The 72,089-nt window shown below is 32.2% G+C and overlaps 2 protein-coding genes across 3 annotated transcripts; both read right to left on the reverse strand.

Moving 5' to 3' along the window:
* Window positions 1-1,751: 1,751 nt before the first annotated feature.
* Window positions 1,752-11,287, reverse strand: LOC111632546 (E3 ubiquitin-protein ligase AMFR-like). 2 transcript variants are annotated; one of them, XM_023377004.1, is made up of 13 exons: window positions 11,166-11,286; window positions 8,418-8,582; window positions 8,194-8,346; window positions 8,075-8,115; window positions 7,857-7,989; window positions 6,999-7,132; window positions 3,925-4,035; window positions 3,630-3,784; window positions 3,457-3,557; window positions 3,255-3,380; window positions 3,085-3,185; window positions 2,311-2,430; window positions 1,752-2,215 (listed from the first exon to the last, which is right to left on the reverse strand). In XM_023377004.1, the coding sequence occupies exons 1-13, from the start codon at window positions 11,244-11,246 to the stop codon at window positions 2,077-2,079; spliced, it is 1,560 nt and encodes a 519-aa protein (XP_023232772.1). In that variant the 5' UTR covers window positions 11,247-11,286; the 3' UTR covers window positions 1,752-2,076. The 2 variants fall into 2 exon arrangements, with proteins under 2 accessions (XP_023232772.1, XP_023232771.1); XM_023377003.1 differs by having other exon boundaries at window positions 3,457-3,784; window positions 11,166-11,287.
* Window positions 11,288-25,854: 14,567 nt separating this feature from the next.
* LOC111632547 (E3 ubiquitin-protein ligase AMFR-like) lies at window positions 25,855-55,303 on the reverse strand. Its single transcript, XM_023377005.1, has 2 exons — window positions 54,851-55,303; window positions 25,855-26,016 (listed from the first exon to the last, which is right to left on the reverse strand). Exons 1-2 carry the CDS (start codon window positions 55,115-55,117, stop codon window positions 25,897-25,899), a joined length of 387 nt encoding a protein of 128 aa, XP_023232773.1. The 5' UTR covers window positions 55,118-55,303; the 3' UTR covers window positions 25,855-25,896.
* Between the last annotated feature and the right edge of the window lie 16,786 nt (window positions 55,304-72,089).

A 72,089-nucleotide genomic window follows, 5' to 3' on the forward strand; every position in this document is an offset into this window, starting at 1 on the left:
AAAAAATGTCCACCTAGGTGGCTAGCTCTTGTTCGTCTGCAGAAGGATCCCCCTGTATGTTTGCCAAATGAGGTGGAGGTTCTGCACTTAACCATTCGTGTTGAACTTCGGTTAAATTCTGCAATAGTTTAGTAGCCGAATCGTCCGCCCCTGTTCTCTCGAGGAAACTGTTTTATAATTTTTTAACCAATTCGTCATTTTTTGGAGCCAATTCTCCAACATTCTCTAGAAGAGACGTATCTAAATCTACAAAAGAAAGAGTAGATTTTAATTTCTTGAATGCTAATATCACTATCGTTATTTGGCTCTGTAGCTGAGCTAATTTTTTTTATAGTAGATAATGCACCTAGTTGTGTGGTAAAGACTAACAAAGACGACATAGTTTCAAAAAAAGCAATTATTATAATTGTTAATTTAGATAGATGGCACCTAACATCTATTTCTAGTACCAAATTACTTAGTTTCTAATAATTAATTATAGCATAATATTAGCCTGCAAGGCTGTAAGGAAGGAGCTTATATTTTCTTCCTGGACTCATCGGGCCGTTCAGTGTATCACTTCACAATTAGTCTTACTATTTCAAATGCAAAAGAGACTACACACGATACCTCGTGGGTGAGCACTGTGCTAACTTCTCCAACACGACCAAAACAGAGGCAGCACCAAGTGTGTTGGCGATAATGGAATCAGAAATAATAGTTATCTCATCGAAGGGGATACTCGGGAAGGAAGATAGACGAGAGTTTGGCCCAGAGAACAGACCCAAGAAAATGGTTAGTTCATTAATGCCAGAGTGCTTTTGAGCTCATCTCCTGGGGCTACCTGGTATAATGGCCCAATGGTCATTCTAGTTTTTGTACCTTATAATTAATAAAACTGTTCTGGCAGAACTATTAACCTTTTAATTTGAAATGGAGTTTTATTTCCTGACTCGTAGAAATGCAGGTCTCAGTCTAGCATTTTCAACGGTGGCTCTTCTTCGGATTGTTCCCCGACACAATTGGCAAACCCAGAGGACGTACTATTTCCATGCTTTATGGCATTGTATTAATTGGAGCCGATCTCCAAGGTTATGCTCTTTGGATTGGTTGTTCCTAGACAATTATTCTTCTGATAACCTCTAGGGAAGGAGTAAACCACTTAAGAAATACAGTGCTTAAACAATGGCAGTTACCAATAATCCTGGATATCTTTTATACCATACAAAAAATGAATGTAATTTATGAGGAATTGTCAAAGTAGATTGCTAACCGGTTATGTTGATTATTTTATTTCCGTGGCTTTTTACCTTAAAACTTTTTGGGGTAAAATGCAACCCTAAAATTTTTGAAAATGAATTACTTAGACTTAGGGACCTAGTGATATAAAATAATGATCCATAAGTATATTGATATTATGGATTATTCATTGGTAAGAGGTCTAAAGGATGAGTTTAAGTGTCATCTGGTATTTTTCTCTCTCAAGTTAGCCACATAATTTCAGAATTACAAACCACTTACTTTAAGTCCAGATTTATTCCCCCTTACGTATTACACTACTACAATTGCAACTACCGTTCTTTCTCACATTTTTACTGAGATTATTCAAAAGAGGCTTATTCCTAACAAATGGTGATCGTGCACTGTCGTCATGTCCCTAAAAAAGACTTATTGTTCCAGTTTGCCATCATCTTTTCATTTTAGTGGCTATAGGATAATTGAGATTGAGATCTTTTACCGGATTGTTAATGCATACAAAAATTCACACATTGTTAAAATAATAAAACTTTTATTTTCGTAAAGCGGCGTGGAAGTCGACAATTTGACAACAACGACACGAGACGACGACCAATTTTGCTTAAAAACGACACACAACGCCCACGGTCCGATTTGTCACTTTAGCATCTATATCACAGTTTTTTTGGGGAGTTTTAAATACGGTCGGGTGTCTGGATTTCTCGGCGGAATGCTGCCGTGCGAACAAGTTCTCGGAAAGTCCCACTACGATGGCACCGTTTCGGGAGGCGACGGCCGACGGGTCTCTTCTGGCCGGCGGAGGCGGAAGACGAGGCGGATTGGCGAGAGTTCCGACGGCCATCACATCTCCCTGATTCTCAGAATCAGCGAGCAGAGTATATTTCTCGATCTCCGTCTTCGATTGACTCTCTCTTCCAGGTCGATCAGTGCCATTTTTTCGCTCGTGGAATTTGCCACTGCCAATTTATTCAAATATTTCCTGGAAAAAAAAAAAGGAACAATACTCGTACAGTGTCTCTTAAGCAAATACAAAGCCAATTTGAAGAGCCTAATTACAAAATTTAACTGGCTAACCTTCGAGCAGACTCTATCATTTCGTCCTTCTTCTGACTAAGAATCACTTCCCTCTCTTCGGGTAACTTAGAAAATCTCCAACCCAGGCCGCTGGAAGACGGAAGAGCCAGATTCTCCTCCCTTTAAAATTAAAATTTTGTTAATTCTTTCTGTATTTAAAATATAGATTTTGTTACGGTATCAAGTGAGAAACAGTAGTGTCCGGCAAGTTAGATATACCAAAGCAAGTAATAAATTTTTTTTACACACACTTTTTTCCACCAATGGGCATTTTGACCCATTGCTGCATCTATTTGGGTAAGGCTAGATCTTCATTATTGAAATGCACTTATTTGTAAAGTGGAAACAATGGTAAATTTAAATAGAAGTGCATTTTTCTTTGCTCGGTCAGTACTGTAGCATAAAATTTTTTAGTATATAATAATAATGTCCCATATGAAGGAGAAGGGAGCAAACGAATGAAAGCAATCACAAGAATACTTACATAGCTCCACTCTCTCCTCCTCACTTCAAAATTAATTTTGTAATTCCTTCTAACAAACATTAGAAAGGGAACAGAAAAACACGATCTTAGCTCCTTTCCCACTAAATTCCCAATGCATTTATGGTTATGTGGGAAGAAGATAAATCCAATACTTTGCAATAGTAATTTACATACAAATTCTGGGATTAAAAGATATCACACTTGAATGAGGGGAATTTGAGCATACGGAATTTTTCACTTGTTTTACACCGTAAAGTTTGTTACTATTTTAGATCAGAGAAATGTATTACATTTTGTTCTGGACGACTTTTGAAGGAAGGGAGGCTTCGTCGGAAATGGAGAGTCTCTCCGGCGGTTTTCCTTCAGACGTTCTGTTTTCTGCTGGATTGTTCTACAGATTAATCGTTAACATTAGTCAAAATGTAATAATTTAAAATATATTCTTTTCGTTGTAACTTACCTTGGGTTCGGTTATCTTTCCGTCCAATATGTTTTCTATAGTTAATTCCATGGAATGCGTTTTCCTTAAATCTTCAGAAATCTGACATAGCAGCATGTCTGGAAACAACTTTTGTATTTCTTTAGCCTAAATTCGGAATAAAACATTTAAGTATCGTTGGCAGAATCCTTCTCTTATAGATATAAAAAATGGCCATAATTACCATATTTTCTACATTGCTGCTTTCGGAATTTTCTCGGTTACGAATTACGTTTGTGTTGGTCACTTCGACCGTAAAGCCAGGCCACCACCTGTGCCTAGTTCCTACAAAAAAGAAATTATTATGTTTGTAAAGAGAAGGAAGAAAGACCGAACGGCGATGAAAATTAAACTTACCAAAATGGAAAATTCGAGTGGAGGATCGATTCAAATCATCGTCCAACGCCAACACGGAATCGGAGAGTTCCATCGAATGAGAATCTGCTTCGGTCAGAGATTTTCTACACGTGGGACACGATATGTCTTGTTCCAACCATGATCTGAGACAGGAACTGTAATATTCAATTAAGAATAATGTAAACTTGCTCTTGGCATTTTCTGATATTAGTTACTGCATACAAGTGATCATAAATATATATGTTAGCAAGATTTTAAATTAAAAATTTAGAGCCATTCTATATGTTAGTATTACTTGTGAAATAAGTGTCCGCAAGGAAGCTTTCGGGCCAGGTCCATGCGATCCCAACAGATGGCGCAGTCGTCACTATTTTCTTCTAATTCGTTTGCACTGGCAAGAGGATAACTGCAAATAGAATTTACTTATTAATTTACACAATATATGTTGACAAGCTTATTTAACAAATTTCATATATACACCATCCTCATTAATATACAGTACAGATATAGTTTGAGGCACTACCGTCTTTAAACCAAGGTTTATCTGTCTGGCCAATAATGTATAAATTTGCATACAGGGTGACCATAAATCTGGATCCTTGAGAGAGTCTCACATTACTGTTCTTCGTCGTAATCAGTGACATGGTTTCCCCGTACCGAGGAATGAATTAGAGTTACTTTGACGGTGGTAGCCCACAGTCACCAAGAAACATCCGTGAATTCAATAGGCTCCATCCACACTATGGATGAATTGTGCACAGTAATGTTGATAAGCTTGTTGCCAAATTGAGGGAAAGCATACACAACAGCCTTGCAGCAGATTGTCAAGGACATACATACTAGGAGAACAGTGCAAAACAAGCCAATGCTTCGACACCGACTCCACAGAAGTCTCTTTGGCACAGATTAGGAAGTGGAAGACCAACATCCACCATGTCTTACAACAGTTTCTTTATATTTGACTAGAATACCAATACATCCATGCCCAACTGGTCCATGGCTATTGGCAAAAACCAATTTATACTTTAATTAATTAATATATTCACTTTCAAAAATTTTTGCATTAAACATTTATGATGTACAGTTCATAAAATATGACAGAAATTTTAAAATCTAAAACACATTCAACATATTTGCATATCTGAATAGAAAATGGCTTTCAAAACAACCTTGGATAATTTTCTAGCTGCGTAATAGTGTTTTAATTGCATATCAAATTGTGCACTAAGCAAATGTTTTTGGGACCATATTGGGCTTACATCGATGAGAATTCTCTGCTTGCTATTGATTTTATGTTTTAAATACAATGTTGTAAAGTTGGAACAAACAGCCGTTTAGGGCTATGGCCTACGCCAACAAAAATCGACAGCAACTTGCTGTCGATTTTTATTGGCACAGGCCCTAAACAAAGCCAAAATGTTTGAATTGTATACCAAATTTTACACTACAAACATACAGCCAGGAAGGTGTGCAAGGCTATTTGTAAGTCATTTTCTTAATAATTCCAGCTTTGGCAGAACTAGGTGATAGCCAAATAGGATACAATAAGAAGAATTGAATTGCATGCAACATAAATGGCAAACTATTGATAAAAGTAGATGTACAACTAATTTCTTAATTAAAATTTGGAACGTTTAATCATTTACAGGCCATTGTTAATGTCAAGGTAACATTTTGCAACAATAAAAAAAATAATTGGCCAAGTTTACCTTAACCCTGTAAAAGTAATATAGTGGTTTGTCTAGTTTATTTCATACATGTCACACCTAAACTGCTTTGTCAAGGAATTATAAAATCCTAACTTTTTCTCTCCTAACTGAAAATTAATTAATTTAATCTGTAAAATAGTCTTATATTCCTTACTTAGAAAATAAAATATTGTAGAAATGTTTCAATGTTGTCCACAGACTCAATTACTTAGGCAATGCCCAAGTGACTGCTTATTTGTATATTTAATTCTTGGTCTTGGTGTTAAAATTAATATTTTAATCGAAAGTTGACTAATAAACTGTGAAAATGTTCACTTTGTTTCCTTTCTGATATTTTAATAAATTACCTAATTTAGTCTACAAAAACTTTATCAACTTTCCATTCGCAATACAAGGTCGAGAATTAGTCAGTCGACTTTATTTTAAACACGCAAATGAGTCAAAGTTGGATACTTCTTAATTACGTATAGTATTTTTCCATTAATAATTTGCAAAATGTTTCCATCCGTTATCACGAGGATCAATAATTACCGAAAAGGTTCATTTTCTGGATATAGGAAGGAAAAAATGTAGTTATTTTTGAAGAACTTGGCTCATCCTCAACATGTAATTTTACAATTAATAATAATTATAAGTTGACAATTCTATTTTTAATTTACAGGAAAACCTTGTATAAATGATGATAACAAATGTTTAAAATAGTTAAAACAGATGTTTGTGTTATGTTTTTACTGATATAGGGTGATTCAAATAGTCTTAGACCAAGGATCTCAAACTCAAATACATGTATACAGGCGATGTTCAATATTATTTGGTAAACCAAAAGATAGTGTAATTAAAAGAAAAGTTTTAACAAAGGCCCTTTTGTTGTCAGGCTTTTATGACTTACATAAACAGTTAACATCTTGTGGGGATTAAAATATCTAAACACATTGATTTTTAGAAAACAAATCTAGGCTGCAGGCTGGATATGAAGTCTTAACAGGCCATATGCAGCCTGCCAGTTTGCATTCCATCTTAGACAAAGTTTAAAGGTAGGTCAAGAATGCAAAAACACCATTTTTACCTAGGAACATACAGAATACTCTATTGACACTTGCACCTAATAAACATGTACACCTTACCTGTAATTCTTCTTGTACTTATAGTTACAAATGTCGCTCGGTTGCTATAAGTACAAGAAGAATTACAGGTAAGGTGTACAGTAAAACATGTTTATTAGAATACTTAGTTGACATTTGCAGCTACATGTTCCTAGGAGTGAATTGTGTCAAATTATTTAAATTCGGAAATAAAATATGGTTGGTTTCGATAAATAATAACTAATTATGTGGAGTGAATTGGCAAACCTCTAATTGTATTGCATTCAATTCCAAAAGGATACCAAACCACTATAAAGAAAACAACAAAATCCTTAGAAAAATGAGCAACAAATGACATTTCCTCAATTTTCCAATATGGGGGAGGAATTTGGGGATTTTAATTCTTTACAGAATTAATATGATTAATCGTTGAACAATTTGAAAAGACATGAAATGTTTAAAATGGTTAGATAAAATAATAACTATTGAAAACTAGAAATTACGAGTACGGTGTTAAATAATTACTTGTAATAAAATCAAAAGTCTACTTATTCCGTGCGATAAAAAGACAAACTTACGTGGTTTCCATGTGCCTGACAATCTTCAGATAATTTTTGTACTTCCTTAGGCGGTGGCGTATCTCGTAGAACAGATAACGTAACTGCATCAATATTACCAAACTAGCCATTGACAGAAAGATGTTTCCCCACAGCTGAAGAAGTAAATATGTACCAATTATTATGTATCTTTTACTGCTCAAAACTTTAAAAATGCTCTTTCATTTTTGCAATTATTTGCAATACTGTGCATTATATCGCTGTAGTCATAGTTATTGTACTGTTACAAAATGTTTTCGGCTCACTTTCTGTAATAATAAATTTGACAGTATAATCTCCACACAAACTTCTGTATAGAGTGGATTGTAATAAATTACTATGCTGTATATCTCCATTCTTGTTTCCCGCGTCTCTGGATTAAACGACCCGCTAACTCGGACATCCTTTGCCCCCCTATTACTCCGAGTTACCGGAGTTTACTGTATTTCAAATTATACGTGTAAATTGTTTTTCATAAAATTTAAATCTGTTTCAATTCATATCGCTTATATTTTTTATTTACATAAACTCGATTAAAGATAATCTTATATATAATCTCAGAGTTAAGATCATTCAATTATATGATGATTTTGTATATCCAAGAGTAAAAAAAGAAATTTGTCTTACACTAAATTAAATTTAGATGTTTCTAATTTGGTCAAAATAAACTTAATTTTTGTAACTTATATTTATTCAAAAACAATGTAGCACTTTCAAAATGATAAGTTAAATTTATTTATGAATTTGTTAAAGATTTGTGTATTGAAATAATCTCAAATAGTTAATTTTGTAGCAAATTTCTTATAATAATTTTAAGGAATTCAATAAAAGTAAATTTACCAGCATATGAAAATGATGAATAAAATCTAACACGAGCACAGTCATTTCGAAAATCAACTCCGAATAATAAATATAAGTTGCTCTTTTGTCCCAGGAGCCATCTTGACTGATGTCCCATAGATGAATGCCGTATCTAAATGAAAATATCATCGTTACAGTCGTCGTCATCTAAACAAAATTACATAATTGAAAACAGAATAATTAAATAAAATAATTACCTGACAACTACTGATAATGTCCTTAACGTGACCAAAAGACACTAAAAAAAGAAAAAAACGAATTATTTTATTAAGAATAAAATATAAATTGAGTAACGTAATTGATTTAATTCCTTTACCTCAGCTATCATGAATGAAAAGGTGTTTAGACCGACGTGATAGCCAACGTAGATACTTATGCCGACCATGATAAAAGCTAGGGTAAGGATGGTGCAGAGAAGTATCAAAAGTCGAACGTGCGTTCCTTTCGGAGTGGTCGGCGAGAACGATAACTGGAAATTTAGAAGTATGAGTTTAGAATAAATTAGGATAATTATAAAACAGTTAAGAAGCATTTTCTTACATATTCAAATCTGTCTTTACATAACTGAGCGAGCAGATGCAGGAAACCCAGAAACGAAAACCAACTGCACCACAGCACGACTTCTTCGATATACTGGACATTCATGACTCCAAAAATAAAAATAAACTTGTAAAAGACAAAATTCCAGAATTTATCTTTGATGTGCTGAAATTTAAAGTAAAATAATTAGTTATTGATAGATATTTTATTCAAAATATTCTATGTAATATCAATGTATAGGGTGATTCAAAAAGGACTTTGCAACTTTAAAAGCATGTAGAATTTTAATTGCAAGACTTACAACAACAAACCAATGGAAATTTCGCAACTGCTATTGTACAGATCCTTCAAGCAGAAACTTACGCAACAAAATCCCTTGATTGCTATGTTTTTGATTCTGTTCTGGAACAAGTAAGGATAAGCTAGCATTTGTAGTCCAAAGGAATCAACATAATAGGAGTATTGTGAAACTGGCATTTTACAATTTGACAAGTCTTAGAAAAATGTTTGCAAACTTGTATGATTTTAAATGCAGTGCCATAAAACGTTACTGATGCGGATAAGTTGACTCTCTGGGAATTCTGCGAAGAAATATTGCAATGGATTGAGAAAAACAAATCATTTCTGGACCACATTATCTTCAGTGATGAGTTGACATTTCATTTCAACAGTAAAGTGAACACCCACAACTGTGGATTGGAACATATCGTGATAATTCGAAAGTATATATCTTCGTCAAAAGCATGAAACACAAAGTGTACAGCATGTTTATCCATGAGGAAACCATTCTGGATATGCTGGAAAATTCTGTCGCTCCACAGTTAAACAACAATGACGCAAAAATATGCATGCAATTTCAGCAAGATGGTGCACCACCTCATTACCATATAGACGTCCGGGGTTTTCTGAAATGTTTTCCAGGTGGATTGACTGAATCGAGCAGGTATGGGCAAACTCGGTCACCTTATTCCCCAGATTTGACACAACTCAATATTTTTTCTGGAGTCTCATTAAAAATCTAACATTTATTCCACCCTCACAGGCAAATCTTGCCAAGCTCAAAACTCTAACCACCACTGCTATAACAAAGTGATGACAGATACACTGCTTTGAATTTGGCAAGGAACCGAATTCAGATGGGCCATCTGCCATGTGACACTGGTATTAAACCAAAATTACCATTTGAGGTACAACTTGATATATTTCACTATAAATTAGCAACGACTGAATCAGTAAGTCTTCCGATTAAAATTCTACACACTTTTGAAGTTGTAAAGTTCCTTTTGAAACACCCAGTATAGCGAATTCTTTAAAACGAGTGTCTTTTTTATTTAAGAAAACTAAACGCAAATTAATAACTGACCAAAAACAATGGACAAGGACATTGTACACTAATTAAACTCGAACAATTAAACAAATGGATAATCTAAGACATTTATTACATGTTAAATTTATTTTCTGGTAGTTTTATTGTCAAGATTTAATACTTTTTTGTTTGTTTATCGAGTAATTGTGATGTTTAGATAATCATTTTCAATGCCATTTTGTGTTCGTAACAAGAAATAAATAACCTTTTCAAAAATTGAATTTTATCTTAAGTCCTGTCCTTTCACATTTTTTATGCTTGGGACGTCAAAATGTCAAAAAATGCTAGGGTTTTTTCTGTATGTATGGATGTTAGTATATGAGGAGACATATTCTGTTCGCCTACTTTGAAGCTTAATAACGTCCGTGCCTTTAGTCGAAAATTTCTGAAATTTTACGGGGAGGTGTTTGTGCATTTGGGGCATCGATGCTACCGTTTTAGTGGTTAAAGGTCGAGGGGTGAGGGGATAGAGGAGTCACGTGTCGTATCTTGAGTGGAATAAGACTTAATGTTTACTTGTTATTATCATTTACAAATTTTATAAAACCTGTCTGTACCCTCAAAATTACTTTTTTCTGTCATTTTATAATAATCAATAATATAAAAAGTTTTTAAAATAAAATCTCTTAACAGATGGCACCACACACAATTTTAATTTTTTTGCCAGGAGAGTCTCACAACTTGTTGCTAGAATGTTTTTTTATTTTTTTATTGTATAAATTTCAATTTATCTTAATTTTTTATTATGCTTTTATATCCAGTTAAGTATATCCTTTTCTCTCAATCAATTTTTTAAAATTTATTCTAATAATAATAATAATATTTTCAAGTTCACTTCTTTAAAAATAATCGCCCGAAGTCTTCGGCTCGTGTCGATCGCTTTCTAGATAATTATTCCCATTACACGAGCGCAAACTTAAAAAAATATGCCGTCGCGTTTTCTTAGAAACTCTAAAATTGGCTAACTGCACTGTATGCTTTGCCAGAATCTAATGAAAAGGTATCGTATCTAGCCTTTCTCCACGATCAACAAGCAGCAATTTCGAGAGAAAGTTGCCCATCGTGTTCAATGCTACCGAAAGGACACAAGGTCGTTGTCGAGAGTCAATTTTTTTTTTAATTCGGCAACTTGACAAACAAACTGCTTTAAAGAAACATTCAAGAAAAATCAGAAAATTGTCAAGAGTATACAGTCATTAAAAAATAATAATTAAAACTGCAAGACTATGCCAAGAATTTTTTTCTATTATCTCATTTTTCTGAATGACAGGCAAGGTTACTTTATACTAGATATCTAATTACAGGGCCTTACAAATTAAAATTTTAAATTTAATAACACGTAACTGAAGAAATTCTCAATGACGACTGAACGCGTGACTCACCTGTTGTTCGGAAACTCTCAGCTCGCCAAATACTAATTTCTGAATGAATTTTCCTATTAATATCAGGCAACAGTAAGCCATGTTGATCAAGGCCTAGAAAAATAAGAGAAAATCGTCAAATAAACAGTCGAAAATTTATAAAACTTACAAATTTAACACGTTAAAATTTTTCGCTCGGCAAAATTTCCGATTTGCTCGAACCAAAATACCTTCTCTGGATTACAAATTATATTTCGTGGAGTGTAATGTTTTATTTACTTTTTACTCTCCATTCTGCAGGCAATAAGGGAGCATTTACTGTGTCCTATGTTTGGCCGGGTCTGCGTTTGGATGGCCAAACGACGAGAGAAGGGATACGACGGGTTCCTTTCTCATTAGTTTTGAAAGACCCCCAAAACAGGCAATGGTAATCATAGAATTATTATTTAAAAACCTTCAAAACATAAAGGCATTTACTTAACATTTAATTAATGAATAAAGATAAAGTTTTTATTTTAAAAAATTTGGAGGAGGAAGTTTTAAAGAAAATGTAAAAACAACTTATGCTTGCAAATGAGCAAAAATCAATAAACCATTAAAAGATTATTATAGAAAAAAAATCTTGTTAATTTTCCTAGAAATTTAATACAATAGCTTCAGAATAAAAGGAAAGTTTTGCTAACTTTCAAGCATGATAATCTTTCAATTTGACTATCGTATAATTTTATAATTTGCGTAAAATATACTATCAGAATATACACAGATATTTTCCTTTATATTAAAAATACCACATGTCGGAGTAAAAAATATATTGCTCCTTCATTGGGCTGCAATCTTCAAATTGCAGACCTACGAATCCCACCAGTGTCCGTCCGTCATTCTTTAATCTCGAGAACAGAGTTAGATAGATGAAAATCCAGACCAAATACGGAAAGTTTAGTGACCAGAGGACCACTTAACTATGTATGAACTTCTGGTCTGAACCGGAAGTCGTGTGGTTTTTTAAAATTAAGATTTAATTAAAAATTGCAGCCCAACATTATTGTGGCATTGTCACAATGATTCAATTATTATTATTATTATTAATTTTATATAAATTGAGGCATGTAATTTTTAATTATGTACTAACCAAAACTATTTTTACATATACAAGATTACCTTCCTCATTCAACATTTTTTATTCACATTTGATTGATAATTACACAGTACAGACTAAAGGATAAACTTCGTATTGCTCAAAAAATGCAATCTGGTAACAAATGTAGGACAGGAAAAATGACGAAAACTAATCTGACTTTTGTTTTTGTTACTCGATAATTTCACACGGCCTTGGGAATTCACTTCCAAGGATATGATATTGAATACGATAAATTCTCGGCAAGTTGAACTTCCTTAACTGGAAATTCTCGCCGACTAACTATATTTTTCACATAGAAACACAGAATTCGACAAGTCTGTAGGAATTAGTAAAATGTGACTTCGAAACTACTTAACTTGAAATTTAAGATCCGGAGACTATTCTATGTCTAATTTTGTATCCTATCGTTTGTTTTTGAAGGGATGGGCAATATTATCGCAAAGTTGAAGATTGACATTGTATAGAATTACACCTCCCAACTGCACGATAAAATTCAAAATTTTAACATTTTGCATAAGACAGCAAAAGATGCTTTCGAGACAGTTGACTGGATCGAAAACAATGTCGAGCAAGAAGCGACGAATCGTTGACATCAAATCTGTATAACTTTTTCCATTAATAACGAAAATATTTTATTTTGTACAAACATTTTTCTGTGGGGGTTCGAAATATTTTATTCACTGTTATAATTTGTTTTCGACTTTAAATTTAAACTAAACTAAACTATTCCTGTTCACAACATCCATCACAACACTTCCGTGCGTGACATATGCTAGTAGTAAGAATTGCCGTTGAAGAAAGAAAAATATCTTCCCAAATTTGGACACTTACGGGATGTAACATTGAATAAGACTTACTGATAAAAATGAGAGAAAAGATGCAGTATGAAGGAACCTAGAAGAGCAGGGTGGATCCAAGAAATTGGGGCTTTGATCAACTGTTGATCATCGGTCACCCATAATCTATCCTCCATCCAATTGTCAAGTCACGTGAACTTAGTAATAGAATTCAAACTATGCGGAACTTTGTTCTTTTGACTATCCATCACTGACAGCCACCAATCCTACTCTAAACAATATCCATTGTTCTGTCCATCTGATCATTATCAGAAGACTCAGACAACCTATCACTAGGCCTATGATCTTTGTATGATATTTGATTTTAAATCAGGTATTATGCAAATACTCTCTCTCTCAATCAAAAAACTTGTATTTGCCATGTTATGTTTCCAGATTTACACCAGTTAAAGACAACAATTGGCTAATAATTCAGTATTCTTTATCAATGTATTAAGAAGGTTCCAGCAGAGTACATTCTTTATACATAATTAGCATAGTACGTACCAAGATATTTAGTAACGATGTTTTGTGTCCGGGAAGAACAAGGATTATACGGACTTCAAATTCTTGAATATCCCGTATATAGCTGTCCAGGAAAAAGCAAGACACTTCCAGCTGTAAGCCAGAAATGATTAATATTTGATTTGTCCTTGAAACATGTTAATCAACGTAGCTAAACTCAGCCGAACAGGAAATTATAGTCTTAAAAGATTATAATTGAAAGGGCACGTCAGATAGTATGAGAGGGATACCTGGCATAAAAACACTACAGAATGCCAGAATTTCATCATTTGAGCACATAGTTCCCTTGTCTTCAATGGAGGCACCTGAATATCTTTCAAAGAAAAAAAGAAATGGTTATTGACTTTCTCTGAATGAAAGGCCAACTTTTTGATAGTTTACTGCATTTCCTTGTACAGTCTTCAAATGCATAAAGAACAGAAAGGCAAACTTTCATTTTTTATGTTACATAGATTAAGCACAAAACAAATAGTCTAATTTTGACCTCTACGGTTGTCACTTTAGCAACTTTAAACTGTACCATTAGATTCCTCATAGCCACTACCCATCCCTTTGAAACTAGTCCCTTGCATTGACCAAACTTTGGTATTGGTGACGGCTTTTACAATCACTAAAAATGCTTAGGAAATCAGTCTTTGAAACTGAAGAAAGATGTCGATAAGGGTTCTCCACTTTCCTCGAGAGAAAGTTCCCAAATACACAAAAACAGGAGTTGAAATTGACGAGAACAATGACTCGAAATCAGACTTCCAGTTTAGTCTTTGAACAAATTAATCCCAAACAAACCAAGACAATCATTCCGAAGATCTCTTATTTTGGAGACATCGTATAACTAGATTCTCTAGATACGACAGCTCGAAAACATAGAAAGTAATAAAAGATAAAGTAACAAGATGAAATGACAACAACATTGATTTGTAACTAAGTGCTGTAACAATTTAATCTCGCACTGCCCACTTAACTAAGTTTTATTAGTATTTATTGCTTTGTGTGTGCATGCATTTGGCATTCGACTGAGCTAGCCTAAAGATGGTATCAGTCAATGTTTAAAATTCTGGCAAGTTTTTCTAGCCATAAAAGAAACAAATGCCGATAGACAACTGTTTTCTGTTACTTATTAGCAAATTTTTGGTGTAGACTGCATAAATACTTTAATGTATTGAATTTCTCGTCCGTAGTTGCTTCCCAATTAACCAAGTATAAAAAAAGGAAAACAATAAATGACACAGAAAATAAGTATTTGACCTCTGAATATATGTATTTTTATTTAATAAAATGCACGTATCCTTAATAAATTATTCATATCAAATTCTGAATAATTAGAAACAACAATTGTGGTTCGCGTATTCACGTAAGAACCCGTCAAAAGAATTAAGCCAAACGGCAAGGTGAATTACCGATGAACAAAACGTCAAATCGTGTAAATCTGGATTTATTGTGTGATCCTAGAAAATAACTTATTAATTTTTAATTTCAATGACAGCTGGTAGATATTTGAAAATAGAAGAAACTTAGCACAATGTTGCAAATGGACTGGTTAATTTGGGAAACCACCATTTTAATAGCAAACGTTTTTGGCCGTTATCTTTCACCACCTTCGGCTCACAAATGCATAACGAGTGAAACAAACAGGTTTAAAATAAGAACTGTAGAAATAACACTCAAAAAAACTGAAATAATCTGGCAAAATCTTAACAAAAAACTGACATTTTCAACTAGAGTTATCAAATGTCCTAAAATGAAAACAACAATTCTGACGTAAAAACAATTAAAACGTATGTCTGATTAAACAAAGCAGTGAATGTCACTGAAGGCATTTACAAGTGAGAAAAAACATTCACGGGACTTTAAAATAAGATCTCCAAGCCTACGAGAGGATGTCGGTGCCCTTAAAGTAGCTGAAAATGTTAGGTTTCCATTAAAATTTTTCTGGATTATTTTGGTTTTTTGTGTGTGTTATTTACTGTAACATCCAATTACTACTTCTGCGTACAAAACTGTACAATTTTTTAGTTGATAAACTTGCATTCTTGTACCTTTCAAAATGCAAAACTGTAAAATTCTGTACAAATAACTAATTTCTTGTATTTATTTTTATGTGACATACAACTACTTTCAATAATTTCAACATATACGAGTAGCAAAGTTGCAATACTTCAGAAAGATATCAAAACTGGTTCAGAAAAGTATCTACTAAAAAAAAAAAATCAAATAATACAAAGTAAAAACTATAAAAAGACCATTCTGTATTTCTCCTAGTCTGCTCAAAAGTTTTCTTCTATTCCGAAATCCATATTTATCAACCATCTAGAAGACACCCCAATCTGTAGAAGGCTGGTATTGTTAAGCAAGTGGGATAGAGGAATATTTTTATATACCCTACTAATACAAGGAGCGATGTAATTGTCCATGCAAAGAAGAGAAACTAATAAATACATGCTTAGAACAGTATGCAGACATATTAACTTAAAAAAATAATAATTGAAATTAATAAATATTTTAAACCATATTTATATAACAAGTTCACAGACCAGTTTCTGAACTTGCAATTCTTGTATTTAGTTCAGTGTTTTCTGAACAAGTGCTAAATTGAGTTACCGACAATATTATACTGATATCATTGGTCTGGTATACGGCACTTTTTTGATTACATAGTTCCCTTTTGTTGTTCTACGACGTTTTGTTTCAGTCAGATTGGTCAGATTCCCCTTGTTAATATGTTATCATAACATGGGGAAAAAGGTAAAATATATATATCCCACCCCTTCCCTTAGTTAACACATTATATTCCCATCAAATGCTACTCACTTGTCACGACAGAGGTGACATTTAAGTCTCAGATACAGAACCGTACCAAAAAGTCTACAGCCTCAAAAAAGGTTTCCTTGCCGTCTTTTCTGAGTAACGAAGACCTTAATATTCTTTCAGTTTCTCGAATGAGGTAAGGCAAATTCTAAATAAAACATAACAAACAAATAGACTTTAGTTATTAAATTAATATTGTATTTACACAGAAGTAAGAGAATGTTCCTATATGTGAAAATTATTTGTTTTTGCATTTTTGAACACATGTTCTGCTTCACTTCCAAGAGCATACCCTCGCATGCAGGAGCAGATTAATGTGTGCCAGCATGTTTCAGCTTATAAAAGCACTGCAGTGCTGTGGCAATATAAATTAAAAGTGTAGATATACTGATTCAGTATTCAGTAAAATCTCCATGGTAACTATTTTTAAAAAAAGGCCAAAATAAAAAAGTGCTTTCGATACTATAAAACTGAGTTTTTTTTTACAGTACTTTCCAGAATACAATGCCAATTTTGCAGCATCTAGGTTGGTTTAGTTGACTATGGCAATGAAACCCATGAGCAATCTGCCAAGAGATTGCCCCCAAGGAGAACTTTAATAGGAAACTGGCCCTTATTCAGGTGTTATAAATGTGAAGAAAACCCAAAAAATTCCATGAGACCACCCTGTTGGCAAGTCACAAACCCTCGACCATCTACCAGCATTAGGTGGTTTTATCCACTCGGCTACAGAAGTTATAAGAGCATGCTTCTTGCACTCAGTTATTAAAGTATGTGCATAAATACCATACACATTCATTATATACATAATGGTCTATAAATATGGTAAATGTATACTGTATTTTCCGGCATATAAGATGACTTTTTAACCCAGGAAAATCTCAAAAGTCGGGGGCAGTCTTATATGTCGGGTGTCGTCATATACGGCGAGTATATCCCAAACTCTATAGTTTAACTGTAAAAGTCGGCGGTCGTCTTATACGCTGGAAAGTATGGTAAATATACTCTCAAAAACAACCCAGAAAAACTTACTTGTTCTAGATATATCTTTAAACAAATTAAAATTTGGCTTATTAAATCATTCTCTTTCCTTGTAAATTCATTATAATTTTATTGTTAAATTACTTAAATGTATTATCAAAATTATAATATTTAATATAAATAGTTATTTTATTAAATCTTTTGAGCATCTAAATGTATTTAGTAAATGCTAAATAACTCCAGAAATGAGCAAAATATTTCTAAAATTATAAATTCTTGGCTCTTGCTAACAACGAATTTTAGAGATTGCGTCATCCAAATATCTAGTCTAATGTCTCTAGCATAAAAATGTGGATATTACATAATTGCGTGGTTATTTATTAGTTTCTGCTTAGCACAACGCATAAATAAAGTTATTTTGGTTTACAAATTATTCAATTAGCCATTATTTATATCATCAGGAAGTTGGTTAATTTTTAACATAATTCAAATATAATGAATAAAAGATCTTTTGACAAAAGCTGTACGTACATGCAAATGCTTTCAGTAACTATCATCAGTATTCTGTAAGATTTACAAGTTAAAAATTATGTAAGCAAATATTTATAGTAAAAACTCTGTGGATATAAAGCCATATCCGTGGGGATTATGAAGCGGTAAGCCCCTTCGGCTTAATCAGCAGGGTGAATATACGATTTTGCTTTTGTGGACAAGGTTACCATGCATAGGGCAAGGTTAAGTGATGTTTTATGTACAGTATTGCATTTTCTCCTATGGCAAATGCCAGAAATGACCTCCAAAAACGGGAGGATCGAGGTCTGGCGATTTAGAGGACCAGATTCTGCGGGAAATTATGCAATTGGCAAGGAAGTTCTTCCAAAAACTGTAGCCTGAAAATCACATCTGAGTGAGCAGTAATGCCATCTACTGAAAAGTGAAAACGACTTACAGGACTCGTATACAATGCTATAAATATAATGTCATTACAAATTTCTCACTGCATGGTAACTTTTCGGACACCCTGTACTAGTCATTTTTTTTCAGCTTGCCCTCTAGTCTCATTACTTGAAACAAAGGAATCAATAGAATAACAGATTTTACTAAGTAAATATACTAAATTCTGAGAGTTATTCAGAATTCTAAATCATGAGAAATTACAAAATAAAATTTTCGAAGCAAGAAATACAAAGTGAATACAAAGATTCTAATAATTTTAGGCAAAAATACAAACCAAAAAATCGAGCCCAAAGTTCATTCTATGCCGAACCCTGGGAGAAAGAACAGATAATTTTATTAACCATCTCTCTCTTGTAACAGACTATTCAGTTTTACGTTTAAATTATATAATACTACCTCGCTATACAGTAGTTCAAGGAGTTGCTCTTAAATAGTTTTTAATTAATCAAGCTTATTATCTGGAGTGTAGAGAATGAGATAGATTAATCATTATATTAATTAAAGCATTCATAATGTGATCTTTGCAGTTTACATTTGGCAAGATTTTCAATTTTTTGTACACATTTTAACCCTTGACGAACAGTAACAATAAGCCTGCCATCAATGAAACTCTAGACGTGCTAAGTAGCACATCAAATAACAAATTGACCTTGAACTGACGGCAGTAATTTACCTGCAGAGTACTATGCACAAATGTTCTTTATTTTCCGGATATCCCTTGTAGTTATTTCACTGAATATCTTTAGCAATTCTTTATTAAAAACAACACATTTGTTCACTCTCTCAACACAAAAGAAATTTCATTTACATGCAGTTGGTTCTGTCAGAGTTATTATAAGGTGGTATCCCACCGCTCCAGGAGGACTAGGTGTCAATAAACCCTGGTAATTTTTCAGGGGTGATCCATCCAAATACATCAGGCCCACCACCCCATTGCTGGCCCAGCCAAACACACAGCGGTCTTGCTAAACAGGCCCTCTTAGAACCAACGGCAGAGTTTATTTATATTTATATATTGACGTTTCTGAAGACGGATGAAACAATTTTAAGATTTTCAAGATTAAATTTTAATTTATATTATATTTTTGTTGTCGAAATAGTCCGCAAGGAGTTTTATCGAGCCGAACTTAAAAAAAAATTCGTAAAAAGACAAATCCAACCTCCCTTTAAAAACAGGTTTCATCAGAACAACCGAAATAATATATCATCACAATTCTACTCCAACATATTTCATAATTCCTTTAAAAATGATAAATAGACTTTTAAACAATAGCAAGTTTTTCAAATGATAACATTACTGCCATTCTTTTTTTTTTTGAAAATTTCTCAGAAATTTATATTGTGGTCAACGATGTGTAGCCGAGCGCCTGTAAGCAAAAACAAATAATCTTACAGTTAAATTACTTCCTAATATGGAAGAAATTTGGAGACATCGAGAATGCTCTTATTTTCTCGTTCTTGTTTATCGAGTAATTCGGTAATAATTGTTAATTACCAAATTTAGTTTACGTTTATCGTAACTCTACAAGTTTTATGTCGTTTATTGACTATAAAAGTTTACTTCTTTATACTTTTAAGAACAAGTAGCATTTGATATGAAAATGCGCAGCAATCTGAAAGGATCAAATCAATTTCTAGCACAATGAAAGTAGGAAGTATCACTTAAAAGAAAACAAAGTAAAAAAAAAAAAAAAAAGATAATTGTCATGTGAGATTCAACACACAGTCATATTTAGGAAATCAATTGTTCAATTGTTTTATTACATAAAATAATTGAAAGTTCCCATTGTTCTAGTAAGCAACAAAATGCGGAAATTTCACAAAAATTGAATAATTGGAAAATCCGTTGACAATTTCCGTTTTTACGCTATCTTAAATGGAAAAGTGCAAAAGATTCTCGATGAATTATTGTTATAGAATTCGCGGTTAATTTTGTTTGCACTTGAATATTAATATCCAAATGTTATAATATTGCGGGTGTAATTTAAAAAAGTTGAGATACGAAATAAAGTACAACGGATCCCTTTATAATGTGTTCCCTATAGTATGTTATACAGGTCAATATTCATAAAATGAATTTTTAGCTGTTTGGCTATTTCGTGTTATGCCACACTTATGGTTCATACTTAACACGTTTGTATAACACAGAATATATCCCCTGCATTGTACAGGAGTTCACTGTATATATATTTATATAAGCACTTAATTGACTTCAATAAGAAATAAAGTAGGTAATTAATTACCTATTTTATTTCTTATTCTATAAACCATATGAGCAATATAACTAATTTATCTATCCAACCTATAGGTACTTTACATCAATTATATCCATGTCAACTTGTTTTTTTTTAGGTTGAATTTCATATAATGGCAGTTTCAAGGTCTAATAATGTAATATTTCTTTACTAGAGAGATTCAATGACAAAATTATTGGCTAAGCAGTTTTATATTTGAAAGGCAAAAAAAAAAAAACCATGTGAATAAAGGGCCACCGTCTATAGAAATTCTTGAACGACCCTATTAATTTATTTAATTATTAACATGTTATGTTGCACTAGTTTTGTGAAGGAGGACAGACACACTTTAGGTGCTAAAAACACTCCTAACATATAGTAAATAATTTAAAGTGTCAATGAAATGTTAAGTACAGTGCACTCTTACTACCTCTAACCCATTTAATCCAAACCAATTTTGTTTTTCTACTAAATGTTTCAGCCAAAAAACAAAAAAACTATCCTAGATTATTTCTTAAAAATGTGATTCTGTAAAATAAATGTACATACTACACATTTTACATGAACATATGAAATGCAATACTAAATACGGCGCAAAAATATTTTTAAATGTATTTTTCTGTGATCTTTTTGACTTCGTTTTCGTTATAAATGTTAATTAAAACAGTAAATTCATCAGAATCATATCTTACTAGGCAGAACTAGTTCGAACAAAGCCTCTTCGTTAATTCTAGTTTTAACTACAGAATGTCCGAAAAGTTACTGTGCAATGTAGAAGGTTTAAGTTTTAATAAAAGTAAAGTTTTACATGTAGTATTGCCGTTTGTCCTATGGCAAGTGCCGGAAATTCCCTCCAAAATCTGTGGAGTGAAGTCCAGAGATAGCGGGGCAGAAGTCTTTCAAAAACTGTAATTGAAAAACCGGAACATCTTTGAGCGAGTGGCGACGACATCTACTGCAAAGTGGAAATGTGGAGTGTAAGATTTATGTAAATTAAATAAATCGGAAGGATGAGATTAATCTTTCTATAGCATGGCAGGCCCTCATAAACAACGATCTATAAATATCAACATCAGCGCACGAATGCGCATGACCGTCTTAATGATCGTTCGTTATGCTATTGACTAGTTGAATTTTTAGGTTATTGTGCATTAAGTAGTGTAGAATTAATAAAGAAATTAATAATTGCAGCAATTATTAATTTCTTTGATATTGTGAGGACGTGTTCTTGAGATTGGTGAATGAAAAAGTTGATCACTAAAGGTAAACCTCTGTGAAATATTTGACCATCAACAATAAAAACACTTTAAGTTGCAGTCTTTCTTTTATTTAAACCTCTAAAGTTTCGTTCATTAAAAATATTAATGTTCAATTTTCCTGAGGAAGGTCAATAAAGTAAACCAAAAACGTTAGAAGTTTAAATAAATAAAAAATTGCATCTTAAAAAAGTTTTCGTTGTTGATTGATTTAAGTGCAGGTAAAGAAGAAATATTTGACATTACTGAAAGTGTTCGTGTATGGTAAGCATAGGATGCGAAGATCAAGATAGAATGAAATGTCGAGGAACGACTGAAATGATAAATTTTTTCATTATTGCGTGAAACATTCTAACAAAAGAAAAGAAGAAAGGTTTAGTTTTCAAACCCATTCTATGCTCACAAATGAATTGCCACTATCTGTTAGACCCTATTGATATGCAAGCTCAGGTTGACTGGTTTCAAGTTCATTACAGTTTACTAGAATCATTTAACCAAGTTTATCATACTGCAAGTACTCCAAAGCAAGAAAACTGAAGAGGGGATGTTTCAGTTAACTGATATTGTTTTAACAATTGGCATTCCCTTTTATTTTGCATTCTGATAAAAGAAGCGAGTTCGTCAACTCTAACAGAAAACTTTCATACCAGATTTAAATATCATATGTAGAGAACCACGATGTAATCAAACCCTGAGTTTGACTGCATTGTGGAAGGACCATACCACACTACAAAACAGACAAATGGTCTCTCCACTTTGTGGAATTTATGAAAAACAGAACCCTTTAATTGGGGATTAAACAATCGCCGTACAAAGTCAAGTTTAGCACCGAGTCAAGAGTTGGACTTACATCAGCAGTACTGTCCGAAGTTATTAATTAAAAAACATCCGGGATGAGGATAAACATCAAAAAAATCAAGAAGCAGAGCAATAAAGAACTGAAAATGATAAAAAGAAAAGGGAAGCCATAGCTGGTTCATTATCAAATATCTCTCTCATTCATTTGGAATGAAAATAATTTTGGATGCAACACATCATCCAACTGATATAGAGATAATTTTATTCTAGCCATTCTGGATTTGGATGTCACAAAGACACTTTCAAAACCTAATGAGAGTTGTGCTGGAAAGGTTTTGAAAAATCACACACATAACCACCATTAATCTAAAAAAATTGGGTGGATCAGTAAATAACCAGCCAAAAGCAACAGCATGGCTGATTGCCCCAACTAGTTATTTATTGATCCACCGTTATAATTAGTTCAGATTAATAAGAATGTACTGTATTATCCTAATATCGGATACTGAAAATGTTAAAAAGAAACTGTTTAATTCACCATCAGCGCATGCTGTTAAAATATATACAATTACATAACACAGCATGAAAAAAAAAAGTCTAAAAAAATTAGATCTCTCATGTTTTTGGGTTATTTAAAAAATAATTAAAGCCATTTTGGAAAAGCTTATGTTATTTGCAATTCTATCGCTTCCGATGGAAGATACTGGCACAAACAACATACAGCTAAGTACCGTAGCAGTCGTAACTATTTTTAAATCTGGAAAATTTATCACAAGTTCTCAAAGTTAATTGATTTTAATAAATTCTACGCGCGCTGCATTCGTAACACATTCTGTCTTGATAGCTAGAAGACTAATCAAATGTATAAATTTAACACAGAAATATTCGTTCGAGAATCAATTCAAGTTTCCTCAATCATAAATTAATTAAAAATTTACAATTTATTTATCAGTAATCACTGTTTAGAACGCCCTAAAGCAATGCATAAATTGTGACGTTACGTCAACTCTAAAACGCCAACTTGTTATTTTCGTACCAAATTTATGCTAATTTGATATCGTTCAAAAAAAAAACAAAAGAAAAAAAACATTTGCTTTTATAATTGTTTTAAACTAAATAATAATTAAGAGTCTTGCATAACATCTGATTAAAAAATGAGAACAGGACACAAACACAAGTGACTTTTGTAAAATTTAGAATAAATTAAAATCTGCAGTTGTACTTGGAAATCGAGGTCTCTCCATAAAACAACAAACTGGTATTTTATGAGGCCTTTACGAAGGTTCGTAACTTATAAATTTTTGGCTCGCGTATTTCTTAACTCTCTTGCAATGCAGAAGTCAGACAATCTTTACGTCGTTGATTAGAACTTAATTTATATAAGAAAACAATTTAAAAAAATAAATGTATGTGATAGAAAAATTCATTTAAAATTCATTTTTTTTTTAGTACCAATTACGAAAAATAAATTAAGTAAAATAATAAATATAAATAAGAAAGAAAATTTGATATCTTACAGGAAAGAGGAGTTATTTACAAATTAAAATGTACATGTCAAGAATCAAAAATATATATAGGAGAAGCAGGAAGAAAACTGGAAAAAAGAATTAAAGAACGTTTAGCAGGAATTATGTTGAAATATGTAAATTCACCATGGTCGACACAAATTTACATATTCAACACACGAGTAAATTGTATCTCGATACTCTTCTGTACTAGAGAGTTCATGTTATTATTATTATTTATTCCTACCACTGAAAAGGAACTGTTAATCGATACAGTTCAAAATGCATACGGTGTAAGTACATCTAGATTGCACCCATTCCAATTGCGGGGCCTCAATAGAGTCCCATATTGTTATTTTTCATCACTACCTCCCCGTGCCGGGAGTGGGTAATTTGCGCGCCTGCTGCCTTCCTTGGATGTGGTAGCCATTTCTCAGGCTCCCTCTCCGGAATCGAATCCTGATTCCCCGTTACCCGTAACGACCACGGTAGGTGCATAACCTACTGTCGAAAGTTGATAATACACTTGAAAGATACGTCGCTGGTGCTAGACCGTGCGATCAGCTGATGAGATCCAACTACGAGCTTTTTAACCACAACTTTAATATATGCTATTAGAGCTGGAATTACATCTCTTTTTTTTTTAAATAAAAGGACTGTTGAAAAGATAAGAGTAATTTTTATTATATTCCGAACATGCTTCGGTGAATCCAAAGAAGTTATTTATTGCAAAAAATTAGATTTTCGGAATATTTGTTTAAGCGAAGATTAAAAAAAAAAAAAAATTCGCATTTTTAAGAACTCAATAAGTGACAAAAATTCAATAAGCAAAAGAAATATAAAAATACGTCAAACAATCTGCAGTATTACTGGGCTANTTGTTATTATCATTTACAATTTTTATAAAACCTGTCTGTACCCTCAAAATTACTTTTTCTGTCATTTTATAATAATCAATAATATAAAAAGTTTTTAAAATAAAATCTCTTAACAGATGGCACCACACACAATTTTAATTTTTTTGCCAGGAGAGTCTCACAACTTGTTGCTAGAATGTTTTTTTATTTTTTTTATTGTATAAATTTCAATTTATCTTAATTTTTTATTATGCTTTTATATCCAGTTAAGTATATCCTTTTCTCTCAATCAATTTTTTAAAATTTATTCTAATAATAATAATAATATTTTCAAGTTCACTTCTTTAAAAATAATCGCCCGAAGTCTTCGGCTCGTGTCGATCGCTTTCTAGATAATTATTCCCATTACACGAGCGCAAACTTAAAAAAATATGCCGTCGCGTTTTCTTAGAAACTCTAAAATTGGCTAACTGCACTGTATGCTTTGCCAGAATCTAATGAAAAGGTATCGTATCTAGCCTTTCTCCACGATCAACAAGCAGCAATTTCGAGAGAAAGTTGCCCATCGTGTTCAATGCTACCGAAAGGACACAAGGTCGTCGTCGAGAGTCAATTTTTTTTTTAATTCGGCAACTTGACAAACAAACTGCTTTAAAGAAACATTCAAGAAAAATCAGAAAATTGTCAAGAGTATACAGTCATTAAAAAATAATAATTAAAACTGCAAGACTATGCCAAGAATTTTTTTCTATTATCTCAGTTTTCTGAATGACAGGCAAGGTTACTTTATACTAGATATCTAATTACAGGGCCTTACAAATTAAAATTTTAAATTTAATAACACGTAACTGAAGAAATTCTCAATGACGACTGAACGCGTGACTCACCTGTTGTTCGGAAACTCTCAGCTCGCCAAATACTAATTTCTGAATGAATTTTCCTATTAATATCAGGCAACAGTAAGCCATGTTGATCAAGGCCTAGAAAAATAAGAGAAAATCGTCAAATAAACAGTCGAAAATTTATAAAACTTACAAATTTAACACGTTAAAATTTTTCGCTCGGCAAAATTTCCGATTTGCTCGAACCAAAATACCTTCTCTGGATTACAAATTATATTTCGTGGAGTGTAATGTTTTATTTACTTTTTACTCTCCATTCTGCAGGCAATAAGGGAGCATTTACTGTGTCCTATGTTTGGCCGGGTCTGCGTTTGGATGGCCAAACGACGAGAGAAGGGATACGACGGGTTCCTTTCTCGTTAGTTTTGAAAGACCCCCCCCAAACAGGCAATGGTAATCATAGAATTATTATTTAAAAACCTTCAAAACATAAAGGCATTTACTTAACATTTAATTAATGAATAAAGATAAAGTTTTTATTTTAAAAAATTTGGAGGAGGAAGTTTTAAAGAAAATGTAAAAACAACTTATGCTTGCAAATGAGCAAAAATCAATAAACCATTAAAAGATTATTATAGAAAAAAAATCTTGTTAATTTTCCTAGAAATTTAATACAATAGCTTCAGAATAAAAGGAAAGTTTTGCTAACTTTCAAGCATGATAATCTTTCAATTTGACTATCGTATAATTTTATAATTTGCGTAAAATATACTATCAGAATATACACAGATATTTTCCTTTATATTAAAAATACCACATGTCGGAGTAAAAAATATATTGCTCCTTCATTGGGCTGCAATCTTCAAATTGCAGACCTACGAATCCCACCAGTGTCCGTCCGTCATTCTTTAATCTCGAGAACAGAGTTAGATAGATGAAAATCCAGACCAAATACGGAAAGTTTAGTGACCAGAGGACCACTTAACTATGTATGAACTTCTGGTCTGAACCGGAAGTCGTGTGGTTTTTTAAAATTAAGATTTAATTAAAAATTGCAGCCCAACATTATTGTGGCATTGTCACAATGATTCAATTATTATTATTATTATTAATTTTATACAAATTGAGGCATGTAATTTTTAATTATGTACTAACCAAAACTATTTTTACACATACAAGATTACCTTCCTCATTCAACATTTTTTATTCACATTTGATTGATAATTACACAGTACAGACTAAAGGATAAACTTCGTATTGCTCAAAAAATGCAATCTGGTAACAAATGTAGGACAGGAAAAATGACGAAAACTAATCTGACTTTTGTTTTTGTTACTCGATAATTTCACACGGCCTTGGGAATTCACTTCCAAGGATATGATATTGAATACGATAAATTCTCGGCAAGTTGAACTTCCTTAACTGGAAATTCTCGCCGACTAACTATATTTTTCACATAGAAACACAGAATTCGACAAGTCTGTAGGAATTAGTAAAATGTGACTTCGAAACTACTTAACTTGAAATTTAAGATCCGGAGACTATTCTATGTCTAATTTTGTATCCTATCGTTTGTTTTTGAAGGGATGGGCAATATTATCGCAAAGTTGAAGATTGACATTGTATAGAATTACACCTCCCAACTGCACGATAAAATTCAAAATTTTAACATTTTGCATAAGACAGCAAAAGATGCTTTCGAGACAGTTGACTGGATCGAAAACAATGTCGAGCAAGAAGCGACGAATCGTTGACATCAAATCTGTATAACTTTTTCCATTAATAACGAAAATATTTTATTTTGTACAAACATTTTTCTGTGGGGGTTCGAAATATTTTATTCACTGTTATAATTTGTTTTCGACTTTAAATTTAAACTAAACTAAACTATTCCTGTTCACAACATCCATCACAACACTTCCGTGCGTGACATATGCTAGTAGTAAGAATTGCCGTTGAAGAAAGAAAAATATCTTCCCAAATTTGGACACTTACGGGATGTAACATTGAATAAGACTTACTGATAAAAATGAGAGAAAAGATGCAGTATGAAGGAACCTAGAAGAGCAGGGTGGATCCAAGAAATTGGGGCTTTGATCAACTGTTGATCATCGGTCACCCATAATCTATCCTCCATCCAATTGTCAAGTCACGTGAACTTAGTAATAGAATTCAAACTATGCGGAACTTTGTTCTTTTGACTATCCATCACTGACAGCCACCAATCCTACTCTAAACAATATCCATTGTTCTGTCCATCTGATCATTATCAGAAGACTCAGACAACCTATCACTAGGCCTATGATCTTTGTATGATATTTGATTTTAAATCAGGTATTATGCAAATACTCTCTCTCTCAATCAAAAAACTTGTATTTGCCATGTTATGTTTCCAGATTTACACCAGTTAAAGACAACAATTGGCTAATAATTCAGTATTCTTTATCAATGTATTAAGAAGGTTCCAGCAGAGTACATTCTTTATACATAATTAGCATAGTACGTACCAAGATATTTAGTAACGATGTTTTGTGTCCGGGAAGAACAAGGATTATACGGACTTCAAATTCTTGAATATCCCGTATATAGCTGTCCAGGAAAAAGCAAGACACTTCCAGCTGTAAGCCAGAAATGATTAATATTTGATTTGTCCTTGAAACATGTTAATCAACGTAGCTAAACTCAGCCGAACAGGAAATTATAGTCTTAAAAGATTATAATTGAAAGGGCACGTCAGATAGTATGAGAGGGATACCTGGCATAAAAACACTACAGAATGCCAGAATTTCATCATTTGAGCACATAGTTCCCTTGTCTTCAATGGAGGCACCTGAATATCTTTCAAAGAAAAAAAGAAATGGTTATTGACTTTCTCTGAATGAAAGGCCAACTTTTTGATAGTTTACTGCATTTCCTTGTACAGTCTTCAAATGCATAAAGAACAGAAAGGCAAACTTTCATTTTTTATGTTACATAGATTAAGCACAAAACAAATAGTCTAATTTTGACCTCTACGGTTGTCACTTTAGCAACTTTAAACTGTACCATTAGATTCCTCATAGCCACTACCCATCCCTTTGAAACTAGTCCCTTGCATTGACCAAACTTTGGTATTGGTGACGGCTTTTACAATCACTAAAAATGCTTAGGAAATCAGTCTTTGAAACTGAAGAAAGATGTCGATAAGGGTTCTCCACTTTCCTCGAGAGAAAGTTCCCAAATACACAAAAACAGGAGTTGAAATTGACGAGAACAATGACTCGAAATCAGACTTCCAGTTTAGTCTTTGAACAAATTAATCCCAAACAAACCAAGACAATCATTCCGAAGATCTCTTATTTTGGAGACATCGTATAACTAGATTCTCTAGATACGACAGCTCGAAAACATAGAAAGTAATAAAAGATAAAGTAACAAGATGAAATGACAACAACATTGATTTGTAACTAAGTGCTGTAACAATTTAATCTCGCACTGCCCACTTAACTAAGTTTTATTAGTATTTATTGCTTTGTGTGTGCATGCATTTGGCATTCGACTGAGCTAGCCTAAAGATGGTATCAGTCAATGTTTAAAATTCTGGCAAGTTTTTCTAGCCATAAAAGAAACAAATGCCGATAGACAACTGTTTTCTGTTACTTATTAGCAAATTTTTGGTGTAGACTGCATAAATACTTTAATGTATTGAATTTCTCGTCCGTAGTTGCTTCCCAATTAACCAAGTATAAAAAAAGGAAAACAATAAATGACACAGAAAATAAGTATTTGACCTCTGAATATATGTATTTTTATTTAATAAAATGCACGTATCCTTAATAAATTATTCATATCAAATTCTGAATAATTAGAAACAACAATTGTGGTTCGCGTATTCACGTAAGAACCCGTCAAAAGAATTAAGCCAAACGGCAAGGTGAATTACCGATGAACAAAACGTCAAATCGTGTAAATCTGGATTTATTGTGTGATCCTAGAAAATAACTTATTAATTTTTAATTTCAATGACAGCTGGTAGATATTTGAAAATAGAAGAAACTTAGCACAATGTTGCAAATGGACTGGTTAATTTGGGAAACCACCATTTTAATAGCAAACGTTTTTGGCCGTTATCTTTCACCACCTTCGGCTCACAAATGCATAACGAGTGAAACAAACAGGTTTAAAATAAGAACTGTAGAAATAACACTCAAAAAAACTGAAATAATCTGGCAAAATCTTAACAAAAAACTGACATTTTCAACTAGAGTTATCAAATGTCCTAAAATGAAAACAACAATTCTGACGTAAAAACAATTAAAACGTATGTCTGATTAAACAAAGCAGTGAATGTCACTGAAGGCATTTACAAGTGAGAAAAAACATTCACGGGACTTTAAAATAAGATCTCCAAGCCTACGAGAGGATGTCGGTGCCCTTAAAGTAGCTGAAAATGTTAGGTTTCCATTAAAATTTTTCTGGATTATTTTGGTTTTTTGTGTGTGTTATTTACTGTAACATCCAATTACTACTTCTGCGTACAAAACTGTACAATTTTTTAGTTGATAAACTTGCATTCTTGTACCTTTCAAAATGCAAAACTGTAAAATTCTGTACAAATAACTAATTTCTTGTATTTATTTTTATGTGACATACAACTACTTTCAATAATTTCAACATATACGAGTAGCAAAGTTGCAATACTTCAGAAAGATATCAAAACTGGTTCAGAAAAGTATCTACTAAAAAAAAAAAATCAAATAATACAAAGTAAAAACTATAAAAAGACCATTCTGTATTTCTCCTAGTCTGCTCAAAAGTTTTCTTCTATTCCGAAATCCATATTTATCAACCATCTAGAAGACACCCCAATCTGTAGAAGGCTGGTATTGTTAAGCAAGTGGGATAGAGGAATATTTTTATATACCCTACTAATACAAGGAGCGATGTAATTGTACATGCAAAGAAGAGAAACTAATAAATACATGCTTAGAACAGTATGCAGACATATTAACTTAAAAAAATAATAATTGAAATTAATAAATATTTTAAACCATATTTATATAACAAGTTCACAGACCAGTTTCTGAACTTGCAATTCTTGTATTTAGTTCAGTGTTTTCTGAACAAGTGCTAAATTGAGTTACCGACAATATTATACTGATATCATTGGTCTGGTATACGGCACTTTTTTGATTACATAGTTCCCTTTTGTTGTTCTACGACGTTTTGTTTCAGTCAGATTGGTCAGATTCCCCTTGTTAATATGTTATCATAACATGGGGAAAAAGGTAAAATATATATATCCCACCCCTTCCCTTAGTTAACACATTATATTCCCATCAAATGCTACTCACTTGTCACGACAGAGGTGACATTTAAGTCTCAGATACAGAACCGTACCAAAAAGTCTACAGCCTCAAAAAAGGTTTCCTTGCCGTCTTTTCTGAGTAACGAAGACCTTAATATTCTTTCAGTTTCTCGAATGAGGTAAGGCAAATTCTAAATAAAACATAACAAACAAATAGACTTTAGTTATTAAATTAATATTGTATTTACACAGAAGTAAGAGAATGTTCCTATATGTGAAAATTATTTGTTTTTGCATTTTTGAACACATGTTCTGCTTCACTTCCAAGAGCATACCCTCGCATGCAGGAGCAGATTAATGTGTGCCAGCATGTTTGAGCTTATAAAAGCACTGCAGTGCTGTGGCAATATAAATTAAAAGTGTAGATATACTGATTCAGTATTCAGTAAAATCTCCATGGTAACTATTTTTAAAAAAAGGCCAAAATAAAAAAGTGCTTTCGATACTATAAAACTGAGTTTTTTTTTACAGTACTTTCCAGAATACAATGCCAATTTTGCAGCATCTAGGTTGGTTTAGTTGACTATGGCAATGAAACCCATGAGCAATCTGCCAAGAGATTGCCCCCAAGGAGAACTTTAATAGGAAACTGGCCCTTATTCAGGTGTTATAAATGTGAAGAAAACCCAAAAAATTCCATGAGACCACCCTGTTGGCAAGTCACAAACCCTCGACCATCTACCAGCATTAGGTGGTTTTATCCACTCGGCTACAGAAGTTATAAGAGCATGCTTCTTGCACTCAGTTATTAAAGTATGTGCATAAATACCATACACATTCATTATATACATAATGGTCTATAAATATGGTAAATGTATACTGTATTTTCCGGCATATAAGATGACTTTTTAACCCAGGAAAATCTTCTCAAAAGTCGGGGGCAGTCTTATATGTCGGGTGTCGTCATATACGGCGAGTATATCCCAAACTCTATAGTTTAACTGTAAAAGTCGGCGGTCGTCTTATACGCCGGAAAGTACGGTAAATATACACTCAAAAACAACCCAGAAAAACTTACTTGTTCTAGATATATCTTTAAACAAATTAAAATTTGGCTTATTAAATCATTCTCTTTCCTTGTAAATTCATTATAATTTTATTGTTAAATTACTTAAATGTATTATCAAAATTATAATATTTAATATAAATAGTTATTTTATTAAATCTTTTTAGCATCTAAATGTATTTAGTAAATGCTAAATAACTCCAGAAATGAGCAAAATATTTCTAAAATTATAAATTCTTGGCTCTTGCTAACAACGAATTTTAGAGATTGCGTCATCCAAATATCTAGTCTAATGTCTCTAGCATAAAAATGTGGATATTACATAATTGTGTGGTTATTTATTAGTTTCTGCTTAGCACAACGCATAAATAAAGTTATTTTGGTTTACAAATTATTCAATTAGCCATTATTTATATCGTCAGGAAGTTGGTTAATTTTTAACATAATTCAAATATAATGAATAAAAGATCTTTTGACAAAAGCTGTACGTACATGCAAATGCTTTCAGTAACTATCATCAGTATTCTGTAAGATTTACAAGTTAAAAATTATGTAAGCAAATATTTATAGTAAAAACTCTGTGGATATAAAGCCATATCCGTGGGGATTATGAAGCGGTAAGTCCCTTCGGCTTAATCAGCAGGGTGAATATACGATTTTGCTTTTGTGGACAAGGTTACCATGCATAGGGCAAGGTTAAGTGATGTTTTATGTACAGTATTGCATTTTCTCCTATGGCAAATGCCAGAAATGACCTCCAAAAACTCCAAAATCGGGAGGATCAAGGTCTGGCGATTTAGAGGACCAGATTCTGCGGGAAATTATGCAATCGGCAAGGAAGTTCTTCCAAAAACTGTAGCCTGAAAATCACATCTGAGTGAGCAGTAATGCCATCTACTGAAAAGTGAAAACGACTTACAGGACTCGTATACAATGCTATAAATATAATGTCATTACAAATTTCTCACTGCATGGTAACTTTTCGGACACCCTGTACTAGTCATTTTTTTTCAGCTTGCCCTCTAGTCTCATTACTTGAAACAAAGGAATCAATAGAATAACAGATTTTACTAAGTAAATATACTAAATTCTGAGAGTTATTCAGAATTCTAAATCATGAGAAATTACAAAAAAAATTTTTGAAGCAAGAAATACAAAGTGAATACAAAGATTCTAATAATTTTAGGCAAAAATACAAACCAAAAAGTCGAGCCCAAAGTTCATTCTATGCTGAACCCTGGGAGAAAGAACAGATAATTTTATTAACCATCTCTCTCTTGTAACAGACTATTCAGTTTTACGTTTAAATTATATAATACTACCTCGCTATACAGTAGTTCAAGGAGTTGCTCTTAAATAGTTTTTAATTAATCAAGCTTATTATCTGGAGTGTAGAGAATGAGATAGATTAATCATTATATTAATTAAAGCATTCATAATGTGATCTTTGCAGTTTACATTTGGCAAGATTTTCAATTTTTTGTACACATTTTAACCCTTGACGAACAGTAACAATAAGCCTGCCATCAATGAAACTCTAGACGTGCTAAGTAGCACATCAAATAACAAATTGACCTTGAACTGACGGCAGTAATTTACCTGCAGAGTACTATGCACAAATGTTCTTTATTTTCCGGATATCCCTTGTAGTTATTTCACTGAATATCTTTAGCAATTCTTTATTAAAAACAACACATTTGTTCACTCTCTCAACACAAAAGAAATTTCATTTACATGCAGTTGGTTCTGTCAGAGTTATTATAAGGTGGTATCCCACCGCTCCAGGAGGACTAGGTGTCAATAAACCCTGGTAATTTTTCAGGGGTGATCCATCCAAATACATCAGGCCCACCACCCCATTGCTGGCCCAGCCAAACACACAGCGGTCTTGCTAAACAGGCCCTCTTAGAACCAACGGCAGAGTTTATTTATATTTATATATTGACGTTTCTGAAGACGGATGAAACAATTTTAAGATTTTCAAGATTAAATTTTAATTTATATTATATTTTTGTTGTCGAAATAGTCCGCAAGGAGTTTTATCGAGCCGAACTTAAAAAAAAATTCGTAAAAAGACAAATCCAACCTCCCTTTAAAAACAGGTTTCATCAGAACAACCGAAATAATATATCATCACAATTCTACTCCAACATATTTCATAATTCCTTTAAAAATGATAAATAGACTTTTAAACAATAGCAAGTTTTTCAAATGATAACATTACTGCCATTCTTTTTTTTTTGAAAATTTCTCAGAAATTTATATTGTGGTCAACGATGTGTAGCCGAGCGCCTGTAAGCAAAAACAAATAATCTTACAGTTAAATTACTTCCTAATATGGAAGAAATTTGGAGACATCGAGAATGCTCTTATTTTCTCGTTCTTGTTTATCGAGTAATTCGGTAATAATTGTTAATTACCAAATTTAGTTTACGTTTATCGTAACTCTACAAGTTTTATGTCGTTTATTGACTATAAAAGTTTACTTCTTTATACTTTTAAGAACAAGTAGCATTTGATATGAAAATGCGCAGCAATCTGAAAGGATCAAATCAATTTCTAGCACAATGAAAGTAGGAAGTATCACTTAAAAGAAAACAAAGTAAAAAAAAAAAAAAAAAGATAATTGTCATGTGAGATTCAACACACAGTCATATTTAGGAAATCAATTGTTCAATTGTTTTATTACATAAAATAATTGAAAGTTCCCATTGTTCTAGTAAGCAACAAAATGCGGAAATTTCACAAAAATTGAATAATTGGAAAATCCGTTGACAATTTCCGTTTTTACGCTATCTTAAATGGAAAAGTGCAAAAGATTCTCGATGAATTATTGTTATAGAATTCGCGGTTAATTTTGTTTGCACTTGAATATTAATATCCAAATGTTATAATATTGCGGGTGTAATTTAAAAAAGTTGAGATACGAAATAAAGTACAACGGATCCCTTTATAATGTGTTCCCTATAGTATGTTATACAGGTCAATATTCATAAAATGAATTTTTAGCTGTTTGGCTATTTCGTGTTATGCCGCACTTATGGTTCATACTTAACACGTTTGTATAACACAGAATATATCCCCTGCATTGTACAGGAGTTCACTGTATATATATTTATATAAGCACTTAATTGACTTCAATAAGAAATAAAGTAGGTAATTAATTACCTATTTTATTTCTTATTCTATAAACCATATGAGCAATATAACTAATTTATCTATCCAACCTATAGGTACTTTACATCAATTATATCCATGTCAACTTGTTTTTTTTTAGGTTGAATTTCATATAATGGCAGTTTCAAGGTCTAATAATGTAATATTTCTTTACTAGAGAGATTCAATGACAAAATTATTGGCTAAGCAGTTTTATATTTGAAAGGCAAAAAAAAAAAAACCATGTGAATAAAGGGCTACCGTCTATAGAAATTCTTGAACGACCCTATTAATTTATTTAATTATTAACATGTTATGTTGCACTAGTTTTGTGAAGGAGGACAGACACACTTTAGGTGCTAAAAACACTCCTAACATATAGTAAATAATTTAAAGTGTCAATGAAATGTTAAGTACAGTGCACTCTTACTACCTATAACCCATTTAATCCAAACCAATTTTGTTTTTCTACTAAATGTTTCAGCCAAAAAACAAAAAATATCCTAGATTATTTCTTAAAAATGTGATTCTGTAAAATAAATGTACATACTACACATTTTACATGAACATATGAAATGCAATACTAAATACGGCGCAAAAATATTTTTAAATGTATTTTTCTGTGATCTTTTTGACTTCGTTTTCGTTATAAATGTTAATTAAAACAGTAAATTCATCAGAATCATATCTTACTAGGCAGAACTAGTTCGAACAAAGCCTCTTCGTTAATTCTAGTTTTAACTACAGAATGTCCGAAAAGTTACTGTGCAATGTAGAAGGTTTAAGTTTTAATAAAAGTAAAGTTTTACATGTAGTATTGCCGTTTGTCCTATGGCAAGTGCCGGAAATTCCCTCCAAAATCTGTGGAGTGAAGTCCAGAGATAGCGGGGCAGAAGTCTTTCAAAAACTGTAATTGAAAAACCGGAACATCTTTGAGCGAGTGGCGACGACATCTACTGCAAAGTGGAAATGTGGAGTGTAAGATTTATGTAAATTAAATAAATCGGAAGGATGAGATTAATCTTTCTATAGCATGGCAGGCCCTCATAAACAACGATCTATAAATATCAACATCAGCGCACGAATGCGCATGACCGTCTTAATGATCGTTCGTTATGCTATTGACTAGTTGAATTTTTAGGTTATTGTGCATTAAGTAGTGTAGAATTAATAAAGAAATTAATAATTGCAGCAATTATTAATTTCTTTGATATTGTGAGGACGTGTTCTTGAGATTGGTGAATGAAAAAGTTGATCACTAAAGGTAAACCTCTGTGAAATATTTGACCATCAACAATAAAAACACTTTAAGTTGCAGTCTTTCTTTTATTTAAACCTCTAAAGTTTCGTTCATTAAAAATATTAATGTTCAATTTTCCTGAGGAAGGTCAATAAAGTAAACCAAAAACGTTAGAAGTTTAAATAAATAAAAAATTGCATCTTAAAAAAGTTTTCGTTGTTGATTGATTTAAGTGCAGGTAAAGAAGAAATATTTGACATTACTGAAAGTGTTCGTGTATGGTAAGCATAGGATGCGAAGATCAAGATAGAATGAAATGTCGAGGAACGACTGAAATGATAAATTTTTTCATTATTGCGTGAAACATTCTAACAAAAGAAAAGAAGAAAGGTTTAGTTTTCAAACCCATTCTATGCTCACAAATGAATTGCCACTATCTGTTAGACCCTATTGATATGCAAGCTCAGGTTGACTGGTTTCAAGTTCATTACAGTTTACTAGAATCATTTAACCAAGTTTATCATACTGCAAGTACTCCAAAGCAAGAAAACTGAAGAGGGGATGTTTCAGTTAACTGATATTGTTTTAACAATTGGCATTCCCTTTTATTTTGCATTCTGATAAAAGAAGCGAGTTCGTCAACTCTAACAGAAAACTTTCATACCAGATTTAAATATCATATGTAGAGAACCACGATGTAATCAAACCCTGAGTTTGACTGCATTGTGGAAGGACCATACCACACTACAAAACAGACAAATGGTCTCTCCACTTTGTGGAATTTATGAAAAACAGAACCCTTTAATTGGGGATTAAACAATCGCCGTACAAAGTCAAGTTTAGCACCGAGTCAAGAGTTGGACTTACATCAGCAGTACTGTCCGAAGTTATTAATTAAAAAACATCCGGGATGAGGATAAACATCAAAAAAATCAAGAAGCAGAGCAATAAAGAACTGAAAATGATAAAAAGAAAAGGGAAGCCATAGCTGGTTCATTATCAAATATCTCTTTCATTCATTTGGAATGAAAATAATTTTGGATGCAACACATCATCCAACTGATATAGAGATAATTTTATTCTAGCCATTCTGGATTTGGATGTCACAAAGACACTTTCAAAACCTAATGAGAGTTGTGCTGGAAAGGTTTTGAAAAATCACACACATAACCACCATTAATCTAAAAAAATTGGGTGGATCAGTAAATAACCAGCCAAAAGCAACAGCATGGCTGATTGCCCCAACTAGTTATTTATTGATCCACCGTTATAATTAGTTCAGATTAATAAGAATGTACTGTATTATCCTAATATCGGATACTGAAAATGTTAAAAAGAAACTGTTTAATTCACCATCAGCGCATGCTGTTAAAATATATACAATTACATAACACAGCATGAAAAAAAAAAAGTCTAAAAAAATTAGATCTCTCATGTTTTTGGGTTATTTAAAAAATAATTAAAGCCATTTTGGAAAAGCTTATGTTATTTGCAATTCTATCGCTTCCGATGGAAGATACTGGCACAAACAACATACAGCTAAGTACCGTAGCAGTCGTAACTATTTTTAAATCTGGAAAATTTATCACAAGTTCTCAAAGTTAATTGATTTTAATAAATTCTACGCGCGCTGCATTCGTAACACATTCTGTCTTGATAGCTAGAAGACTAATCAAATGTATAAATTTAACACAGAAATATTCGTTCGAGAATCAATTCAAGTTTCCTCAATCATAAATTAATTAAAAATTTACAATTTATTTATCAGTAATCACTGTTTAGAACGCCCTAAAGCAATGCATAAATTGTGACGTTACGTCAACTCTAAAACGCCAACTTGTTATTTTCGTACCAAATTTATGCTAATTTGATATCGTTCAAAAAAAAAACAAAAGAAAAAAAACATTTGCTTTTATAATTGTTTTAAACTAAATAATAATTAAGAGTCTTGCATAACATCTGATTAAAAAATGAGAACAGGACACAAACACAAGTGACTTTTGTAAAATTTAGAATAAATTAAAATCTGCAGTTGTACTTGGAAATCGAGGTCTCTCCATAAAACAACAAACTGGTATTTTATGAGGCCTTTACGAAGGTTCGTAACTTATAAATTTTTGGCTCGCGTATTTCTTAACTCTCTTGCAATGCAGAAGTCAGACAATCTTTACGTCGTTGATTAGAACTTAATTTATATAAGAAAACAATTTAAAAAAATAAATGTATGTGATAGAAAAATTCATTTAAAATTCATTTTTTTTTAGTACCAATTACGAAAAATAAATTAAGTAAAATAATAAATATAAATAAGAAAGAAAATTTGATATCTTACAGGAAAGAGGAGTTATTTACAAATTAAAATGTACATGTCAAGAATCAAAAATATATATAGGAGAAGCAGGAAGAAAACTGGAAAAAAGAATTAAAGAACGTTTAGCAGGAATTATGTTGAAATATGTAAATTCACCATGGTCGACACAAATTTACATATTCAACACACGAGTAAATTGTATCTCGATACTCTTCTGTACTAGAGAGTTCATGTTATTATTATTATTTATTCCTACCACTGAAAAGGAACTGTTAATCGATACAGTTCAAAATGCATACGGTGTAAGTACATCTAGATTGCACCCATTCCAATTGCGGGGCCTCAATAGAGTCCCATATTGTTATTTTTCATCACTACCTCCCCGTGCCGGGAGTGGGTAATTTGCGCGCCTGCTGCCTTCCTTGGATGTGGTAGCCATTTCTCAGGTTCCCTCTCCGGAATCGAATCCTGATTCCCCGTTACCCGTAACGACCACGGTAGGTGCATAACCTACTGTCGAAAGTTGATAATACACTTGAAAGATACGTCGCTGGTGCTAGACCGTGCGATCAGCTGATGAGATCCAACTACGAGCTTTTTAACCACAACTTTAATATATGCTATTAGAGCTGGAATTACATCTCTTTTTTTTTTAAATAAAAGGACTGTTGAAAAGATAAGAGTAATTTTTATTATATTCCGAACATGCTTCGGTGAATCCAAAGAAGTTATTTATTGCAAAAAATTAGATTTTCGGAATATTTGTTTAAGCGAAGATTAAAAAAAAAAAAAAAAATTCGCATTTTTAAGAACTCAATAAGTGACAAAAATTCAATAAGCAAAAGAAATATAAAAATACGTCAAACAATCTGCAGTATTACTGGGCTATAATAAGACTAATTTAATAATTACTATAGATGTAATTTGACTAGAGGTAGGCAGTTAATCTGCCATCGCACAATAACCTTAATTTTTAAATTAAAATGTTCTGGAAGAAAAGAATCAGCCTAAAGCGGGACTTGAGCTCGAAACTCCTACTTACCACGCAGAATGCCAGTATGCTACCCATCTGTCCGATCTTTGCTTCCAGAATTAAGTTAGATAGAACTGTCGGTCACTAGATCAATAATACGGTAGACCATTTGGCATTAATTAAATATTGTATGTGTGGATTTATTGTTTATATATAAAAATATGCTTACGTAATGGAGAATAATTAAATGTATGATTATTAAAAATAAATTTATTTAAATGTTATTTCCGATACATAAGACGCTGGTGTGTGTCATATGTCATATATCATCTGAGGATAAATATTTTTTTCAAAGCAAAAGTGATAATTAACAGAATTCCTAATATTTATTTGGACTTCTCTGATTATAAACTAAATAAAATTTCAAGAATTAATTTAATTTACTACTTTTTTTGCCTCGTTAATTATAATAAATATCTAGCTAGTTAAGAATTAAAATCTAAATCATCATTATAATGAAGATTAATGACTCTCTGTGAATAATAACTTGCTAATAAGGATTATACTGTATGAAAGTTATTTTCGCGAGTGTATAAAAAGTTTCGTAACTTTAATATCAGATAACACAATAGACTCGTACTTAAATAGCATGAAACTAAATTAAAGTGGACAATTATGTATAAACACGTTTTAAACCCACCAAATTTAAATTAATAATTTTAATTTACGTTTTCATAACACAAATTCTATCATTAGATTAACCGAGTTGTACAATTTTTTGGCACAAATCCAAATCATGCCGTATCTAGTCGATCAGATTTAAGCGTTGCAAAGTCTATTAAAGTCCTTTGGCATGCTTTGTTCGTTTTTGTCCTGTTTTTTTGAGTAAATCAAAAATTACAAAGTCGAAAAATAATAATACAACTTTATATATAAAATACAATGGATAAATTAACTATTCAGTACCCGGCAATGCTCAGTTTATCAAATGTCAAACAGGTTCGAAAACTGCATGTGGTTTTGTTTAACATTGGTACATGTGACAGCTGTCAAACTATATACGTTGAATAATTGCTTTCTTGTCGGAATCACAATTTCATTGTTTCTCTTTTGATCCTCTTTTAAAAACTAATTTACATGAAATGTACTTTAATAGTCACTTAAAAGAAATCTGAGGCTTTAGCAAATTTTTCTATGAAATTTGATGAAATGGGTTTGCAGGAATTTTAAATAAAAAGAAAAATTTCCCAAAATACTTGAGGAAAGAAGACTAAATTTAATGACACCACCAATCCAAACACAAAGGGACTTAAACAGAATGCCGTCATAAACAATGTCATAAAATTTCTGTTTTATTTATTAGTTAAAGTAAAGGCATCTAGATATGAGTCACATATAGTCAGATTTTTCGACAGTGTTTATTTTAAATTACAGAATTAATCACTACGCTACAATGTAGCCAAAAATGTCCAGCAAATTTGGCTTGTATATTTACATTTCTATTTATTTATTTCTGTACTTATAAGTTTTAGAGCATGCCAAACATGAAAACAAGTAAAAAATATACCAACACTAAGCTGATTAAAGAAACCGAAATTTTATTAGATTAAATCTTTTTTACAACTCCTCCCTCTCAAAATCAGATCCCTAGAACAGAGGTGGAGAACCTATGGCACGCGTGCCCAAAGTGGCACGTCGAAGAAATCATCTGGCATGTAACGAATTATATGATTTCGGTTTATCATTTTTTCCAATCAGGTTCTTTACATGTACTCTAATTACAGCATATTATTTTACTTATTTAAATATAGTTTTTTAAAACTCTTTTTGCCCTGTGGGTACTAAGAGGGCTTTTTTATTTAGCAAGTCCACAATGAGACAGCCAGGTGGTGAAGAATGGATACCCACCTGAAAATTTTCTGGGATTTTGATCTCGGGTCTACAAGAGCGATAGCTACCACTTTGACCGCACGGCCATTTGGCCAAATTTAAATACAGTTACTCGAAGTCTAAAACTTGTCTAAAAAAAGTTTGCCACCCCTGCCCTAGAACATTCAAATAGGAAAAACTATAAAGTTTTCCTGAACATTTAAGAGGAAATTCAAATGAGAGTATGACTCTAAACGACTACCAAATGGCCGAAAAACTGGCTATTGCAATGCCCACTCTCCCTCTGCTGAGCAAATGAAGAGAAAGCAATGATTTACACTTTGGATTGGTTGCTTTCATCTCTGATTGCCTGATGAACACTTCACACAACATTCTGAATGTCGATTATCTGAAAAACTGATTAATTGAAATCTATTTCAAAGAGTGCTAATTCTAGAGATTACAAAGTTTTTACATAACAACAATTGTCGGCAAACTTCTTTAGGTTTACTATTGAATTATTCCATCATTAATTTTACTATTACATATTATTCTGATTCAAAGTTTCATCAGAACATTGTAGATTTCAATAAAAGACTAACTTGTTTCTTATCACTCATATATATTAAATTTCTGTGTCTTAATATTTTTTTTATTATTGTACTAGAATTAAAATTAATATTGTTACTTTATTTATTGTATTTATCTTTTTATTCTTTCTGTACAGAGTGCGATTGGTTATCTAAAAGTATCCCATCCCAATTATTTCAGTTAATTGCTGCTCTAGTGCAATCTCGCTACATGTTTGTATCTACCCCCTTCTCGAAAATTTAATTAAGTCTACTCTTTAAAGACTGTATATACGATACATATTTTCCTGTTATTTTATTATTACTACTTCCTTCATTTTATAACCAATGTTTTTACTCTTACATGTTTTGAATCTAAATGATAATTCTGTTCTTGCATTCAAATTTCCCTTTAAACATTCGACAATACTTTACAGATGTCCTTGTTCAAATTTTGTGATTCGATTTTTCAGGACGGAGGAGTCCTGAAAAATGTTTAATGGAGCCAGAACTTTACGGGCTTAATTAATTTAGCAATATTTCTAAATTACTGCCAAAACTCAAAAAATAAATCAAAAATAGAGAGAGGAAAATTTACAAATTGTACTTCCTTAAAACATTTATGAAATATTGGTGCTGTTGAAGCAGAGAATGGTCATTTCAAGCAAGTTTTTTGAGTGCTTGTTTATTAATAAAACCCATTTTGTGTTATTGAATCATTCTATATCAGGTAATCAAAAACAGGTGTGGCTTTTGCAACATTCACTGTAACAAAAGCATTAAATTTTTGTTCACTTGATAAAGTTTCAACAAAAAATTAATACTGCTAACATCAATATACAGAATTAAAGCCAAACAATTACTGGATTATATCAAGCTATATTAATAATTATAATTANACAGGTGTGGCTTTTGCAACATTCACTGTAACAAAAGCATTAAATTTTTGTTCACTTGATAAAGTTTCAACAAAAAATTAATACTGCTAACATCAATATACAGAATTAAAGCCAAACAATTACTGGATTATATCAAGCTATATTAATAATTATAATTAAATTAATATTTTATTAATTAATTTAGAAGATTCGGCCTCAAACCTGCTAACTATGTGCATTACCAGTAATGTTATCTGGATCGCCAACCAATCTTCACTTCCAGAACTATTAATTCAGATATAACCTGGCGATCATTTAGCTTTAATCTAGTAATTGGGTTTATGGATGTTTATATCAGTGTACAGATGTTAAATGACAACTTGATATGCATCCTTGACTAAATAAAAATCTCTGATGGCAATTTAATATTCTCCTTTCAATTGTATTTTTTAAGAAAATGTCATTCTCTTTAATTGACCTTGTAGAGAACAGAAAAAAGTTAATATTACATTTTTAATTTGCATTTATTACTGAATTAGAAACAGTAGATACAGCATCTTGATAAAATCAAACTTAAATTTTTCCTCCCTTTAAATTTGCTTTATCTCAGCGATCTAATACAAGTTTTGGCATTTATCCTATATTTTTAAATAATTATTTCTAAATTAAGACAATTATTTCAATGATACTAGCACAAAACAGGAAATGAATTACATGTAACCCCCGTATAACACGGCACTTCTATAGCACGGATTCACTCTAACACGGTTTGAGAATTGGGAACATCCCTGTATAACACAGTGCTTTTATAGCACGGGTTCACTCTAACATGGTTCAGGAATTGGGTAAAACTCTCATACAACATGAAATGTAATAAAGGGTGCATTCGTTTATACCGCCGCGTAACTTCACGTGAGCATTATAAATGTTTTTGTGGCTACTTTGAATGCTCTTTCTACATATAATCCATTTAATGGTTAAATTTTACAATTTGGACCCTTCTTTTGCCTCTAAAAGCTCATTTGAGAATTATAGATTCTTCCATCACTATACTATCGATAGTGTGGGCGCCGGCCTCCTTCTTTTACCATCATTCCCAAATGCCTGCAAACAGCAGTGCACTCCCGTTGCAGAGTGACCGCTATTAACGAACGCACCCAAAAACTGTTACCAGTTGATGATGCTCATGCTGAGATCATCATATAGGATGAATAATCCTCTGGTAAAATATTTACTTAAATAATAAATAAGTATTTTAAATATGAAAAAAATGAATAATAAATCCAATTTAAATAAGGATTTAACAGCATGTCTTAATTTTTGGAACCTAACCCCCCTTTTTGCACTAGTTCTTTGTTTCGTATAACATGAACTTGCATAACACGGCAATTTTTTGGAACGTAACTCTCGTGTTATACGGGGGTTACCTGTATACAAATGAAAACACAAAAAAACAAAAAAAAATCTTTAACAAACTGCTAATCTAGAGGCAAAATCTTATTTGTCATTCATAAATTCCATTCAATTTGGTACAACAGTTCCATTTTAGAATATTACAACTACTATACTCTAAGAGCATGGAATGCTGAATAATTTGGTATTTGCAAAAGTATCTGTCATTTGGCAGGCGCACACATTTTTCTAGAACAGCGGTTTCCAACCTTTTTGACTTGCGGAGACCCTCTGGCCTACCTTGTCTTACAAGTTAATGGTGTTTAGGAGTAGTGTTACAAGGAGAGCCTAAGAGTAGGTCTAAATTAAGACATAACATAAAATCACATATAAACATTTAATGAGACACCTGTGATTGCATTTTTTTGCACAGTTNAAAAAAGTCTTTAACAAACTGCTAAATCTAGAGGCAAAATCTTATTTGTCATCCATAAATTCCATTCAATTTGGTACAACAGTTCCATTTTAGAATATTACAACTACTATACTCTAAGAGCATGGAATGCTGAATAATTTGGTATTTGCAAAAGTATCTGTCATTTGGCAGGCGCACACATTTTTCTAGAACAGCGGTTTCCAACCTTTTTGACTTGCGGAGACCCTCTGGCCTACCTTGTCTTACAAGTTAATGGTGTTTAGGAGTAGTGTTACAAGGAGAGCCTAAGAGTAGGTCTAAATTAAGACATAACATAAAATCACATATAAACATTTAATGAGACACCTGTGATTGCATTTTTTTGCACAGTTTTCTTATTTTAATTGATGATAATTGCAGGTGAATGTCTTGCTTTGCATTTAAGTAGTTTCTGTATTTTGTTTTGATACCTGTATAGGTGGTACAGTACCTCTATATACAATACCTCTGCTTCACAGAGATATATAGTTGAGAAAGATGGCAATACGAAATACAACTTGGCAGATTGTTTCTTATTGTTTAATTTCATTCAATTTTTATTTACTTTATTTTCCTTGAGCAGCCACAGAGTCCTTGAGAAGTGCATGCAGAGCCTTTAGGGCTCCGCGGAGCACAGGTTGAGAACCACTGTTCTAGCAAATGGGTTTAATGAACAAATGTTTTTGGTTTATTTTATAAACCTGACGCAGGTTTATAAAATAAGCCAAAAACATTGTTCACTAATAACTAGAAATTAAGTAATTTGACAGTAGAGTAATTTAAAATATTAATTATAGTTGTTCAATAAGCCCATTTGCTGGAAAAGAGTAAATAGTTTTGATTTTACAAGCGTGCACACAATTATTTGCTGAGCTTTGGTTCATTACATGAATGACAAATGTTTGCCCAAGATCTAGAAGATGGCAATAAGTAAAAAAAATGATAAATAAAGACCAGAAGAACCACATAAAGAAAATAAATATTTAAACTATAAACCAAATTGGAAAAATAGAAGACTAGATCTAGTTTTAAAAAGGAATAAAATAGCAATATTGATGACCAATTGATGTGTATTTTCTTGCTTTTGGTAGCAAGAAAATACACAAATGACTGAAGGCAAATATTCACCTCCTTTCGTTTGGCACAATTTACCGACAAGAAACAAAAATAGAGAATACTAAACACTCATCACAACTAAACCAATCACATTACTTGGTATTTGCGGAATGTTTTCTTGGCTTTCAGTGAATAGCAAATGTATGGATGTACCCTAACTTCAGTAGATGAAGATGGATTCAAGAAAGCAAAAAAACATTTCTGCAAAATAACTATTTTTTGGTTACCTTAAAGAAGCAGTATAATGATAAGTTTCGATACTTTATTTATCAACAGTTTTGAATATGGAAACTAAGGCAGAAGTCTCAAGCTCCATACATGAAGCTGTCCTTAGCCTTATATTTTACAAAAATGATATTGATATTTTAATAACTTGTGACGTACTAATAGCATATCATCATCTAATAACCTTTAAGCCCAAAACGTTGCTTTTTGTTATAAAATTACACACGTCAGATGACAATTTCCCATTGTTTCTGCTACAGAAGCATAAATCTATATGAAAATCAAATTTACACTATTAAAAAACCCACCAATGAGTTGTATAACTTCACCAGTAAAAACATTTGTATGTAAGAAATACTAAAACACATTAGCACAAGTTAAACTTGCATGTTACGCTATCTGTTATAAGATGTTATTAGAAGAAAATAACAACATAACATAAAAGTTATTATTATTATAAAAATGCAAAAGAAAGAAAAAAAAAAAAAAAGCCTTCATTTTGAGGGTCAAGATGAGCTATTTTAAAGTTTGCAAATGACGAGTAAAGTTTTCGTTAAGTCCAATTCCACTCGAGATACAATACCCAACCAACCCCCTCAACCTTTAAGTACCAAAATTTAATAGCATCAATGCCCCTTACATACAAGTTACCATGCCAAATTTCATTTCTTAATCTTTATCTCATCCTGAGATACTAAATGAAATATTCACCAGCATATCTACTGCATGGGTATGTTAGTGACTATTTCGTTTAATACAGGGCTGTGGAGTCGCATAAAAATCTACCAACTCCAACGTTTCCTTATCATCCGACTCCAACTAAAACACCAAAACTCCACGACTCCGACTCAACAGCCCTGCCAGGGCTGTAGAAGTCACGTAAAAATCTACCGACTCCAACTCCGACTTTTCCTTACCATCCGACTCCGACTAAAACATCAAAACTCCACGACTCCAACTCCACAGCCCTGGCTTAATATCAGTTTTTTACTTTTTCAGGTTCAGGGTGTCTCAAAATGTCAAGATTTCAAAAACCGAGAAGGCCAAATCTAAAAACATTACATTATTATGTTATAAAAGCCAGGAAAGTAAAACTCCTGCCCCGTTCATCATATAAAGACGTTCAAGCCTTCTTCCTATTTTGCCAAACTAACTTCACAGGTATTTGTGCTGTCAGACAATAATTGAGAAGAGAATACAGCAGCTATAGTGATATTACTCTAATAATTCAGAATGGAATAACTAAATCATATCAAAATTATTACGACAAGTAAGCTTACTTGATGGCGATAATTTCGATGTAACTAAGATAATAAAAATCATTAATCAGAAGTTTCAACATCGGAAAAGTTTCACAATTTACGAAAGAAATACCAAATACACAATCAGATTAGCATAGAAACAATAAATACTTTGCACATTAAAGTACTATTTTGAAATGTTTTCTCAATTATTTCAACAATTTTTATGTCTTTTTAAGTAATTAAATATTATAACAAAAGTTCAAGAATGAAGAAAAAAATTATATACAGTATATATATTACTTACATCGATTACACAATAGTGATTTAATGTAGTTAATACAAATGTAAGTAGATTTATTACAAATTAAGCAATAATACAGAATATTTAATTACTATTTTATTTGAAATTTTTGCATCACAGAGAAAAGAATCTGGAATTCGACGCCAAAATCATTAAAGTCTGGCCTAGTGAAATCGGTTTTGAAATCGTTTAACCATTGCGCAACGTCCGTTCAATCTATAAATTTTTATTAAATGTAACGTTAAACTTTTTGATTTAATAACGACTTCGGCAGAAGCTAACTTCGTACGAGTGTAGTGATATTGAAGACCTGCTGTACATATTACCTCATCCACGAAATGCTCCACCTGGTATTTAATCTTACCTTCAGAGTAATTAATAAATAGATGAAAAAAAATAGCTCATTATTACAGATGATATGCATTAATTACATCTATAATAGCAAACCTGTTTCAACCTCATTCATATTTCATCTACTCGTGAAATTAAATTTCCAGTCAGATATTAAATACAATAGATTATTTTCACAGATAAGGTAGAAATATTTATATAATTAGTGAAAAAATGTAAGTTTAAAATTTACATTTACTCATACAACATGTAATAAAGAAACCATGCAAAACTAGTTTTTAATTATATAACGCATATAAGTATTATTTACTGTTTAAATAAATCAAACAGTTTTAATTATTATGCTATATAAGAAATATGCTCCACCTGTAGAGAAACCTATACACAAATTTCTCAAATGGAAGTGACCTTTCTTGGTGCCCGCGGGGCAAAACTTTAAAAAGCGATCAGACATTCTGAATATTAAGCACGCGAAATTTACTCCGAGTAATTAGACATTTATTCATTTAAACTTACAATATAATATACAAAATTATGCAACAAATTATTATGAATAAAATATCCAAAGAACTTGAATTATTCAAACTAATAATATATATAATTTACATTTGAGTACAAGTTGTGAACAGTTTTATATAGCCTTAAACTAGCCCGATAGAATTTCGGCATTCAGTTGGTGTTTAGTTTTATATATCTAGCCTAGTCATATTTCCAGAATTACACCACACAGTCCAAGATACAGGATCTGTAAGGTTGTCTGGGGTCTCTTAACATGTTAACCACTATACGACGCGCCGGTGGTCGTACTAATTAGGGCCTTACAGAGCCGCCCAATGTCTCTATAACCAATGTAGTTTCACTCAAGGTTAAATTATCCTGGCTTTGTAAGACGTTGTTTTACATCTTAGCGGTGGCCTTTCGTGCACATCTATAAAGTTGGCTCCAACCGCCAGCAGTCATATGGCTCTGAATGGCCGTAACTACTACAACCACTGGCACATCGTATGGCTCTGCACGGCCCTAATTAGTACGACTGTTGGCACGTCAGATAGCGGTTAACATGTTAAATTAACTCTTTGGTATTCCAAAATTATCATCAATTAGATAGATACTTTGAGGCATAATTACATTCTTTCATTATTAAATAGTCACAATTTGGACTATTTATATAAGAGATACATTGAGGAAATTGTTTACAGTTTCTTCAATGTGTCCCTTGCACTTACGCACCACTGTTAACTCTAGTATTTGCATACTTACTATATCAAAAATAAACTGTGTTCTTAATGTACTGTACATACCTTAATGCTAATTTACTAGAAGGAGGTGGATGGAAGACAATAGGAATCACATATACACAAATACTTGCATGTGCATTGTTAAGTATTTGTAAAAACTATATATATATATATATATATATATATACTGAGCCTTCCAAAATGAATGCTATGTATTAAATTACTGTAATTATGTTAATTATTACCTGAGAAGTTGTGATTGATAGCATATGACAAGATCCTACCTTTAGGAAGTGCCGTAAACAAAATTGGCTACTCCACAATAGAGAAGCATTTTGTATACTGCAATTTTCAAAATCAGAATCAATCGTCATTGTGCAACATGAGTAATCTGCCGGCACTATAGAATTGTCTGCTGCGAGAGGAGTGACAATGAATATGCTAAAGCAAGCTTAGGAAGAATGTTCTTTTTGGAAGTTTACAAAGAATTTCATTATCAGTTAGACGTGTGCCACAAGACACAAGGTGCACTTGCTGAAAAAACGTAATGGGCAAATGAGAAACTTGTACATTAAAACTATAGAAAACTGTCCATTACAATATTCTCGGATAATAATTATCATTATTATAATAATTTAAAATGTTAGCATTCTTTTTGGAAGACCTTGTATAACCTAAATATTATGTAATTTATAATTACATTATTATATACGTTTTAAAAAGGAAAGCAGCAGTCAAACCAAATCTAAACTTAAAAAAATAAATAACTGCTCAGAGCGGCAATTTCTACTAATTGATAAACTTTCTTTAAATGTATAAAATGGAAGCTAGCCAAAAAATGGCAATGACCTTGCCATTTTCTAAAACAATTGAATCATTAACTTAATGGATACTCAAGCAGTTTTATATCCCATTTAAGCATTCTTGTGAGAAATCTGATGTTTATTTTTAGCTAATTGCAATTATGTCATTAGATATTATGTAATAATTAGATACTTTTTTACATTTATTTTACATAGGATTATGTAGTCACAAATAAATGCATTATTTGTGAAATTCTCAGTAAATATAAGAGCCGCATTCTTTTTTCGGCCATAATCCTTATTGTAGAGTTCACACTTTAATGAAGAAAATTGTGCCGCTATTTGACAAAAATAATCCTTTGTCTTGTAATTAAAATCCTTTCATAAATGATTTTCCAAATTATGAATGAACAGTACAAGTAATTGTGGTTCACCACTACAGAAATACCTAAATATATTCCTGTGATAGGCTATATTGTATAGAAAGAAAAATTACTACTGTTGTAAAATTCTAAATAAATTTTCCTGTATCATTATCTGTAGAATTCCTCAGTTCATCTATAGAATTCCTCAGTTCATCTACAGAATTCCTCAGTTCATCTACAGAATTGATAACGTTATAATTTATAGAGCAGTTAACTGAATTTGATATAAGTAAGAAATAAATATGAAATATTGTTTATTCAAATTTAATATTTTACACCCACTAATGACTATATAACTAAACAACTCCACTAACCTGAAAAGCTATAATTAACACTAGACAATCTGCCAAATTATCAGGTAATTATTAACTTAGCTTTATTATAACCCAATAATTCAGTAGATCATCTGGTTTTGACTACATAACTATGTAAAATTCACTTGTATAGGGTTGTCTCATAAATTCTGTTACAAAGTTAAAGTTAGTGTTCATGAATACAGAACAAACTTTATTCTGCAAAAAATAACCTTCAATCATCTGGCAGTTAGTATAGTGATTACCTACAATATCAGTCCTTGGTGGCAAAACTTTCAGCACATCCTGTTAATATCTGCTACTGTATCATACCGCCTTGCATAAAATGTTCTAAACTCCAGAACCTCATAATCAGAAGGTATATGTCTGAGCTACATGCTGGGTGGGGCAACATAGTAAAACAATCCAGTTCTTAGCCTGGAGCATTGTCACGCTGCAACAAAACTTGCTTTCAGCTGACCTAAAGTATCTCTGTTGCAATACAGCATAGACAGGTTCTAATTGGGTACTATAAAGTTCTTCGTCGATCACATGTCCCTTTGTAATTGTAATTTTAAAATTACATTACAATTAATTACACTACATAGTGTTTGAATAATGGAAAAGAATAACGACACTGTTTCAGATTATTAAACAAATTATACCTTGAAAATTGTAAATGCACTGCGTAACATTCTCGGCAAATCTTACCTGTTTTGTGCACAGTAGTCTCCAGACCTGGTACAACTTGCTGTTTTTGGGTGTATGGATTACACACATTTCTCATCAGTAGGATTTTGGAAGTGGCGTCGGCAGAAAAAAACACATTGTTTTACCCGAATTTCAGTAAGTTCATGAGAATCTTGTCTGACTTTATCTGTGGTATATACAGATCTAGGACATTGTTTTTAAGTGAAACTGGAAAGTAAACTGCAACATATCAACAGTAGACACCAGTGTGCAAGTATTCGCACTTGAGTTTCCCGAATAGCATCCAGAATTCTTACCACATTGAAAGATGTTGATTTCCAGAGCGTGATTTATCCACACAGCTGGTATCATTAGTGTTAAAAGATTTGAAATACCTTGCTGTAGCAGCAATTAACAGCTTCTTGTTCTTCTACCATACAAATTTCTTCCACTGTTGCTAGCAGATAGATTCTTTTGCAGAAAAAAAGCAGCAGCACCCAAACAGCAATCTTATTGTCACACATTATCAAAGGGATTATAACATGTGGAATTCACATAACATATTCCAATTATAGGAGTATCTATGCCATGTGCCATTTAACTTTCAATATGTTCGCACAAGAGCATCTCTTGTTTGGATAGAAATCGATTATAAAGCAGAATTTACGGGACAGTCCGGTATCAGAGTTTTTTATTGGATTAAAAGAATCTCAAATTAAATGAGACTTTATTACAAATCAATAATAATATCTACATTTACTATCAATTTAATTTTGAAAAAGTAAATTAAAATAGATTAAAGATATTATTTATTTATCGTTGCCGTACAATTGAAAATTTTTAAAGTTTATAGACAAACCTACCACTAGTAATCTGAAATAAAATTGCTTTGTTTCAGATTATTGATCACCCTTAATGTACTCAATAAAAATTGGCAGACTGATGTTATTAAGGTACGGGTGTTATTACTTGATAGATATGAACTCCTCTCAAAAAGTCTGAACCATTTGATGATATTTCATACAATAAAAACTGTATGTATATCTAATTAAAGAAAATTTCTTTATGTTTGTTTACTTCAATGACTATCAAAATTATAGGTAACTCCAGTTTCCTTCTTTGTAATTGCATAAGTATAAGTACATTACACATGCATGTTCTTGTTATCTGATATCACTATGTAAATCATCATAAAAAGGAATCCATTTAATTCTAAATAATCTGTTTTAAAAACTCCAAAAACACTAACCTTACAATATATAATAGAAGTAAGGATCTTATCGTCTGCAAATAATAGATCAATTCTGTCCCATAGATTTTGGTCCTTCTATATTCTCTTATGTAATCAGTGTATATAAAAAGCCCAAGCATACAAGATACAATGTAAGATTGCACAAAAATGTTGCCCGATTTGCATTTTTTTTCTTAATAGTTTTAACAAAGTATGCATACATACATCATAACTAGTTTGTAATTTTTCGGTTGTGTGTTCTGTATTACATAACATTCAACGAGAGTATAGAAGAACTTTTAATAACTAGCTTGTCAAAATATTATCAATTTTAGCTCTTATAATAGGCTTACTGTAATGTTTAGCCATTGCAATTATTTGATAAAATTCTATCATCACAAGCCAAAAGGCATAAAGGATTGCAGTAGCATTTTCTGTTCTTATTTTCTCATTATGGCATTCTTTACTAACATTTCATCAAAGATTTTTCAAAGATTAAATCAATAATTAGTGTATAATTTACTTTATCGACAGTTGAGAAATTTCCACGTTAGTCGACAGTGAAGTCGAACAATAAATATTTCTGTTTTTGAAGAATTTGTTGATCATCTAGCTAACGTGGCAAAGTAGTAGTTTTAAATTGCATAAAGCTATAGACAAGCATGTACCGTACTTATAAGATAACTTTTATATAACTTTATACGATATAAAATCTGTGTCACGCAATACTTGTTATCGTACAAATCTAAAATCCAAATTCCACACAAAGACCAAAGTATCAACAAGCAAATGTCCAAGACCTCTAAAAGAATGAAGCCATGTGCAAGAACCTATGTTTATCTATATCAGATGGCCAAATTGTCTGTCAGAAGATCTTGGGTTTGACTAGTTTAAGGCATCATAATTTTTCAGTTCGAATGTACTTCAAATCTCACTATCTAGCCACCAGTAAAATTGCAGCTCCGAAAGATGCAGTCGGTCCTTATCAGAGCCTTAGCCCACAGGAGTAAAAAGTCAAAAAAAACTGACAATCTACATGCAGCCCTTTGTCAGATACAGCCTCCCAAAATTGGCCTGTCTAGTTTTGAAGACACTCAAAAATAGGATAAAATTTAAAAGTGAAATTTTCAGAACCATTTCTAAAACAATGTTTTACCATTGTTTTAGAAATGGTTCTGATATCAAGTGGCTAAAAGTTCATAAAACACGAGCAACACCATCACACCAAGTACTTTCAGAGTACGTCTATAGGCCAGGGTAGCGAACCTGTGGCACGTAAGGAGAAATCATCTGGCACATAACATATATACAGTTTTGATTTACCACCCGTCCATTTCAATCATCCTTTTGGTTTATCACCCAATCAGCCTTTTTACATTTATTTTTAATTAAAGCATATTCATTTAATTTCTTTAAAACTTTGGCGCACGTAAACACCTTTAAAACTAAGTATGCTTACTATATGGCACGTGGCTCAAAAAGGTTTGCCATCCCTGCACTAGGCTATATACTACACTGCCGTCCGGTAAAGGGTCACACGCAAACCATCGGTTCCTTTGACTTTTTTTACTCCCATGGGGCACGGCCCACAATTATAATGTCCCGACCGCCTCGTTCGGAGCTGCATTTACATCCGGTCCAAATGTATTTAGAGCTTCGAATCTGGATAACCGGCCACCATATTGCCAGCATGCCCACATCCATAAGAGAACTATCAAATCTAAAGTCACCTCTTTCAAGAGAAGTAACACATCACCCCTTTTACAAGACTGAAATGACAATTGTACTGTTCACAAAATGTACTGTAGAGAAAGTAAAATATGTTAGAAAGTAAACTAAAAGGGTGAGAAAAATACTTACCCAGATACAGAGGGGTTCCTGGAGCATAAAATACACGGCATCGTTCAGTCTTTTTAACACGACAAAGTCGCCAATCAATCCGTCTATTGACACATCCGTTTTTGTAATATTTACTTCTGATACGGGGTTGTCATTCTGAAACTTCCACTCCATCTCCGACGTTATTTGCAGGGCGTAATATACGGAACACGAGAGTAAAACGACACTAACAGTCGTGTATACTTGTAAGCTGGGGAGTGGCAATCGTTCCAATATAACAGTCGGCATATTGTTCTTCTCTCTTGGGTTTGCTCCTCACTCGAAGCCGTCACGATTCAAAATGAACAGACTCGATGTTGTCACTGTTTATTGCCTTCACTTGATTTCCTGGCAGTGACGTTTTTTTCCCTAACCGAGTGAAAATTTCCCTATTCTCTTACGCAATTTCCCTAATTCCAACTAGCTTTTGAATAATCCGTACTAAACTATTTTCTTTACGTATAAATTACGAAATTTGAACTAAGGCAGTTTATTTATTTTGTATATTAAAATATGTTTGTTTGAGGTGTATTTTTTTTAAACTTGTAGAAAAATTCGTAGTGAATTAAATTTCCCTTTCGTTACGATTATGTTCGAAAATTTCCCTAAAGGGTGAACTTATGTCTTCGTACTATTACGGAAGCGTAGGGTAACGCTGACAATTCCGAAAATTCTCGTGACGAAACCGGTACCCGATCGTATTTCCGGTTTACGGACGTAACTCCGAAACCTTTTTTTTTTTGCAGATGTTGTCTTTAAATCTGACAAAAAATTCCCTAACCTATTTTTCCCTTCCGATTCGTTTACGGTACAGAAAACTACATAATAATCAAAAACAATTGGCGCCGCACACGTCAGTTGTCTTAATTAAACGAGTCGTTTTCTCTCGAGGAGGGTGAGTCATTTTCTTTGACTCATGGGAATCTTACCTGTTGCATCGTTACGTCGATCGTCTACGTCACAATTGCACAGTTATTTCTCGAGTTCGGTCTCCTCCCGGATGATAAAATCGATTAAAATAGCAACGAAAATCTCATCCCTCCTTGGAAAAACTTAAGAGGAAAGGCGTATAATCTATGCCTTCTATGAAAAAAGTATGCTTTAAATTAACCTGCTCCAAATTTGAAGGTTAAAATATAACTCATTAGTGTTTTAGCAAACAATGAGATATTCAGCCATTTTTTTTTTTTTGGTCTCTAAATTTAAAGAATTACCAGGAAATAGAACTTCCAACGTTTATTATTATTAAGGATTCCTTCTACTATTTCTGCCTATCGAGCCTTAAAAATAATGCCATTCTTAATCCTAATTTTGTGCCCTAAAATAGTTGGAAATTTGTAAAATTTTCTAATAAATTCGGTCGTTTTTTACATTATTAAAGACTATTTTTAGATTACAGCTCTTTACTTCGATAGATAACACCGCTTTGATTAATTAACTTCAGTCTCTAATGGATCAGATACGATTCTAGAAATACAGTCGACCCCCCATAACACTGTTGATAATTCCGTTTTATGTGAATTCCACGTTGTACGAGTCACCGAGATTTTACAAATACGCGAGCTGTTCACAGCCCTGCACACATATTTGTAAAATCTAAGTGACTCGTACAACACAAAATTCATATAAAACAGAATAATCAACAGTGTTATAGGTAGGTCGACTCAGTCAACCCCCCTATAACACTGTTGATTATTCCGTTTTATATGAATTCCACGTTGTACGAGTCACCGAGATTTTACAAATACGTGAGCCGTTCACAGCCCCGCACACTTATTTGTAAAATCTAAGTGACTCGTACAACACAAAATTCATATAAAACAGAATAATCAACAGTGTTATAGGGAGGTCGACTTGTAGTTCAGTAAATGTTATAGATTATACGAAAAGTTCTTGAAAATTTCAAGTGTTTTTGCCTCTTGTCTGTCGCATTTCTGTAAGGTTTTTTTTTTTGACAATTGTCGAGTATTGTAAGCGTTACGTGGAAATTATATTTAATTATACATTACCGCTCTAGAAAATACAAAAGTATTCTAGAGAATTAAGTATAATTAACGGCAGTCGGAAGTGTAAATCTCTCGTAATGAATGCTCTAGAAATGTTTCAATCTGCCATTGTTTATCTGGAAATAAAAATGTTAGTTAAAGTCGACATAATTTGGTGACTCTTTATTCTTCTTTTTAATGTGAATTAGATTAATTATTTTGTACTTGTGTTTCAAGAAAATGTGTAAAAGCCTGTTGTATGCGTTTTTAAATGGCATAAAATAAGAATGCTCTATAAATCTTCTTCTCCACACAAACACACACACACACACTTAAAATGTGATGAGGAAAATTTATAGAAAAGTATTATTTATAACATTTAAATTATAATTTGCAACAATTATAGACATAAAGTTCTATAAATAATAAAATCGAGAATTATTAATTCCCCCATTCATTTTTACTTTTCCAGTTGTTATATAACAGAGGGGAATTATGGCGATGGTAAAAAAAAAATAACACCTTGAAACTCGAGAAATACAAAACAGTTGGGCGGTTTCCCCCCCCCCTGTATGTGTCAGTGTTTGTGTGTATGCGAAAGACATAATTTTTACACCTATTTTGAAGGTTCTGGATTGAGCTTTTGTTGAAAATTTCTGGAATTTTTCAGGGAGGTTTTGTGTATTAAATGTTTCTGGAATATTTCAGAGAAATCGGACTGTTCGTTCGGGAGATATGACCCCAACCCCTTAATATCTCACGAATCAATCTGAAGATTTATAAAGGTAATGGTGTGGATTATTAGGAATGAAATGCGGGGAAAGTTCAACAACTTTGCCGGCTTTTTTTCAATACAAATAACAAACTGTAACATTTATAACCTTTATAATTTTTCTTGACGACCGGATGACAATCTACATCTCTGAGGGACCCGGGTTCGAATCTGAACGGGTCGATAAATCCCCAGATATTCGGGCCTTCTCCCTCACCACCCGGTCGTCACGTTGTGTGTCTGGTCGAACACATAATTGGCTTGCTAAAAGAGGCCCTCATAGTGCCCACAGGGTGGAAAGAATTTAAAAAAAAAAAAAAAAACATACAATTTTAATAGCATTGTGATGAAATCGCGCTTTGAAGCTGTCAGATTTTCAAGAAATTCTTGTGATGTAAATTAAGGACCAATCATTTTAGACATACGATACTTCTAGAAACTTAAATTTCTAGAGAAGCCAACGTTAAATCGAAGATCTTTAAATGATCAATTGTGTTACATGCTCTGATTTATTTTGGGGTGGAATAATATTATAGATTTATTCAACTCTATCAGATCGAAAAATTTATTATTTGTGCTTTCGTTCAATTATTTTATAAGGAAATGTTAGGTAAAGACTGGCCTGTAATTAAGTAATAAGTTGTAAGAATCTCTTTCTTTTCACTAAACAATAAGACATATAAAAATGTGATGCCCTAAAACTAAACTATCGATAGGATATCAATTAATTGATGCTTTCATTAGTAAATACTCATGATGTATTCCTCTTGGAACATGAATATTCTATTGAATTTCTTCCCGAAAGCATCAGATTTAAACGGTATTTGAATAATTATTTACAACTAATTTGCAAGGTTGAAAATAGTTTTGATTTCGTGATAGCCTTCGTTACAAAATTCAAAATTGGAAAAACCTTTTAGAATTCAAGGACAGAAAGATTGATTTATTATATTAAAATATTAATTTATTTAAGTTTTTCATCTGTTTATATATATATATATATATGTAAACTTCCGAATATATATATATATGTGTGTATTTTTACAATTTTATCCTCATTGTATCAGCTAAAGTCATCTTGCACTTCTGGTTTTTCATGTAACTTGACCAGTTTTCTTTATATCTTTTTTTTTTTTTCTCGTTGTCCTACTATTAGAGAAGGACTTAAATTTTTGTGAATTAACTTCCTGTTTTCTGTAATCAATTCTCTAATTCACTTATTAAACATGGCGAATCTTTTCGATTTTCTTGAATTAAATCAAGTTTTGTATAATAACAAATACTAATTGGGATCAGGATTAAATGGAATTAAGTTATGTTTAAACTCCATTCATAATAAATCTGGACTAGCAATGAATGGCTTATAATGTTTGTTTAAGTTAATTGATTTTCTTGCCTATTTTGGAAAATAATTTAATTGAGATTAATGTAATTCTCTTGTTAATTACGTTAGAGATCGTCATGTTGTATCATTTATACAAGAAAAAAATTTACTTGTGCTTCAGGAAGTAAATTAAGGAGTATCCTAGCGTAGTCAAAAGCGTTTCGAGAAGTGTCATTACAATGTAATTTGAATGCTGATAGTTCATAAAAACTGCCTTTAGTGTTGATGAAAACTTTTTGTAGCCATTATTTTATTTATTTTCCGCAACAGACAATCATAGATGATCATGTCACGCGATATTTTGATATCCGGAAGGAATGTAATTGACTATGTCTACCATTTTTCCTCAACTAATGATCTATGTTATTTAGATCTTTCTTCCTATCTCGAATACAATTAATTGCATTTGAATGCATACTGTTTTGGCATTTGAAAAATACAAAGGATTTATTCAAATTTTAATGCTCACGATCGGTTTTTTTCTGATATGTGATAAAGTTTTTCGTCGTATTTAACTTACTCGGGCTATATTTTTAGTTATAAACAGTTCGTTACCTGCCATTTTTTTACTATTAAATCTTGTTAAACGTGCAACGCTAGGTAGACTTATAGGTCACGGTTCATTGTACACGTTTCATCGAAACATTTTCCAAGTTTTAGTACAAAATAAATGTATGCCTTTCCTTGAAATATCCTTCGAAGTTTGAATTCTCCTTCTAAGTAGACACTGCAAAGTGCCTGACAGACTTGCTAACGTTGTGGCGATGAATTGCAAAAGATGTCAAAGGCCAACTCAATTCATAAACCGAAACTTTGTAGTCTAATAATACGGTGATGAAATACGACATATTAAAGTGTCATGAGCCTTACTTAAGAGACCTTAACCAATTTCTACTCGACACCTGCTGGCCTTGATATGTATTAGTTAGATACGAAAAAGATATCAGTGACAAAAAGATTGTCACGTACGTTTGAAAGGTTACAAACCGTTCCAGATTGAAAAATCCGATACAAAACAATTTCTTTTGTGATTTAGGGGCATTTGTATCTAATTTACACGTTAAAGTTTAATGCGTAGTGTTGTAACTTTCTCTGTACCAGTGCATAGTGACTTTCTAATTACCCTGTATTTGAAATTTTAATCTTTTTCTATCTGATTTTAAGCAAAGAAACTAGCAATATAATTTAATAACCTTACGGGGGTTGATAAATTATATTGAAATTTACAATTAGGAATGTTTGTAACAAGTTCATTGTATGTTTGTATACATCAGTGATCCAATTAAGTGCCGTAATCTTAATGGATCCAAATAAAATTTTTTTATGCAATTCAGGGACAGAACCAAGACTTCTTCAAAACAGAATGCGTAACAAAAACGTTATTAAAGTCTATTGTTCAGTAAAACACGATAAGTATCACACAGTCATAAAAAGAATTAGACCTTTTTGTATGCTCCTCAGATGAATATAGTTCATTTATATGAAACAATGAGCCTTATCACATGTAACAAGCTCATTTTCGTGTTATTTGTTCCATTATAAGATACAGTTTAGCAAACGAGACCATATACTGATTCCTGTCATTATACAATTTAGGGGATGCTTAAATATCCACGAATACTTAGAATCGTTGTTAGAATTGTTATTGGATATCGATCGTTTCGTACGAATAAACTAAAATAATAATAATAATAATAATTTATGTAATTTAAATTCCCGGGGTTAAATCTATAATGTGCAATATTTTGCATAAAATTTTAAATTATATTCAGTGAAGACGTGTAGAATCTGACTTGTTCCTGTAATTTTTGCGCCCACCAGTAGCTGAGTGGATAAAACCTCTTAACACTAGAAGTTTGTCGCGGGTTTGTGCCTAACTTACGGACTGACTGTGTGGAGTTTTCCGGATTTCTTTCGCGTATGTAACGAGGCACTTCCTTTTGGCAGATTGTCCATATGTTACATTGCCATATCCGTCCAATCCAATCCATAGTTTTTGCTATATTCCTCTCTTTCTGAGCATCTAGTGCAGGGGGGCCTTGCAACTATGAATTCAGAACGGCACCAGGATTACCGGATTATTGAAGCACGTGTTCCCTTTTCGTTTCTGTTGCCCTTTCCCTAATCCTCAAGGGGGGCCGAAATTCCATTATCGACGAACAACAGAAAATTCATGACTTCTAGCCCTATTCTGCAAGTCTAAAAGAAACTAATAAATGATATTTGTCCATTGTCTCATGCAATTTCGTTGTATGTCGACCAAAATTTAGCCTTGAAAACGAGAAACGTTCCTTGTTTCAAGGCCCAGTTAGTCCAGATTGCAACACTAGTGCCAACTTGTGGCATTGTGAAACTTCTTGAATGTTGTTTGTTTGCTATGATGTTTGTTTTTATAGCTTGTGTGCCCCCCCCATTATATAGTCTGCGGGTACTGCTGATCTGGTGAGATATTTTGACTTCGAATCGTTTTTATACTGTTTCGTATCGTTATGACCTGGTCTGATTACTTTTCTCGTACCCTCCAAAAGTAAGGTATGACACTATGAGTTGGACACATTGAGAGGAGGTCTCCAAAGACTATCTTTAGAGGCCTTCTCTTTATATGTCTATATCATAATTATCAGTTTTTATGAACTAACCGAACCTTCAATTTCTAGTTTTGCGTTTTTAAAAAAATAAAAAAGAAAAAAATTTTCCGAAAGGCCCCCAATAAAAAAAACGCAACCAATATGAATATATTGCATGACGTGCATTTTCAATTACATAAGTTTTTTCTAGTGTAGAAGAAGTTCGTATTACGACAGCTGCCTAGTCTCGAGTCATGTGAGTAGCAGCACGAGTGTTTTGGGCGTATCACCTGGCACCATTCCGTTAAATGAAAGATTCACGAACGACTTGGTACAGTACCACGTTCGTGTTGCTATTCACATGACTCTAAACTATGCACCCAGAATGGTGCCGGATTACCTGGCGTTTTCGTATTTTCGCTAAGTTCCATAAATTGTACGCGAACGTACAGAACGTTGTACCACGTGCCAAAACAAATTTCGGTTTACAGAATACTAATACGCCGGGCTACCGTACAATACCGGATTATCGAGTGTCGGATTAATGAACTTCTACTGTAGCCTATTAAAATACGCTATATTCTCTTCTATAATTGTATGTCCGAATTATTCGTGCATTTCTGATTTGTCACGATTACTGATCAAAACTACACTCGAAAGTCTAACACAAAAATAATTCTGTACGGTGGAATAGACTAAATGATTCACGAATATATATATATTTTTTAATCACTAAACGACGTCGTAAGAAATATTCTGAAGTCAATAACTTTTACTAAGTTGAATGATTGATGTGTTATTTGACTCATTCTATAGAATCAACGTCATGAATATTTACATACAAAAGTCACAGAGATGTTTACTGTAAGCATTATACGAATATATAATGTGTAAGCGTTACCTGAAAACGATGCTTACACATTTGTATATGTCATTTTTCCACTTAAGAAATTTAATGGTTTCGATTGATGCATATTTTATCAACCATTTCGACACTAAAGATAACACTACAAAAGTTAAATCGTTCAGATAATCGATTGATATAAATCTAATCTATTTTATATCCTAATCTTCCAGTTATTTATTTTTTTTTACAGGAAGTCGAAATAATTTAACAATTGAATGAAGAAAAACTACTACAGGTATCAAAATTGCTATATGCTCTAATTTCTTTTAGGAAGCATTTTTATTTTATATCTTATTTTACTTGAGATTGAGCTTTTAAACTTTGCGATTTTATTTTATTTTTGTTCTCCCAAGCGAAAACTTTATATCTGCATATTTTTGTGGAGCGTATTTTCATTTCGATGTGATGGTTCTATCGTATCCATCAGAAAATAAACGTGATAATTCTATTGTTTATGTGCTCGAGGCCTTTTCGGTGTCGAGGAGAACCAGACTAAGGATCCTCTTAAGAAAGGGCCTTCACACCTGTGTAGTTCTTTTGTCTGCCAAACTTTAGGCTTTCTGTTTTATTTTTATGTCTGTTGAAGGCCTAAAATTAGGAAGGCAAAAGAATTAGATACAGTAATAGGGTGAAGCATGTGCAGGCCTTTCATAAGAGGAGTATGGGGCTAACTTGGTCTGTCTCTCGACATCTGAAAGGCCTTGAACATATAAACAATAGAATTTGAAACAAAATTTCATCACAATTATTATCATATTATAATACTGTATAATAAACGACATATTAAGAATTTTCGTTAATTTTTATATAAAACCATTAATCATAATTTTGTCCTTGTTTAAAACTTCATTTAACGAAGATTTTTACCTGTTTATTCATACTTTAACAAAAAAAAAGGGGTTTATGATCATTCACAAAGGAAAACCGCACTAATATTCTCAATGTCAGGAACCTGCTCAATGGGAAAATAACAATAAGTTTCCTTGTGCTTGACACTGAAAAGTGCATAAACCTTTTAGGACCACAGAGAAAGTAGTACAAACAGAAGGAATCATAAAAGGCATTGAACGGTCATCTTGGAAAGTTGACCTCTGAAACAAATTCAAAACCAGAATTTTAAAGAGGGCAGAGGAAAGTTGACAGGAAGAAAGCAACGAGGTTTGATGGGCAATAAAATAGGTCAGGTAATCGCCTGGGTGAAGGTGGATACCCGCGGGTGAAGAACCTATTTCATTAGTTAGAATGCTACCCCCATCTTTCCTCTTTTCTCGTGACGGAAAAGAAGGATAATATTCGCAAAAACAAACCTCCCCCCTTCTTCTGTCTGCCTCATTTATCGTTAGTTCTTTTAAGATGTTTCGCCACTTAAAGAAAACTTGTGATTAATTGATCCTTGAAATCAAAATAAGCAACTAGTTAACTTTTTTTTTATTACTTCACACTAGGTTATATCCTACATTATGATCTGACACAGACTAGTTGTTAGACATACGCCCTATCTATTTAGATATTGTGCAATTGTGTACTACCCTACCTAAAACCGTTTGTTGGAATGAAGTGAACTATACGTTTTAGCCTTTATTTCCATACAATACTTTCCGAAACACTGAAAAGAAATATGTTTTGTTTGCCCTGATATGAAAGCAATGTATGTATATTGCAGACACACCCAAAATATTGTTTGTGCATCCTTGTCATGACGTATAAAAGTGATCCTGCTAGAATTATTTGTGGGTCCGCAACATTGTTCGACGTTTTTTGAATGAAAATCACGCAAGTAAATATAAGATTTTCGAATGATTAATCTCTCCGGAAGTATTTATATGTCCTAGAATCGATGTAAAGTACCTCGGGTGAATACTGTCGCTTACTAGAAGTGGAACATACGCAGTCACACACATACACACACAATTTACGCACAACCTACTTTCTCGAAATCTAACCAATCATTTATAAAAACGAGGATTATGATCGCTACTATTCACTTTCTGGATTTTTCTAACCTTTTTTTCTTTTTCTCTCTTTCTTTCTAGTCTATCTCTTGTCCAGTTAATGCCCTTGAATTTTCCTTTAAGACAGACTTTCACCCTATTTCAGTCGTATATGAACAGTAAATAACACAATTAACAACGTACCTATTTTTATAACTTAAAAATAGATATCTGTAACAGGTTGTGGATATTTTGAACTTTTACAATGCCCAATATATTTTTAATTGCTGAAACAGTTGGATGATTATGAAAAATAATAATAATAAGTTATATTAAACAGGTAAACATATAAGACAATTAAATCATATTATCAATTCAATTTGTTGTCTAAACTGTTTCAAATCTAGTATAACCCCCTATGATGGGAGGCAGTTATACTGGTATAGGGTCATGCACGTGTAGATGATACGCCTGTGGCATCAAACAGGCTTGTTCTTAAATTCTGCATCACTCTAGTGTATGGTCATGTGATCTACCAGCGTGATGTGATTAGTTATAAGATTTTTAATATTAAAGTAACCTATTTTGATGTTGGTGGTTACATGATTTTAAGTCGTTTCCATTTTATTGAAGGTAATTAACTTCCATATAAAAAACAATTAATCTAATAACGAGTTGCGTAACTTTCCTGGCAAAAAAGTTAAAAGTGTGTGTGGCTCCATCTCTTACGAGATTTTATTTGAAAAACTTTCTCTATTATTAATTATTAAAAAATGGCAAAAAAAGCTTAATTGTGAGGGTTTTATGCGAATCTCCCTGCAAAATTTCAGAAATTTTCGATAAAAGGCACGGGAATTATTAATTAATTAAGTTTCAAAGCGTGTGAACAAAATCGTGTCTCCACGTACACAAACACTCATACATAATAAAAAAATCCCCAACGTTTTTTTTACATTTCTCGACGTTTCGAGGACCCCCCCGAGTCCAAAAATGTAAAAATCTTGGTGGGTCACTTACTGATTGCCACACTTTCCTCTGTTATATATAACGGGATACACCCTAAATCTTAATTCATTTATTGTACATAACATATTTGAGTTGTCTTATTAATATATTCAGGCTATATAATATGTGAATTTATATCATACAACAAAATTTCCTGCCAATCATAGCATACAACATAGCTGATCGTGTCATTCATGCTTTGATTTTGAGCCATTTAAATTATTTAATCTTCAAGTCTTTGATTTATAGAACAGAAAAAAAACACGTAATCTAAATCAGATCGACTCTATATCTAGAGATATATTTATAATTAACTTAAATTTAGGCTGCTCTATCATTGGTGTGAGCTACGTCATTATTTGGAGCACTGTCGCACGGAATTCAACCCCTACTTGATTTGTAGTGGTTGAAAGTTTATATATTTCAAGTGAAAACTTTAGCATTTTGCATATATTTTGCATTATTTCTATATATTAATGTAGTATTCTATTGATATATTAAAATACAGGAACTCAGAACAACCTTCTTAATTAATCTTCCACTTAGAGAAGTTTGTCAACTTTTAAAATAATTTAGGGCGAGAGAGAAATAAAAGTCATAGAAAATTATAAAAGCAAAAGAGGATAGCTAAACTGGGTCAGGGCATGAAGAATTTTGTTTGTTTCTTTCTACTATGTTAAATCATGCGAAAGTTCTATTGAATTGTACGTTCTAATCGTGGAGATCACCATTGATACGATACTAAACTACAGAAACAAGCCTTCCAATAATGTCATTTATACTGTATTAGTTTCTTTCTTATTTAAAAATTTATTTTTACCTGTGTCCTGGTTTGTTTATGCACATAAAATAAATATAAACACTTAGAATTATACGATTATAAAGTAGCATATTTTAGGATTACGAAATACACATTCATAGTTTTCTCTGTTCCAATCGCGATAAGAAAAAAAAAAAAGAACTGGCAACTCGTTGCTAGACTTTCCTGGCACCTCTAATTATTGCTGCCATTATCTTTAAGTCTCTAGATTGGTTCGGGAAATATTAAGGGGTGGTGGGCGTGGGCGTCCCCAGTAAATTTTCCAAGGGAAAGCAAAGCTTGGAGACAATTACACCAGTAATTTTTTATTTAGTTATTTCATTATTTTATGGACTTAAACCAGCACATTAAATACATTTATCTCAATCATTCTCTGGGATCGAGTAAAGAATTTCAATTGTGAAATTCTTTACTCGATCCCAGAGAGGGGTAAATACCCAGTTTGCCCAACTTCAAAAGTCCATGATAGGAACCATATCTCTCGAGTCAATGATTCGATTTTCCTTAAAATTTCTATAAATACTTTCCTCTAATACACGAGCATCCCTGCAAAATCTCAGAAATTTTCGACAAAAGACACAGGAGTTATTTAGCTTCAAATTGGGTAAACAAAATCGTGCTCTCCCCACACATACTAACATCCATACATAGCATTTTTGTAGTAATTTTAGAATATTTCTATGATTTCTAATCCTCAAATACATTCAGATCTAGCTAGACGAGAATCTTCCTTAACTATTTATTTGGAGTATTGCTAATGATAAAAAAGAAAAGAAATACATTACACGATGTTATCTAATAGATAAGCCCGAAGGTACATTTTGAAAGTAAGCTGAATAAACATGTAATAAAACTGGTACGGACTAGTACAAGATTATTTATACTCCTAGAAATACTTATTATAAGAATATTTCCGGTTTGATTATTTCTCCTTCCCCGCCTTTTCCTCATTAAACTATACATTGATGAGCTTTCAAGCATCGAGTCGAGCGATTATTTTAATCCGGAAGAGTGATTTAGAAATTTTGTCCCATTTCGATACGTCGCATTTGCCCAACAACTGAAGAAAAGAAATGTTTTGAATTTCAAATGAATATAATATTGGAGAAAATTCTTTAGAATTTTGTATGTGTATGCTTGTACGTGAGTAGACAAAGTGACCAAAAAGTTAATACATTAGACCCCCCTATAACACTGTTGATAATTCCGTGTTATATGAATTCCATGTTGTACGAGTCACTTAGATTTTACAAATACGTGAGCCATTCACAGTCCAGCACACGTATTTGTAAAATTTAAGTGACTCGTTCAACATGGAATTCATATAACACGAAATTATCAACAGTGTTATAGGGGGTTGTACCGTAGTTTAAATTGCGCAAAGAGCTATCAAAGTATTTCAAAAAGTCATAATATAATTTGTAAAGCATTGAAATTTGCGTATTGAACAACCTTTGTAAAGTATATGAAGCAATTTAGTCTTTACAATGGTTAACTGATTTCTGGGCTATCCTGTATGCATGCATGCGTGCATACATACGTACTGTACCTACATGCCTCTACGCTACGGTAGAGATTAACTTCTACTATTCAAACATTTTATGGCTTGAAACTTCACAAAAGTTATTGAAAATGAGACCCTTCTCGTTCAGTACATAAATTACAACGATTTAAAAAATTTCTTTAGTATTTACACGGTAAACTGACTTTTAGTCCAACCTATGTATGTAGCTTTAACGAGGAAAAATTCGGAAAAAATATTTTTCTAATAAATTAAACAAACCGCAAATGAAAAAAAAGAAAGAAAGAAAAAAGCTACTAAATCAAACTCACTTCTTTTCTTAACTGACGTGATTGTATATTGTTCTATTAATTATTTGTGACAATACATTAATTTATGACCTTTTAAAGCATTGTAAGAAAATTAATAAATAAAATCGGTTATGTAAAACATGTTTAAATTGTCAAAAAAGGATGAAAAATGCAATAAATTGACGGTGTGTAATTTGTTCTGGATGATTTAATATATACTTCAATTTTATTTCTTCAATACTGTATGAACATGTAACAGCCCATTCAAATTGTTATTTATGTTAAAGAAATCTCACGCAACGATGGAAATATTAAAAGAAGGGGGACCGAATATATTCGAAATCAGCGAAACGACAAACGAATCTTTCAAATTTAGAAACACTAATTTTGTAATTCGTGTCAGAGTTTCGAAATCATTGACTGTGATTTAAACCATAGTGAAAATATTTAATGTCGTATTAGAGGAAAAAAATTAAAAGATAAATAAAGTAAATAATTTTATATTAAGCAACGGAAAAATGAACGAGTCAAGGACAAAATATTTCCTCGTCCATGACCGTATATTACGTTAAATCATCTTTCCTTGAGGAAATAAATAGTTTTACAAGGACATGGCCATCTTAGCGATGATGTTGATTTGTTTGTCCTAAAAAAAAAAAGAAAAAATTGCTTTTGTTCCAATGTTTGCGAGGAAGATTAAGTGTTAAGTGTAATGAACTGGAGGTGATTAAACCGAAGAGTCTTTGATTCATAACGATAACGGTAATTAAAAGCTGTGTGAGAATATCAACCCTCCTCTTTGTCTACAGTCGACCTCCATATAACACTGTTAGTTATTCCGTTTTATATGGATTCCGTGTTGTACGAATCACATAGATTTTACAAATACGTGAGCCGTTCACACCCCGGCACACGTATTTGTAAAATCTAAGTGACTCGTACAACACGGAATCCATATAAAACGGAATAATTAACAGTGTTATAGGGGCGTCGACTTGAACATAAATAGAACGATTTTAATGAAATTTTACTAAATAATGCCTTAATAAAGAACATTATCGCTAAAATTTCATTAAGTAATCGTTTTATAACCGATTTTTGATCACTTTATCGTATTTTTATAGAAATTCATAAAAATATCAAACATGGCGTCTTACCCAAATATCGTCTGCTACATCGTCTGCTTTTTTTTAAANAGGTCACGGTTCATTGTACACGTTTCATCGAAACATTTTCCAAGTTTTAGTACAAAATAAATGTATGCCTTTCCTTGAAATATCCTTCGAAGTTTGAATTCTCCTTCTAAGTAGACACTGCAAAGTGCCTGACAGACTTGCTAACGTTGTGGCGATGAATTGCAAAAGATGTCAAAGGCCAACTCAATTCATAAACCGAAACTTTGTAGTCTAATAATACGGTGATGAAATACGACATATTAAAGTGTCATGAGCCTTACTTAAGAGACCTTAACCAATTTCTACTCGACACCTGCTGGCCTTGATATGTATTAGTTAGATACGAAAAAGATATCAGTGACAAAAAGATTGTCACGTACGTTTGAAAGGTTACAAACCGTTCCAGATTGAAAAATCCGATACAAAACAATTTCTTTTGTGATTTAGGGGCATTTGTATCTAATTTACACGTTAAAGTTTAATGCGTAGTGTTGTAACTTTCTCTGTACCAGTGCATAGTGACTTTCTAATTACCCTGTATTTGAAATTTTAATCTTTTTCTATCTGATTTTAAGCAAAGAAACTAGCAATATAATTTAATAACCTTACGGGGGTTGATAAATTATATTGAAATTTACAATTAGGAATGTTTGTAACAAGTTCATTGTATGTTTGTATACATCAGTGATCCAATTAAGTGCCGTAATCTTAATGGATCCAAATAAAATTTTTTTATGCAATTCAGGGACAGAACCAAGACTTCTTCAAAACAGAATGCGTAACAAAAACGTTATTAAAGTCTATTGTTCAGTAAAACACGATAAGTATCACACAGTCATAAAAAGAATTAGACCTTTTTGTATGCTCCTCAGATGAATATAGTTCATTTATATGAAACAATGAGCCTTATCACATGTAACAAGCTCATTTTCGTGTTATTTGTTCCATTATAAGATACAGTTTAGCAAACGAGACCATATACTGATTCCTGTCATTATACAATTTAGGGGATGCTTAAATATCCATGAATACTTAGAATCGTTGTTAGAATTGTTATTGGATATCGATCGTTTCGTACGAATAAACTAAAATAATAATAATAATTTCATTGCCCATTATTTTAGGTCATCTGTTTTTTACTGAATTTTTTAAAGGGCCTTAACCTATTTTTCATTAAAAATTGTAAAAAAGTGAATGATTTTTGAGATTTTAAAATTCCTTTATTAATATTTTAGTGTTCGAATATGTAATAAAATGAAAGAAATTCTTAAGTTGCACCATGTTGCTTCTATGTATTCATAACTAGAACTTTGAACTTTCAAATAATAAGGTCAGGAGAACACTTGCTTGGTGTTTAATTTCAATTTCTTTCCGCGCTTATTAAGTAACTAAAGAGTTGATTTATTTATTTTGTTTTATATATATTATTAAAGAATTTAAAGCGAAATTTATTATAAAAAATTAATTGCACGTTTACTACTTTCTTACGGAAGACTTTTTATTATTTTTATTGTCTTAGCAACTATAATTTTAATGGATTTAAACGGTTCACTCTGTTTTTACTAAGTAATAAAATATTTAACTGTTACAAATTTCAAATTTAAATAAAGAAAATAGCTGATTGGTTATACGATGCTATGACGCAATTTAAATTTTCAGTTTTGTTTTTTTTTAAATTAAGATTACCATTTATAATATAAAACTCAAATTCTGAGAATAATTAAGGAAATTGACATTAATTAGCTTTATATTTATTAATATATATTCTGTTTTAAAATATTTTTACTTTCGGATTGTAACGTTTAAAAACATCAACGTTAATACATATTTGATTATTCAAATATTTGTTTAAGTGATGCCATCTAAAAATTATTAAAAACTAAAACATTTAGATTGTTAATAACAAAATAGTATTATTAATAACTTATTTTTTATAAACATTTCTGGAAAATTGTAAAAATAATTTTTAAAATATTATTTTAAATTTTATATAACCGTTAAAGAAATGAGTATTTTTCGTGACTAATATTTAGGTCAACAACACTGCTTGTTTAGAGTGAATTTAAACATTTTGTTTTGTTTTTATGTAGAAGAAAGTAACGCTTTTTTCTCTTTTTGTCCTGTGCCAATCGGCATGGAAAAAAACCCCCTTGGCAAACGTTTTTTTCATGCCCATTGGCCAGATCCACAATGGGGCGACTAGATAGTGAAGGACGAACCCGATATATCCGGGAGTTATCATCCATAAAATATTCCTCGGGTAGTTTGGCCGAATTCAATCCTTGGATCCAGAGCGGCAAACTGACGCCTTAACCGTTTCGGCCATCGAAAGTAATATGGCTGATAGCTACACTATTTATCTCTGCATGTGATTTGAATTTACAGTTTTACGACCTCGAATCACTAGGCCAAAACGCTTATTCATATTTTAACCTATACAAATATTCTATTTGCATAATCAAATAATAAAAGTGACATGAATTCAATCAAAGTATAAAATGTTACAAATATAACTTAATTCAGATTCGATTGCCATTTTATATTTTTATTCGTTGATATATAAAAGTCTCTAAATTATGCCGAATATACACGTTTTACGCATTATATTTAGATTTTTCTTTTATTTTTTGCAATTATAATCGTCGGAAACGTGCTAGAGGGTTACACTATACGATACATATTGTAGCCCGTGGGTAAGTTTTGTTGCTGCAACGTTTTCCGTAAATAACATGCAGTTGGGAAATGAAATAGTAACGAGATTTATTTATTAGGATAAATATTTGAAACGTTATATAAATTTTTTTGAAAAAAAACGACATTTTTGAAGAAAACGCATGTTTGGCCAAGTAATAAAATATTTAAC

This window comes from Centruroides sculpturatus, unplaced genomic scaffold (genome assembly GCF_000671375.1).
Source record: "Centruroides sculpturatus isolate CEXI.00-Female unplaced genomic scaffold, Cexi_2.0 scaffold674, whole genome shotgun sequence".
Classification (NCBI taxonomy): domain Eukaryota; kingdom Metazoa; phylum Arthropoda; class Arachnida; order Scorpiones; family Buthidae; genus Centruroides; species Centruroides sculpturatus.

Excerpts from the sequence above, each read along its gene's own strand:
- LOC111632546 (XM_023377003.1), bottom strand. The coding sequence starts at position 11,246 with ATGGCTTACTGTTGCCTGATATTAATAGGAAAATTCATTCAGAAATTA. Across the intron at positions 7,133-7,856 it reads TTCATCATTTTCATATGCTG|CTGTGGGGAAACATCTTTCT; the intron begins GTAAATTTACTT and ends TTACTTCTTCAG. Across the intron at positions 2,431-3,084 it reads AAAGTCGTCCAGAACAAAAT|GGAGGAGAATCTGGCTCTTC; the intron begins GTAATACATTTC and ends TTAATTTTAAAG.
- LOC111632547 (XM_023377005.1), bottom strand. The coding sequence starts at position 55,117 with ATGCCGACTGTTATATTGGAACGATTGCCACTCCCCAGCTTACAAGTA. Across the intron at positions 26,017-54,850 it reads AGGAACCCCTCTGTATCTGG|GCCTTGATCAACATGGCTTA; the intron begins GTAAGTATTTTT and ends TTATTTTTCTAG.